The sequence below is a fragment of the Arachis stenosperma genome, chromosome 10 (genome assembly GCF_014773155.1).
Source record: "Arachis stenosperma cultivar V10309 chromosome 10, arast.V10309.gnm1.PFL2, whole genome shotgun sequence".
In the NCBI taxonomy this organism is placed as follows: domain Eukaryota; kingdom Viridiplantae; phylum Streptophyta; class Magnoliopsida; order Fabales; family Fabaceae; genus Arachis; species Arachis stenosperma.
In genome coordinates this window covers 55,881,658-55,953,018 of record NC_080386.1, presented here as the reverse complement: position 1 = coordinate 55,953,018, position 71,361 = coordinate 55,881,658, and the positions used below count along the sequence as shown (strand labels likewise).

The 71,361-nt window shown below is 34.2% G+C and overlaps 8 protein-coding genes across 10 annotated transcripts; 4 read left to right on the top strand and 4 right to left on the bottom strand.

The window, feature by feature from the left end:
* Positions 1–9,078: 9,078 nt before the first annotated feature.
* Positions 9,079–9,945, top strand: LOC130957112 (uncharacterized). Its single transcript, XM_057884003.1, has one exon. The coding sequence runs from the start codon at positions 9,079–9,081 to the stop codon at positions 9,943–9,945; it is 867 nt and encodes a 288-aa protein (XP_057739986.1).
* Positions 9,946–26,184: 16,239 nt separating this feature from the next.
* LOC130957111 (protein FAR1-RELATED SEQUENCE 6-like) lies at positions 26,185–30,135 on the bottom strand. The gene is made up of 6 exons (XM_057884002.1): positions 30,046–30,135; positions 28,805–28,864; positions 27,966–28,702; positions 27,478–27,878; positions 26,391–27,352; positions 26,185–26,298 (listed from the first exon to the last, which is right to left on the bottom strand). Exons 1-6 carry the CDS (start codon positions 30,133–30,135, stop codon positions 26,185–26,187), a joined length of 2,364 nt encoding a protein of 787 aa, XP_057739985.1.
* A 2,755-nt stretch (positions 30,136–32,890) lies between these two features.
* LOC130955512 (thaumatin-like protein 1) lies at positions 32,891–33,836 on the top strand. Its single transcript, XM_057882384.1, has one exon. It carries the CDS (start codon positions 32,947–32,949, stop codon positions 33,676–33,678), a length of 732 nt encoding a protein of 243 aa, XP_057738367.1. The 5' UTR covers positions 32,891–32,946; the 3' UTR covers positions 33,679–33,836.
* Positions 33,837–34,639: 803 nt separating this feature from the next.
* Positions 34,640–42,003, bottom strand: LOC130955753 (actin cytoskeleton-regulatory complex protein PAN1-like). Its single transcript, XM_057882710.1, has 9 exons — positions 41,829–42,003; positions 40,633–40,944; positions 40,431–40,532; positions 39,657–39,785; positions 39,155–39,475; positions 38,708–38,842; positions 38,176–38,239; positions 37,859–38,047; positions 34,640–37,752 (listed from the first exon to the last, which is right to left on the bottom strand). The coding sequence occupies exons 2-9, from the start codon at positions 40,708–40,710 to the stop codon at positions 35,066–35,068; spliced, it is 3,705 nt and encodes a 1,234-aa protein (XP_057738693.1). The 5' UTR covers positions 40,711–40,944; positions 41,829–42,003; the 3' UTR covers positions 34,640–35,065.
* Positions 42,004–49,552: 7,549 nt separating this feature from the next.
* On the top strand, positions 49,553–51,018 carry LOC130957110 (uncharacterized). The gene is made up of 3 exons (XM_057884001.1): positions 49,553–50,092; positions 50,202–50,301; positions 50,414–51,018. The coding sequence occupies exons 1-3, from the start codon at positions 49,553–49,555 to the stop codon at positions 51,016–51,018; spliced, it is 1,245 nt and encodes a 414-aa protein (XP_057739984.1).
* Positions 51,019–55,780: 4,762 nt separating this feature from the next.
* On the top strand, positions 55,781–58,334 carry LOC130956387 (transcription initiation factor IIE subunit beta-like). Of its 2 annotated transcripts, none has more exons than XM_057883425.1 (5): positions 55,781–55,941; positions 56,223–56,468; positions 56,599–56,730; positions 56,846–56,962; positions 57,486–58,334. In XM_057883425.1, exons 2-5 carry the CDS (start codon positions 56,223–56,225, stop codon positions 57,825–57,827), a joined length of 837 nt encoding a protein of 278 aa, XP_057739408.1. In that variant the 5' UTR covers positions 55,781–55,941; the 3' UTR covers positions 57,828–58,334. The 2 variants fall into 2 exon arrangements, with proteins under 2 accessions (XP_057739408.1, XP_057739407.1); XM_057883424.1 differs by having other exon boundaries at positions 55,795–56,121.
* Positions 58,335–58,790: 456 nt separating this feature from the next.
* LOC130957983 (tetraspanin-10-like) lies at positions 58,791–61,345 on the bottom strand. The gene is made up of 11 exons (XM_057884852.1): positions 61,150–61,345; positions 60,690–60,802; positions 60,532–60,586; positions 60,375–60,430; positions 60,072–60,119; positions 59,907–59,955; positions 59,736–59,819; positions 59,590–59,657; positions 59,314–59,439; positions 59,148–59,223; positions 58,791–59,022 (listed from the first exon to the last, which is right to left on the bottom strand). The coding sequence occupies exons 1-11, from the start codon at positions 61,201–61,203 to the stop codon at positions 58,954–58,956; spliced, it is 798 nt and encodes a 265-aa protein (XP_057740835.1). The 5' UTR covers positions 61,204–61,345; the 3' UTR covers positions 58,791–58,953.
* A 731-nt stretch (positions 61,346–62,076) lies between these two features.
* LOC130956139 (remorin 1.4-like) lies at positions 62,077–64,572 on the bottom strand. 2 transcript variants are annotated; one of them, XM_057883177.1, is made up of 5 exons: positions 64,139–64,572; positions 63,747–63,797; positions 63,586–63,673; positions 62,586–62,667; positions 62,077–62,448 (listed from the first exon to the last, which is right to left on the bottom strand). In XM_057883177.1, the coding sequence occupies exons 1-5, from the start codon at positions 64,278–64,280 to the stop codon at positions 62,248–62,250; spliced, it is 564 nt and encodes a 187-aa protein (XP_057739160.1). In that variant the 5' UTR covers positions 64,281–64,572; the 3' UTR covers positions 62,077–62,247. The 2 variants fall into 2 exon arrangements, with proteins under 2 accessions (XP_057739160.1, XP_057739161.1); XM_057883178.1 differs by having other exon boundaries at positions 63,771–63,797.
* Positions 64,573–71,361: the final 6,789 nt, after the last annotated feature.

Genomic DNA, 71,361 nt, shown 5'->3' with positions numbered 1-71,361 from the left:
CCTCCAAAAAGGATGACACAGCTAAGGCTGGACATCCAAGGCTTTAAACAAGAGGATAATGAATCCCTTTATAATGCCTGGGAGAGGTATAGAGGTATGCTAAGGAAATGCCCCTCTGAAATGTTTTCAGAGTGGGTACAGTTAGACATCTTCTACTATGGGCTTACAGAAAAAGCTCAGATGTCTTTAGACCACTCAGCTGGTGGATCTATACACATGAGGAAAACGATTGAAGAGGCTCAAGAACTCATAGATACTGTTGCTAGAAATCAACATTTGTACTCTAGCAGTGAGCCCTCTACAAAAGAAGAAGCCATGGCAGTAACTACTGATCCTAATCCTCAAGAACATGTTGTTAAGCTTAATCAGTAATTACTCCTGATGACAAAACAGTTAGCAGAATTTAAAGAGATGCTCCAATAAACTAAAATTGCTAACAAGAATATAGAATCATAGTTGAATCAGACAAAACAGCAGTTATCTAAACAGATAACAGAAGAATGCCAAGCAGTTCAACTAAGGAGTGGGAAGACATTAAATAACACTGCTCAAAGTAGCAAAAAGCCAAGAAAGGAACAACTGACAGAGGATAACCAAACCACTGCCCAAAATCCCTCTGAGGACAGTAAGAGCCCAGAGAGGAATACTCCTGGCGTCCAAACACCAAAAAGGGGGGAAAAGTTGGCGTTAAACGCCCATTCCTTGCCCAATTCTGGCGTTCAAACGCCAGAAAAGGGTGGAAAGCTGGCGTTAAACGCCCATCCTACACCCAGTCCTGGCGTTCAAATGCCAATAAGGAATCAGACACCTGAGAGTGCTGATAGTAACCCCTCTAAGAAGGCTTCTCCAACCACCTCTGTAGGGAATAAACCTGCAGCAACTAAGGTTGAAGAATATAAAGCCAATATACCTTATCCTCAGAAACTCCGCCAAGAAGAACAGGATAAACAATTTGCCCGCTTTGCAGACTATCTAAGGACTCTTGAAATAAAGATTCTGTTTCTAGAGGCACTTGAGCAAATACCCTCTTATGCTAAGTTCATGAAAGAGATCTTAAGTTATAAGAAGGATTGGAGAGAAACTGAAAAGGTGTTTCTCACTGAAGAATGCATTGCAGTCATCCTAAAAAGCTTACCAGAGAAACTTCAAGATCCAGGAAGCTTTATGATACCATGCACATTAGAAGGTGCTTGCACCAAGACAGCCCTATGTGACCTTGGAGCAAGTATCAACCTAATACCTACATCCACTATCAGAAAGCTTGGTTTGACTGAAGAAGTCAAACCAATCCGAATATGTCTCCAACTTGCTGATGGCTCCATTAAATATCCATTAGGCATAATTGAGGACATGATTGTCAAGGTTGGGCCATTTGCCTTTCCCACTGACTTTGTAGTGCTGAAAATGGAGGAGCACAAGAGTGCAACTCTCATCCTAGGAAGACCTTTCCTAGCAACTGAACGAACTCTTATTGATGTACAGAAAGGGGAAGTGACCCTGAGAGTCAATAAGGATGAGTTCAAGTTGAATGCTGTCAAAGCTATGTAGCATCCAGACACATCAAATGACTGCATGAGCACTGATATTATTGACTCTTTGGTGGAAGAGATCAATATGACTGAGAGTCTTGAATCAAAGTTAGAGGACATCTTCAAGGATGTTCAGCCTGATCAGGAGGAACCAGAGGAAATAAAAGAACCTCTGAAAATTCCTCAGGAAGAGGATAAGCCTCCCAAACCTGAGCTCAAACCACTACCACCATCCCTGAAGTATGCATTTCTGGGAGAAGGTGACACTTTTCCAGTGATCATAAGCTCTGTTTTAAACTCACAGGAAGAGGAAGCACTAATTCAAGTGCTAAGGACACATAAGACAACTCTTGGGTGGTCCATAAGTGATCTTAAGGGCATTAGCCCAGCAAGATGCATGCACAAGATCCTATTGGAAGATAATGCCAAGCCAGTGGTTCAACCACAAAGGCGACTAAATCCAGCCATGAATGAGGTCGTGCAGAAAGAGGTTACTAAGTTACTAGAGGCTGGGATTATTTATCCTATTTCTGATAGCCCCTGGGTAAGCCCTGTCCAAGTTGTCCCCAAGAAGGGAGGCATGACAGTGGTTCATAATGAAAAGAATGAACTGGTTCCCACAAGAACAGTTACAGGGTGGCGTATGTGTATTGACTACAGAAGGCTCAATACAACCACCAGAAAGGATCATTTTTCTTTACCATTCATAGACCAAATGCTAGAAAGACTAGCTGGTCATGATTATTATTGCTTTTTGGATGGCTATTCAGGTTACAACCAAATTGCAGTAGATCCTCAGGACCAAGAGAAAACAGCATTCACTTGCCCTTCTGGCGTGTTTGCCTACAGAAGAATGCCTTTTGGTCTGTGTAATGTACCTGCAACTTTTCAGAGATGCATGCTATCCATCTTCTCTGATATGGTAGAGAAGTTCCTGGAAGTCTTCATGGATGACTTCTCAATATATGGAGACTCGTTCAGCTCCTGTCTTAATCATCTAGCACTTGTCCTGAAAAGGTGCCCAGAGACTAACCTGGTCTTAAACTGGGAGAAATGTCACTTTATGGTAACTGAAGGAATTGTCATTGGGCATAAAATTTCAGGCAAAGGAATAGAGGTGGATCAAGCAAAGATAGAAGTAATTGAAAAATTACCACCACCTACCAATGTTAAGGCAATCAGAAGCTTTCTAGGGCATGCAGGATTTTACAAAAGGTTCATAAAGGACTTTTCAAAAATTGCAAAACCTCTAAGCAACCTGCTAGCTGCTGACACGCCATTTGTGTTTGACACAGAGTGTCTGCAGGCGTTTGAGACCCTGAAAGCCAAGCTGGTCACAGCACCAGTCATCTCTACACTAGATTGGACATTACCATTTGAACTAATGTGTTATGCTAATGACCATGCCATTGGTGTAGTGTTGGGACAGAGGCACAACAAGCTTCTACACGTCATTTATTATGCTAGTCGTGTTCTAAATGATGCACAGAAGAATTACATAACCACAGAAAAAGAGTTACTTGTAGTGGCTTATGCCATTGACAAGTTTAGGTCCTACTTAGTAAGGTAAAAAATGATTGTGTACGCTGACCATGCTGCTCTTAAATACTTACTCACAAAGCAGGATTCAAAACCTAGGCTCATAAGGTGGGTGTTGCTTCTGCAAGAGTTTGATATAGAAATAAGAGACAGGAAAGGGACAGAGAACCAGGTAGCTGATCATCTGTCCCGGATAGAACCAGTAGCTGGGACGTCCCTCCCCTCTACTGAGATCTCTAAGACCTTTCCCGATGAGCAACTCTTTGCCATTCAGGAAGCTCCATGGTTTGCAGACATTGCAAACTATAAAACTGTGAGGTTCATACCCCAGGAGTACAACAGAGTGCAAAGAAAAAAATTAATTTCAGATGCCAAGTACTACCTATGGGATGAGCCATATCTCTTTAAGAGATGTGCAGACGGAATAATCCGCAGATGTGTACCTAGAGAGGAAGCACAAAGGATCCTATGGCATTGTCATGGATCGCAGTATGGGGGACATTTCGGAAGTGAACGAACAGCCACTAAGGTCCTCCAATGTGGCTTCTACTGGCCTACTCTCTATAGGGATGCCCGAGAGTTTGTGCGTAACTGTGACAGTTACCAAAGAGCTGGTAACTTGCTTCATGGTTACGCTATGCCTCAACAAGGGATCTTAGAGATTGAGTTGTTTGATGTATGGGGTGTTGACTTCATGGGTCCCTTCCCACCATCATACTCAAACACTTATATTCTGGTGGCAGTAGACTATGTATCTAAATGGGTAGAAGCAATTGTCACTCCCAATAATGATACTAAGACCATGCTGAAATTCCTCCAGAAACACATCTTCAGCAGGTTTGGTGTTCCCAGAGTACTAATCAGTGATGGGGGCACTCATTTCTGCAATAAACAGCTGTACTCTGTTATGGTTTGATATGGAATTAGCCACAAAGTAGCAACTCCGTATCATCCACAGACAAATGGGCAAGCTGAAGTCTCTAATAGAGAGCTAAAAAGAATCCTAGAACGGACTGTTATTGTCCGTAGAAAGGATTGGGCAAAGAGCTTGGATGATGCTCTGTGGGCATACAGAACAGCATTTAAGACTCCTATAGGAACCTCTCCATACCAACTTGTGTATGGGAAGGCCTGTCATCTGCCCGTGGAACTGGAACATAAAGCCTACTGGGCAACCAGATTCCTAAACATGGATGCTAAGTTAGCTGGTGAAAAAAGTTTGCTCCAGCTAAATAAGCTAGATGAGTTCAGACTCAGTGCCTTTGAAAATGCAAAAATTTATAAAGAAAAGGCAAAGAAGTGGCATGACAAGAAGTTGTCATCCAGAGTCTTTGAACCAGGACAAAAAGTTCTGCTCTTCAACTCTAGGCTCAGACTATTCCCAGGAAAACTTAAATCCCGGTGGAGGGGTCCGTATGTGATTACAGGAGTGTCACCATATGGATATGTTGAGCTTCAAGATACTGATTCTGATAAAAAGTTCATTGTTAATGGACAGAGGATCAAACATTATCTTGAAAGCAATTTTGAGTAAGAATGCTCAAAACTAAGGCTCGAATGAAGCACAGTAAAGGTCCAGCTAAAGACAATAAAGAAGCGTTTGCTGGGAGGCAACCCAGCTATTAGCAGAAGGATTCAGTGCAAAAAGCATAGAAAAGGAGCTTGCTAGCAGGAAAACGCCAGTAAAGGGCACTCTGGGTGTTAAACGCCAGAATAGATACCATTCTGGGCGTTTAACGCCAGTAAAGGCACAATTTTGGGCGTTAAACGCCAGAATGGGCACCATTTTGGGCGTTTAACGCCAGAATTACAGCATCCTGAGCGTTCAGCAAAACGCCCAGTGATAAAGGGGTTTCTGGCGTTTAACGCCAGCCAGGGTGCCTGGCTGGGCATTAAACGCCCATAATGGCCACCAATTGGGCGTTAAACAGAAAGGCAAGGGAAGGAGATTTTGTTTTCCACTTCAAAATTTTTTCAAACTTTCTTATTTTGATCCATAATTTTCTGCATAAACACATCACAAACTTTCATCATTCACCTTCAAATTTCAAAAATTAAACAATTTTCTAAATCATTCTTCAAATCTCTTTCAAATCCTTTCCAAATCTTCTTCAAAAAAATCAAATATCTTCTCAAATTCTTTCCATATCTTCTCAAATCTCCTTCAAAATTTTTGAAATCTCTCCCCCTCCCTTATAAATAAACATTCGGCCATCCCCATCTCCCCACCATTCGAATTTGCTCTCCTCCTCTCTCTCCTCTTTCCTTTCTTTTGCTTGAGGGCAAGTAAACCTCTAAGTTTAGTGTGCTTTTCCGTGATCACTAAGCCAAGATTTATCAAGATCATGGCTCCTAAGGGAAAACAAACCAATTCAAAAGGCAAGAAAGAGAATAATCCAAATAATCTTTGGAATCAAGAGAAGTTCTTAACCAAAGAACATGCAAACCATTACCACAAAATAATGGGTCTGAGGTCAGTGATCCCAGAAGTCAGATTCGATCTGAAAGAAGATGAATATCCGAAGATCCAAGAGCAAATTCGAAACAGAGGATGGGAAGTTCTAACCAACCCTGAGACAAAGGTTGGAAGAAACATGGTTCAGGAATTCTACTCAAATCTGTGGCTGACAAATAAGCAGAGAATGACTGGAACTGCTTTTCATACCTACAGAACCATGGTCAGAGGGAGAATTATTTACTTCCATCTGGACAAAATAAGAGAGGTCTTCAAATTGCCTCAACTACAAGATGATCCTGAATCCTTTAATAGGAGAATGGTGAGAGTAGATAAGGGGTTGGATCAAGTTCTAGAGGACATATGCCTCCCTGGAACTAAGTGGATGACCAATTCAAAAGTTGTCCAAAACCAACTCAAGAGGGGAGATCTCAAACCAGTTGCAAGAGGTTGGCTAGACTTCATTGGGCGTTCTATTTTGCCCACTAGTAACCGTTCTGAGGTCACTATCAAGAGAGCAGTGATGATTCATTGCATTATGCTGGGCAAAGAAGTGGAGATTCATCATCTGATTGCTTGTGAGATTTACACAATTACAAACAAGAACTCCACTGAAGCCAAATTGGCTTACCCAAGCTTAATCTCTTTACTTTGTAAAGATGCTGGGGTGAGGATGGGAGTAGATAAATTCATTCCAATTGAACATCCAATCACCAGGAAGTCAATGGAAGGACAATTGCAAGATAACTCTATCAAAAGGAGGGCACAGGAATTCCTCCCTGAACTTCCTGAATTTGACTACTGGGCCCGCCTAGAAGCATCTGTTGCCAAGCTGCAAGAAGCTATGGAACAAATTAAGGAAGAACAGCAGAATCAAAACTGCATGCTCTGCAAACTGCTGAAGGAACAAGAGAAGCAGGGGCGTGAGCTACAGGAGCTGAAGCGCCAGAAGCTCTCCCTTGAAGGGTCAAACACCCCACAAGTTGAGGGAGCATCCACTTCTCAAAATCAAGGTTGTTGAGTCCTAACTCTGTGATAACCTCTATCATTAGGAATCAATTTTAGAGTAATTTAAATTTCTGTTTTTAATTTTCTATTTTCTATTATTATTAGTCTTCTCTTATAATTATCTTTGAGTCTTGTTCTTATTTCATGATTAATAAAATTTAAGGTTCATGTCTTAAAGCTATGAGTGTCCTATGAATCCATCACCTCTCTTAAATGAAAAATGCTTTAATCACAAAAGAACAAGAAGTACAGGATTTCGAATTCATATCTGAAACTAGTTGAATTATTTTGATGTGGTGACAATACTTTTTATTTTCTGAATGAATGCTTGAACAGTGCATATGTCTTTTGAATTTGTTGATTAAAGAATGTTAAACTTGTTGGCTCTTGAAAGAATGATGAAAAAGGAAAAATGTTATTGAGGATCTGAAAAATCATCAGATTGATTCTTGAATCAAGAAAAAGCAGTGAATTCAAAAAAAAAGTGATCCAAGGCAAAAAGAGCGTGCTTAAGAACCCTGGACACCTCTAATTGGGGACTCTAGCAAAGCTGAGTCACAATCTGAAAAGGTTTACCCAGTTATGTGTCTGTGGCATGTATGTATCCGGTGGTAATACTGGAAGACAGAGTGCTTTGGGCCACAGCCAAGACTCATAAAGTAGCTGTGTTCAAGAATCATCACACTTAACTAGGAGAATCAATAACACTATCTGAATTCTGAGTTCCTATAGATGCCAATCATTCTAAACTGCAAAGGATAAAGTGAGATGCCAAAACTGTTTAGAGGCAAAAAGTTATTAGTCCCGCTCATCTAATTGGAGCTAAGTTTCATTGATATTTTGGAGTCTATAGTATGTTCTCTTCTTTTTATCCTATTTGATTTTCAGTTGCTTGGGGACAAGCAACAATTTAAGTTTGGTGTTGTGATGAGCGGATAATTTATACGCTTTTTGACATTGTTTTTAGTATGTTTTTAGTACATTTTAGTTAGTTTTTAGTATGTTTTTATGAGTTTTTATTTAAAATTCACTTTTCTGGGCTTTACTATGAGTTTGTGTATTTTTCTGTGATTTCAGGTAATTTCTGGCTGAAATTGAGGGACCTGAGCAAAAATCTGAATCAGAGGCTGAAAAAGGACTGCAGATGCTGTTGGATTCTGACCTCCCTACACTCGAAGTGGATTTTCTGGAGCTACAGAAGCCCAATTGGCGCGCTCTTAATTGCGTTGGAAAGTAAACATCCTGGGCTTTCCAGCAATGTATAATAGTCCATACTTTGCCCGAGATTTGATGGCCCAAACCGGCGTTGCAAATCAGCTTCAGAATTCCCGGCGTTTAACGCCGGAACTGACACAAAAGTTGGAGTTAAACGCCCAAACTGGCACAAAAGCCGACGTTTAACTCCAGGAAAAGTCTCTACACATGAAAGCTTCAATGCTCAGCCCAAGCACACACCAAGTGGACCCCGGAAGTGGATTTTTACGTCATTTACTCATTTCTGTATATCCTAGGTTACTAGTTCACTATAAATAGGATCTTTTAACATTGTATCTTCATCTCATGACACTTTACACGTTTCATACTGTACCTTCTACGGCATGAGTCTCTAAACCCTATGGTTGGGGGTGAGGGGCTCTGCTGTGTCTTGATGGATTAATGCAATTACTACTGTTTTTCATTCAATTACGCTTGCTTCCATTCTAAGATATCACTTGTTCCTCAACTTGATGAATGTGATGATCCGTGACACTCATCATCATTCTCACCTATGAACGTGTGCCTGACAACCACCTCTATTCTGCTTTATATTGAGTGGATATCTCTTGGATTCTTTAACCAGAATCTTCGTGGTATAAGCTAGAATATATTGGCGGCCATTCTTGAGAATCCGGAAGGTCTAAACCTTATTTGTGGTATTCTGAGTAGGATTCAGGGATTGAATGACTGTGACGAGCTTCAAACTCGCGATTGTGGGGCGTTAGTGACAGACGCAAAAGAATCCCTGGATTCTATTCTGACATAATCGAGAACCGACAGATGAATAGCCGTGCTGTGACAGAGCGCGTTGAACATTTTCACTGAGAGGATGGGAGGTCGCCATTGATAACGGTGAAACCCTACATACAGCTTGCCATGGAAGGAGCCTTGCGTGTATGAAGAAGAAGACAGTAGGAAAGCAGAGATTCAGAAGATAGAGCATCTCCAAAACCTCAACCTGTTCTCCATTACTGCAAAACAAGTATTTATTTCATGTTCTTCTACTTTTCACAATTAAACCTGAGAATTATTGATATCCTGACTAAGAGTTACAAGATAACCATAGCTTGCTTCAAGCCGACAATCTCCGTGGGATCGACCCTTACTCACGTAAGGTATTACTTGGACGACCCAGTGCACTTGCTGGTTAGTTGTGCGGGATTGTAAAAATGTGATTGCAATTTCGTGCACCATGGGCCGAATGATCAAGGAGGTGGTGGTGGTAATCCTGGTGTGCAGCCGGATAAAACAGTGGCAGGGGGATTCTACATTAGTGAATTGCCATCAGAAATGGAAGAAATCGTATTTGAGTATCAGTCCGAGGAGTTGCATACACCCATTTCATCTGATGATGAAGGTAGCAGAAGGAGATTTCCTAAGTTTGATTATGACTATACTCACGGTGAGGGGAGATTTGAGTTAGGAACCAGATTTGCTACTGTTGAAAGATTTAAGGAGGTCATAAAGGATTCCTTCATTGATGAGGGGAGGGAGATGAAGTGGATAAAGAACGACAAGGAAAGGGTAAGGGTGGGTTGCAAGGATGAGGAGTGTCCATTCCTGGTTCATTTGTCCTATAACAAAACCTTGCAGTGTTATCAAGTAAAGACGTATGTGCAAGAACATACTTGTGCAAGGGATTTAGGGAGCAATGCAGCTGATCAGCATTGGCTTAGCAAGAAGATTAAAAAGAGGATGGCAACCCAACCCCACATGAACACGAAGGAGGCAACTGAATTCCTAAGGGAGGAGTTTTCATTATGCCCACACCCTAAGATGGTGTACAGAGCAGTAGTGGAGGCTAGGGAGAAGATCATGGGCAATGAAAGGGATCAATACAAAAGGAGCAGGGACTACTGTAAGCAGATTCTGATAAGCAATCCAGGTTTGACGGCCAGGTTTGAGCATATGCCAATTCCAGAATCACCTCCTATTTTTGATAAATTATACATATGCTTGGATGCTTGTAAGAAAGGGTTCAAGGATGGGTGTAGACCTTTATTGCACCTAGATGGTTGTTTTTTGAAAACGTACTACATGGGTTGGCTTCTAGCAGCAGTTGCGCAAGATGCCAACAATCAGTTTTACATTGTTGCATATGAAGTTGTGAGGGCTGAGACCAAAGATGCTTGGAAATGGTTCTTGACTAATCTTTAGGAAGACATAGGTGACAGTGCCAGTTATGGGTGGACCTTTGATGAGCGGATAATTTATACGCTTTTTGGCATTGTTTTTAGTATGTTTTTAGTATGATTTAGTTAGTTTTTAGTATATTTTTATTAGTTTTTAATTAAAATTCACTTTTCTGGACTTTACTATGAGTTTGTGTATTTTTCTGCGATTTCAGGTATTTTCTGGCTGAAATTGAGGGACCTGAGCAAAAATCTGATTCAGAGACTGAAAAGGACCACAGATGCTGTTGGATTCTGACCTCCCTGCACTCGAAGTGAATTTTCAGGAGCTACAGAAGCTCAATTGGCGCGCTCTCAACGGCGTTGAAAAGTAGACATCCTGGGCTTTCCATCAATGTATAATAGTTCATACTTTGCCCGAGATTTGATGGCCCAAACTGGCGTTGCAAATCAGCTTCAGAATTCCCAGCGTTTAACGCTGGAACTGGCATAAAAATTGGAGTTAAACGCCCAAACTGGCATAAAAGCTGGCGTTGAACTCCAGAAAGAGTCTCTACACGAAAATGCTTCAATGCTCAGCCCAAGCACACACCAAGTGGGCCCGGAAGTGGATTTTTCTGTCATTTACTCATTTCTGTAAACCCTAGGTTACTAGTTCACTATTAATAGGATCTTTTGACATTGTTTCTGTACCTCATGACACTTTACACGTTTCTCATTGTATCTTCTACGGCATGAGTCTCTAAACCCCATGGTTGGGGGTGAGGAGCTCTGCTGTGTCTTGATGGATTAATGCAATTACTACTGTTTTTCATTCAATCATGCTTGCTTCCGTTCTAAGATATCACTTGTTCTTAAACCTGATGAATGTGATGATCCGTGACACTCATCATCATTCTCAACTATGAACGTGTGCCTGACAACCTCCTCCATTCTACCTTAGATTGAGTAGATATCTCTTGGATTCTTTAATCGGAATCTTCGTGGTATAAGCTAGAATTGATGGCGGCATTCAAGAGAATCCGGAAGGTCTAAACCTTGTCTGTGGTATTCTGAGTAGGATTCAAGGATTGAATGACTGTGACGAGCTTCAAACTCGCGATTGTGGGGCGTTAGTGACAGACGCAAAAGAATCACTGGATTCTATTCCGACATGATCGAGAACCGACAGCTGAATAGCCGTGCCGTGACAGGGTGCGTTGAACATTTTCACTGAGAGGATGGGAGGTAGCCATTGACAACGGTGAAACCCTACATACAGCTTGCCATGGAAGGAGCCTTGCGTGTTTGAAGGAGAAGACAGTAGGAAAGCAGAGGTTCAGAAGACAGAGCATCTCCAAAACCTCAATCTGTTCTCCATTACTGCAATTCAAGTACTTATTTCATGTTCTTTTGCTTTTCACAATCAATCCTGATACTTTTTGATATCTTGACTAAGAGTTACAAGATAACCATAGCTTGCTTCAAGTCGACAATCTCCGTGGGATCGACCCTTACTCACGTAAGGTATTACTTGGACGACCCAGTGCACTTGCTGGTTAGTTGTGCGGGATTGCAAAAGTGTGATTGCAATTTCGTGCACCAACCTTCATATCCGACCAACAAAAGGTAAGCTATAATTTTGATTAATAAATAAGTTTGGTTTCACATATAACTAATTTAATTTGATATATCATTCCTTAATGTCATCGTATGTTGCAGGGTTTACTGCCTGCACTAAAGGAGGTTATGCCACATGCAAAGCTCCGCAATTGCGTGATGCACATGTGGAAGAATTTCATTAATCGCTTCAAAGACTTGTACATTAGAGAGGTTGTGTAGGAGTGTGCTAGATGCACTACTGTTGCAGAATTCAAGGAATCTATGGACAAGCTGAAGCAAGTAAACCATGAGGCTTGGGAATACCTCAGCAGATTCCCACCAGAAACTTGGGTTAAGGCATATTTCTCTCATGCGTCCAAGGTTGATAACCTCACAAATAATATGTGTGAGATTTTTAATGCAAAGATAGTTAATTACCATACCAAGCCCATCCTCACCATGTGTGAAGAAATCAGGTGTTACCTGATGAGGAGGATGGTGAATCACAAACAAGTCCTGGACAACCACACTGAAAAGCTAGCACCAGTACAGCAAAAGAGGATGGAGAGGCTAGTCAATCTGAGCCATAGTTATCAAACCCGGACCGGACCAGACAATTCGATCGAAAAATCGGTGAACCGAATCCTCAGCCGGTCCGGGTTACACGTCTAACCATTTTTGCAATTAACCCGCGAAAAATCGGTCTATCCGCACTGAACCAAATGAACCCGGACAGAACCGGTCAAATTGGCCCGATCAGGTTAATATAACCTGCACGCCTCCACGTGCACCATCAGTTCGCGGGTTCACAATAGAAGTTAGCTTTTTAAAGTATTATTTCAAAAAGGGCACTCCAATGGATGTGATCTTGGATCCTTTCAATGTAGTGTACCTGAGGCATCCACTAGGATAGTGATTCTTTTACAGATGAGCATGCTAATAGTTATATGGTGTATGTTATGGTGCCTATATACACTTGCCTAACTTACTAAAAAGAGATAAAAATTAATATTTAAATTAAAAATATAAAAGTAAATAATTTTTTAATATTTAAAACTTACTACAAAAAGCAACTTCGGCAATTTCGGCACCAAAGTTAAAGGTATGGGAGTATTGGCCTAGTTATATATATACTAAAATCAATACTTTTTATTTACCACACATTTATCATCTTAAAAAAACTAATAATTGTATCATATTAAAATAATAAAATTTAAATAATATAAAATATTATTTTTATTCTTCAATAATAATATTGTATTTATTTATTTTTATAATTTAATTTTGATACATTGACATTATAAAATATTTTACACAGTCGTCCTATTATATCCATTATTTTAAATATCCATTCATACGATTAAATATATAAAATAATTATTTTTACTGACGTAGCGGTATTAATATACTTGTAAAGACATACATTTTAAATTTTAACCAAATATTTTTATAATTTTATATTTTTATTTAATTATAACCGGGTCAATCGGGTGAATCAGTGACCCATCGGTTGAACCAGTGACCCAGTGACCCAGTCATATGACCGGATCAATTACCGGCTCGGGTCTGATAACTATGATCTGAGCACTAAGTGGATGGCTGAGTGGGTCACCAAAGGAAAAGGTTTGAGGTGAGCCGCAAAGCAAGCAAGGTGGATGTGGATCTAATTAAGTACACTTGCTCGTGCAACAAATGGCAACTTACTGGTAACCTCTGTACTTTGTAGTTAGAATGATTCATGAATTGTTTTGTTATGTTGAACATTTTAAAACTGTTTCCCCTATTACCTCAAGCATACCTTGCATACATGCACTTGCTGCCATTAGAAAGAGACGTGACCAGCCACAGGACTATGTGCACCCTTGGCTCTGTATAGAGTCCATCAGGAGGACTTATGCACACTGCATTCAACCAGTGCCAAGCTCAGAGTTCTGGGCCAGAACTCAATTATCACAGCCAGACCCACCCATCATCAAAAGAAGGATTGGGTGGCCAAAGGTTCATAACCGGCAGAAAGTCCCTGCAGAGCCACTGATGCAAGGGGGTAAACTGAAGAAGTCTTTCTCTGTGTCTTGTAGTAAGTGTGGTGAGAAGGACCACAATTACAAAACTTGCAAGGGAGCACCATCGAACCCGAATTGAAAGCCGAAGACCAAAAGGCCTAAGAAGAAGGGCGAGAGCACCTCCCAAGCACTTGTGTGTCAAATTCTACTCCACCACCAGAGGTAAGATCAATTTCTGAATAATAGCATCTTTGCTTATAAGATTCAGCCGCTACTGTGTCCCAAGTGCAAGTAGTTCAGGGTTTTAAATGTCTTAATACAATAAATGTCAGAGATTTTTATGTCTTAGTACCTCAATCTTTAAGGATTAATCTATATTAGTATATTATTCCTGAGGGACTAATATGTCTTTGTATTAAATGTACACTAATTTGACCATTGTGTTCAGATGCTTCAAACAGCCAATCAGGCAGCTCAACACCCCAGCAGCAACAACCTAATGTAACTGTTCAATTGTTTGTCATTATAAGCTGTTCAGTATATGTATTGAGTAATTATTGACTGAGTATATTGGCGTGTTTTATGGTAGGTTCCGAGCGGAGCTAGTCTAACTGCGACGAATGTTGCACCTGTTCCAACAAGAGTTACAAGATCAACAATTGTATTAGGACCACTTGGCCCAACAGTTTCAAGTGGCAGTGATACGAAAATAAAAGGATAAATAAGATAAGAATTGAAATTAAATAAAAAAGATATATTGAAATTGAAATAGAAACAAAAATGATAGATTGAAATTGAGTACAAAGAGAATCACTCTACTTCTACCCAATTTCTTGATGCAACAAGAAAGGGACTGCTCAACCTAACTTGTCAACGCCATGGTTTGGGAATTGATTCGAAGGGACTCCTCAACCTTCTAACCAATTCCCTGATACAACAAGAGAGGGACTCCTCAACCTCAATTGTCCACACCATGGTTTCATCACGAAACCAAAAAAGGCTTAAAACCTCTAAATCATTCTATACTACGACTACAATAGCTAAGGAGGTATTTATAACCTCTTATTAGGTTAAAACAAAGAAAAATTCTAAAACCAATAAACATAAGGCCCACTCTAGTAATTAAATAAACAAAATCAAAATACATTAAATTAAAATATTCTAAAAATGTAAACTAATATCTTCTAAATAATACTTGAACTCTTCATATCTCGAACATTTGAAGAACGTATCAAGCAGGCCACACACCCCAACTTTAAACCAGCCCTTTAGGCCACCAGGAAATGCTCCATCCATGGTCACCGGCACAGCTCGACCTAAACCATCTAAGTTCAGACCAAAACAGAAGATTTTCCGGTCGCCTGCTCCACTTGGTCAATGGCCACCACCATGTAGCACCCAACAACAAGCACTAGTTCACCAATCACCATCTAGCACGCAAGCAGCTACACAACCTCAACAGTCTCCACTGCCATCTAAATCCACTGTGTCAGCGTCTAAGGACTCCAACGAATGAAGCAAATGAACTGTTATCTTATTTTGTGACAAATGTGTCCTGTTGTAAACCTTTATGACAAATTCGAGATATAACTATCCTTTTTTTGTATTAGTAACCTTTTTAGTTACCTATTTGTGGTTAAGTAAAAACTTGTTAATGGTAGCATGCCATACATGTGCAGACATTACTAGCCGACTAGTCGTCCCTTTTTTTCTGGGTTGTCAGTTACAATGAACAATGTTTAGCTTCAAAGGTTTAATGCCAGTTATTAAAAGTTTGATTATATGTTATTTTGCTAGCTTTCATTTTCTGGTGTACATTGCAATATACAGGCTAAAAACTCATACATTTCTAGAAAGAACATGTTCAAATTTTTCCAGGCAACAATTAACCACAGTTATCATATTCAACCATCAATCAGTTCTTACAACTTAAAATAGCAGCAATCAGGACAATTAAAATCACATATATACACCATCTTATTGGATTTTTTTTTACTCTAAAGCTACTATCATCTTCTCTAAACAACTGATCTTGTTTTCCATGCCATGGTTCCATTGATACTCTTCAACGTCACCAAATTCCTTCTCTCCCTCAAATCTTGAATCACTCAACCCAAGCCTTCCAATGTGCTCATCCAACCACAAAAAAAAACTTGCAATGGGGTTGTCTCACCTGCACAAAATCGGTCCACAGATATCACCATGAAAACCTTGTTTAGAGACCCTAACACTAACAGATTCCCACACATTTATACATACCTTATAAAACGGACAGTCGAGAAATAATCTGTTAGGGTTGCATGAATAGGATGGCGTGTTCTCCACAGAAGCACTTCGGTGCAACCCCATCTTTGCCATCCTTCCCCTTAGGGCCAGACCCTTCGGCAAATTGCTCTTCTCTTCCTACACCTCCACTTCTTCTCGACCAAGATGATACCCCATCTGATGCCATGCTCTTTTTCTTCGTTCACCAACTTCACCCTTTCTGTGCAATTGAGGAAATAGGGTTCAACAATTTGAAACATTGGGGTGGGGGAGAAACGGCGTCGTTTTGAACGCTGGAGACTAATATGTCCTATTTTCAGAATGTCTTGCCAACGTGTCACTCCGTTACGTCCACGTCACTGCCACGGGAGCCACCTCAGCATTTTTCGACGGGGCTAACGGGCCATTTTTAACCAGGGGGATATATTTGTTCACAATTTTGAACGGTTAGGGACATCATTGTATTTTTCAATCATCAAGGACGAAAATGTCTTCCGAAAAAAAGATAAAGGACCAATTTATCATTTTCTCTAATTTTTATAGCATGTTTTTTTTTTGTCTCAGCACTAGAATTTTTCAATACAAAAAACTAATTTAATATTTTACTATTATTATTATTATTATTATTATTATTATTATTATTATTATTATTATTATTAATAAATAACCAAAATGTATTACATGATAGCTTTATTTTTTTTTCCCAAAATTTTTTTTCCCAAATTTTCCCTTTAAAATATGTTTGATGCTGCTTATATTTTAACACTATCTATATACTCTCTTCTTTCTGTTACGGCCTTTTTTTTTTCTTGAAGTAATTATAATTCACATGTACTAGATGTTTCTAAAAAAATAAAAATAAATAAAATAATATAATTTAAATTTATTTCACATAATAATAAATTAAATAAATCAATAATTAAACAAGTCAATAAAATTTTTATAAAAAATAATAACTAGATAGTTTATCATTTGATTTTTTTTCTTGATCTACGAAAACTTTTGACTCCACGATAAAGTAAAGAAAATTTGAAATTTTTCTTTGCCGTAATACACAAAATCAGAACCAAACCGGGAGACATAATTTAAAAAGTTTTATGAGTAATATTATTTTAGAAAAAAATGTTAGTATACTACTTATTTTGAGGTGTTGCTTGAAATTAAGGTGGATTTGTATTTAGACTTTAGGTTCAAATGTCTTTAGGTGTGGGTTTGGGATTCTTGTCTCAAGTTATCAAGAATTTTAACAAATTTAAGTGAGATTGAATTTTTAAAAAATATCTATATGATGAGATATTTATATATTTATAGAGTAAAAATGTTAGACTTACCCTGTAGAGTGAAGAGTTAACCCCACGTTTAGAGTAATTATCGCAGAGGGATGATAACCAAAGTAATGAGAGAAGTGTTCAACTTGCTCCCCAAGTTGGATCCAATTCGAGTTCTAGGGGACCCAAGGAAAAATAGAGAAATGAGCATTATCGAATATTGTGCTTACATGTTCATATCACAACAACAAATTAATAATAGTTTTTACAAAGGGAGATGCTAGGGGACAATGATTTTGGGGAATAATATGAACAACGGGCCTTAATAATCAGCCCAATTAGAATAATAACAGAGGTATACTCATAAACACTCCATTTCTTAGTTCTTAATTTTAATTATCGTAATTAATACCATTGTAATCATCCCATCCACTCCCCCTTTCTTTGACCCAACAGTCAAAACCTTTCCCCTTCCCTAACTTTCGAACACCCTTCAGAGAAGGAAACGTTAGCCTTCCCTCCCCGCTATTTCAAACGCAATTGACGAACCCCATTAGCCGCTCCGCTTTTGCTGCTACCGTAGTTCATCCTACCAGTCGCTGACCGAACATCCGCCAGTGCCTCCACTGCGAAGACCACCAGCAGCAGTGGAAAATCCCTGGCCCCGTCGAGTGGAGGTCGCCCAGAGACCCCGGCGTTGGCCTTTAAACGCAGTCTCCCTAGGTTGTAGCCGTTGCATGTTCGCCTTGGTTGGAGTCATTACCGGGTGCAACAAGAGAAGCCGAGGGGTGTGTTTTTTATTTTCCCAGATTTGAAGGTCAGAGAATCGATAACCGTATATTGCATGTTTAGATGTTCATAGTAACTTTTATGTTCTGGCTGCCTAGAAGGGTTTTGTTGCTGTTTGAAATTCCTGGGTCTGTTAGACTTATCCTTTTGCTTCTGAACGTAATGTAGTGGGAAGGAATAATGATACGTACATGTTTATGAGCGTCCTGGTTTCTGCGTCTTGTATTTTAACGAGTAACTGTAATTGGCTTTGTTTTGCGTCTGGTTATTTGTAAGTCAACAATTCGTCTGAGGCACGTGATATGAATATGTTGCTTTGTGAGTTGTTTAATGAATCTAGAAAGGATGGTCATTTTACTCGTTAACGTATGGTTAAAAATTTTCACAGTTGTTGTTTCATGGTTGATGATGTTTGAAAATTTGTTTTTCATGCCAAAACCTATACTAAGTGGCTGTCAAAATTTACAAACTGTTAAATACACTTATTATGAATATTTGACAAAGAAGAAATAGGCCTGAGTTGGAATCCTGTTGGTTTTTTTCCACGAAAAAATTGTAAATATAAGTTGGGATAAATTAGCTTTTTTCTATTATTAGCTAAAAGTGTATTTTACTTCATCCTCACATGTTCACTTGCATTTTGATCCATTTGATTGGAATGGAGATTAGTAAAAGTACTTTTGGGCGTTGAATCTAATTGTGCAAACACTATATTTACATGTATGTACTCTTATTCCAGATGAATGTGGGGTGTTATGATCGTGAAGTTTGATATGTTTTTTTTTAATTATATTTAAGTTGATTTTTTTAAAAAATTCGTATGTACTCTTACTGCACACGACTGTGGGTGTTATGCCGTTGTACTCGTACTGCTTATGTACTCTCGCTACATTTTAATTTTTATTTTATTCGTGCAAAGGATGGTTGAAAATTTTTCCTAGGTCTTTGCAATTTGGTTGACAAGGATAAAATCCTTTTTTTTCATTCCAAAACCTTACCTAAGATGCTGTCATAATTTAGAAACTGTCAAGTATTCTGATTATGAAATATTGATTTAGAAGAGACAGGCTTGAATTGGAATCATGTTGGTTTATTTTAAGGAGAAATTGAAAGTATAATTTTGGATCTATTGACAATGTTTAAGTATTAGCAAAAAGTATGCTATCTTGGAATTTTTTGAACATTAATTTTTTTTTAGAAAATTGATATGTACTCTTGCTGTACATAACCGTGGAGTGTTATGCTGTTGATTCTGATTTGTTACTTTTTTAAATTATAGCATGGATAGTAACATCATATGGTTAATGGATCCTTGGAGTAAAGCAAACATGTTTGAAATTCATTGGAGCCATGCTTGATATTGTGGTTTTCTATTCGTTGTCTACGCTGTTTATATTAGGACTTTTTTTGGTGATTTAGGTACTTAGAAGTTCAATTTTGTAAGGAGCTACGCTTGCAAGGACCATGTGTAACTTTAATTTTTTTTTTTTAAAACTGCCTATGTACTCTCACTGCACATGACTGTGGGTGTTAGGCCTTTGAACTCTTTCTGCCTATGTACTCTCACTACGTTTTGATTCACGTTTTATTCATTAACGTAAGGTTGAAAATTATTTCCAGGTGTTTGCAAGTTGGTTGACAAAGTTATAATTTTTTTTGTTTCATTCGAAAACCTAACCTATGAGGCTGTCAAATTTTAAAAACTGTTAAATGCTATGATTATGAAAATTTGATATAGAAAAAATAGGCTTGAATTGGAATCCTGTTGGTTTGTTTTAAGAAAAGATTTAAAGTATAATTTTGGATTTGTTGAGAACGTTCTAGTGTTAGATAAGAGTGTTTTTTACCCAATCCTCACATGTCCACTTGCATTTGAGCCATTCGATTGAAATGGAAGTAAGTGAAAGTAATATTGGCGTTGAGTCTAACCGTGCAAAGACTCTATTTACATGTTGAGCAGCATATTTGATAACCATTGCAATCAATATTAGGTGTTGTTATGGTGACTTACATAATTAGAACTTCAAATTTAATAAGTATGCTTCCAAGGACCTTGTTTAACATTTATTTATATTTTTTTCCGAAAATTGCTATTTACTATTACTTCACACGACTGTGGGGTGTGATGCCCGTGATTTTGATATGTTTCTTTTTTAAATTATAGCATGGGTAGTAATATCAGATGGTTAATGGATCCTTGGATTAAGGCAAACATGTTTGAAATTCGTTGGAGCCATGCATGATATTTTAGTTTTGTTTTAATTGTCTATTTCCGGTTCAATTTATTGATCGTTAATTTCTATAAATGAAGGGTGTTCAATTTTGTAAGAAAGGATGGCTCCTTGGATTAAAGCAAACATGTGTGAAATTTGAGGGAGCCTGTGCTTGATATTTTAGTATTCTTTTCTTTATATCTTTCGGGGTTCATTTCATTGACCTTTAATATGAATAAGTCACGGATGTAAAATTTTTACGAAAAGATTGATGCAGAAAAAGATTGAATAAGTTTCGGATCTATTATAATATATGAAGGTGAAACAATTTACATTTTTTAGTTGACCTGTAGCAGTTTTGAAGGATTTGTTTTCTGTTAATAAATTACAGTGTTTATGAAAACAAGTAATTGTTATCAGGAATTGGGTGGGTTCATGTTGTAATCAGAAGGCCAAATTTGTAAGTCATCATTTTATATGAGCATGTTATGACCAATGTCAGACTATTTGCTGTTTACTTGAAGTTCGCAGGACGTTTTGTTGGGCTCCCAGTGATTGCTTTTTTTTTTTTGGTTATCTTTTTATTCAATTATAGTTAAATGATAATGTGTGTTTTGTATCAAGACTTATGGTTGAATGTTTCCTGACAGGCAAGAACTTTCTTTGATTTTCACCTGCTTAACACCATTTTAATGGGGAAAAAGGTAAGCAGTAGTTTGTGTTAGCAAATGTTTGATTCTTGTTATTTCTAGTAATTTGTATTGTGTTGCTTAACAGAAATTAGTGGAGACGCGATGTTCTCCATGCTACATCAACGGGATGATAATCCATTTGCAAGAAATGAATGCCAATGCGAAGCTAGCTGAGATAGATGCTATTGGGTTTGGCTTTGTGAAGCAGATTCCTCGCTGGGCAGTCAAGCAGACGATAATGATTCAACTGGCAAGGGCTTATGATGTGGAGACAGACACACTTATAGTGGATGTCGGCGACATTCCAGTTAGTTCTGAGTTAATAGGAAGGGCGTTAGGGATACCCTCCAACGGTCAGCTCCTTATTTTAAATCGTGAAGTTGTTGTGATATATTTTACTGTGGGTTTTGCTGTAAGGTATGGTTAAATTTATTCTAATTGGTTGTTTCAATATGAAATGTAGGGGTTGACATTCCGAAAATACAAAAAAAAAATCCGGCTCACCGGGAAATCAAAGAGCAATTTAAAAAGAAGACAACCACTCAGCTGCGCGACTTTGTTTATGCCTGTCCTATGGAAACAGAAGCGGATAGGATTAATTTTAGAAGGTACTTCATATTGGTGGTCTTAAAGACGTTCCTCTGTCCAACCAGCCAACAAACAATTTCCCCATGGCACATTCCTCCAATTTTGGATGTCTCAGATCCAAGCAAATTTAACTGGGCACAGAAGACATTCAAGTGGCTAGGGAAGGCGATTGAAACACACCAAAATAAGAAGCTTGAAACCTGTGGCGGCTGCATGTTTGCCCTAATGGTATGTTTAATTGTTCGTTTAGTTATTTAGCACACTTGCGTTAATGATGAACTAACAAACTGTACAATCTTTCCATCCAGCTCTTGTACTTTCAGCGGCTAAGGCATGGGCCACTAGAGCGCTGTCGTGAACCGGAGCCATGGTTGACTACATGGACTTCATCAGAACTTGAGAAAAAGGCAAACAATGTAATTGATGAGGTACTAGGCTGGATGATATATTTTCTATTGCAATATAATCAACCTAAGACATTTATTGTTTTCTTCCTTGGGCTTTTGGACGAGCGTTTCGTAAACTCAGTTGACCCTTTGATCTTAGGGTCCCATCGGAAAGAGGGCCAAATTTCGAGAGGATCCAAAATTGCAAACCAGAAAGAAGGGGGGAGAATATGCAACTAAAAAAAAGATCGGAAAGAGAGAATGCAAGAGTAAAGCGGCTCAGAAGGTAATTTTTTATTATGCAATTTAAAGCACGGGCAACATTAAAGTCATAGGCGTTTAGATTAGAGTATAACTTCTGGTGTTTATTTGTAATTGCACAAATGGAACCATGCTCCTATAGAATTTGGATGCTCTATAGGTTCCAGAACAGTGTACTTGTATGTCAAACTAATTAAAGTTGGTATGTCTTCTTTGTCGCTTAATGTACACAGGAATGCAAAGCGGCTTCTGTTAAAAAAATGGACTATAAGAAACCAGCTGAAACATCATCAAGGACATGTGAATCAAAACTGCCTGGAAGCCCAATAGAACCAGCAGGGGTGAGTTCATCTTAGCGTCTACATGTGTTGGCATCATAAATTAATTACTACGATCTACTATTGATGTTTCTTACGAAGTGAATTTACTGTTGTGGTCATTGATTTATATGCGAGTATATAACATAGCTGTTTCTTTCTAAACGCATGGTAATTTGGTGTATATACCGTATTCAGGAAAGCAAGATAGGCACCCGCAGAAAGCTGCTCGTCGTCAGACCCAAATTCGGTAACGGCAACGATACAGGACGTGCTGCCGAGACACGCAAGAAGAAGATTGAAGTTGTTTCTAACTCCGATGACAACGACCACGTGGAACATGTTATTCCAAAGTGCCGTTTATTTGATCACAGCCCAAGCCTGACAGGTGAGCACCTAAATCAGGATGCCGAACAGTTTGATGGGGCGCAATTTCATCCAATTACACCTTCCACAGTAACAGAGCAAGTAATTGAATATGATTTTGACAGGTAAGCTCTATCAGTTTACATCTGTTGTAGATATGTAATGGATGTATCTTGATTTACATGTGACTTACATCCGAGTGATGATTGACTTGCCTTATTTTGTTGACTTCGATGCAGAGAGTTTGATTTGAGCTTCGTGCGGTGTCCAGAAGTCGAGGATATATTGGTAAAAATTGAACAGAAGGAATCAAGCAATCAGTTAGAAATGGAACCCCTACAGACCGTGATGCCGAATAAGTCACAGTGCGAGACCCCGAGTCTAGGAAGGCCTAGCTTTTCACTGGGCTTGACACAGCTTGAGAAGCCACGGTTCACACCCCCCCCATCACAGCAGTACATCCAAGTCTTAAGGATGTTAAGTTAGGAGAGGAGAAGGAAGACACGGTCCGAGAATGGATTCTGAACTCTTCCCTCAAAGAAGATGAGATGTTGGCAACCTACGAAGGTAGACCATATCTTCGGCTGTTGAGGAAGGATCTCTTAACATTGAAAGCACGGGGTTGGGTTAACAGCAACGTAAGTGCTTAATCTCGATGTTTTAGCTTCACTTGTTGCATTCTTCGTACACTTTATGTCATGGCTTTAAATTTTTGCACCGCAGATCATTCAATGGATGTGTTACGCATACAATGATGCACAGTCTGAGAGATTAAAACGCGATTTCTACTGTGTCTGTCCGGGCATATTGGTATGAATAATATAGTATTTTCACACCTTATTGTATGCACTTTATAACTGACTGAACCTCCTACAACAGGAAACAGTCATGCAACCGCACAACCTCAAATCATTCCGTAACGGGCCAGTTGCGGTGTATGAGGGGTTGGGCCCAAACTTTGGAGAGGATTCCAGATTTTTTAACAAAGTGGAGGCAGTAAAAAGAAAATGGGTGAGACATTGATGTATTTAACATGTTTCATGACACAGCGTATTTAGACGAGACTGTAATTGTTCGTGCCAATTAGTATGCATAGTTTGCTAGGTGTTTGTTGCATATGTAACACGATTCTTGATTTTTTTCTTGATCGACCTGTTGAGTAGTTCCTGTTGAATAGAATCCATCATAGTTAGGACGGGGGATCTATCGCCAATTGGTGCCCGTAGATTGATATGATTGTTTCACGTGTGTGGAATTTGATCTATTTGTGCTTGATGGTAGACCATACGTTTAATGTTTGACTATGTTGTGACGCGTGAATTTTTGTGATAGTGGTTTATTCTGATGTGTTCAAAAGGACACTGGTGGCTATATGCATTTGAGGTGGCAAGGAAAAGGATTGTGGTAATCGATAGTCTTCATGATGAGGCACCTGACGATGAAAGGAAGAAACTAGATTCATATGCGGTAAGAGCAAACACTTCTTTAAGCATTATTAATGAATACATGAACCGCTTAAAACATATGCTAAAGAGAGATTGCTGAGTGATTTTCAGGGACGTCTAATTGAAGACATGGCTAGGGTGGCCATCCCGACGTATGACCGGAGTCCAAATGGTCCAGTGTGTGCGTATGCCAAAGCCCCCATGCAACCAAACGGGTAAGTAGTTCAAACTAACAAACCCAATAAATGATCATTTCGTTAGTGGGTTTAGCATAACCATTTTATTGATGGAATCGGCTTTACTTGATTATCTAGGTGGGACTGCGGTATCTATGCCATCAAATTCATGGAGATTTGAAACGAAGATTGTAACATAGATGAATGGAATGATGTAAGTTAACATGTCGGTCTATGCTTTGGTTGTTTTTACCATGTCATGTTAATTTGAAACATTAAACAACGTGCTGGTATTTTTAAAAACTACACAGGAAATGCTTCTGTCGATGAGATTTGAGCTGATGTTAGATATTGTCATGGAAACCCATAATGAATCAATCCAGCTGGTGCGATCTTTGTTGGAGCAGAAAGAAGGACGTGTTCGCCGCCGCGACCGTCAAAGAAACAAGAAGAAGGTGGTGAAATCACCCTTCACAGCACCAAGCACAAGGTCATTGATGGAAAGATTGGGAGAATTACCTGTGAGGAAGACCCGGAAAAGGAGAATGCAATAGTTGTACTTAGTTTTCAAACAATACACTCAAATCTTCTTAGCTTCTTTTTTGTGTCCATGGGTTGGAGTTTTATTATAACAGGGTTGCTACATTATCATGGCAAAATCCATTTATATGGTTTATTTCTATTGCAATACATTTGGTTTTGTTGCATGTAGTTAACGATTCCTAAAAGCTAAGAGTAAGGAACAACAAAGGTTAATAACTATATTAGTTGTACCTAATAACAGACAACTCTTAAGTTTTATGAATAAACACCCGAAACCACAAGAAATAACCATACTCTATCCTACTAAGCCGACCATCCGCGATATACTACTAACACACCACTTGTAATACACAAAAAAAAAACAATTCGCAATCCACAGGCAAACATCAAACTGGCACAATTAGAAGATAACCATCCATTCAAGTAATAAATCAAACATCTGCGACGAACTAGTTGTACCTAATAACAAACAACTCTTAAGTTTGATAAATAAACAGCCGAAACCTATAGAAATAAACATACTCTATCCTAGTAAGCCGACCATCCGCGATATACTACTAACACACCATTCGTAATACCCAAAAAAAAAAAAACAATTCGCAATCCACAGGCAAACATCATACTGGCACAAATAGAAAATAATCATCCATCCAAGTAAAAAATCAAACATCTGCCTTGTACTAGTTGTACCTAATAACAGACAACTCTTAAGTTTTATAAATAAACATCCAAAACCAATTAGAAATAACCATCCACTCAACTAATGACGCGAACATCCACATTATAAATCCTGTAACTAATCACTAGCCATTCGTAATCCACATTTAAAGTAACCGTCCAGTAATATATTGAGGTGAACATCCACATTATAACTCGTGAATAATAACATTCCATTTGTCATACACACTAGATAACCATCCAGAAACAAATAGAAATAACAATCTACAAACCTTCTAAACTGAACATCCGCTTTATCTATCTTAGTTACTAAGAAAGTCGTTGTATATTAAAAAAATAACCATGCACAAGCCTAAGGAATTGAACATCCATACTATATGACATTTAAAGAATCAAAAACAAATAGCTAATCCGATAAGAAGTAACCATCCAAACACCAGAAAAATAACAATCAATAACCATAGTAAAGCGAACATCCTATACATGCCACTCGAAGTTAAAAGCACACAACATCCCAAATTTATTAAATGCTTAAAATACATATTATACATGCCATGAGAATACCAATTTCATAAATTTCTTATCATAGAAAACCTAAACAAAGAAAATGACCATGAAACAGACATTTTGAATTGTATGACCTAACAAAAGGGACTTCTAATATAACATAATGGATGCAGTATCGTAAACAATCTATGTATTGTCAAAGGAGTTTAAGAGCGACATGAATCCACCAAGTCCTTGCTTAGCAATCTGCTGAGCAGAAGCCTCCGAAGCTTGATTTGCAGCAGATTCTACACGAGTATCCTGAAACAAACAAGCTCAATCAAAACCAACCCACTATTGACGTAATAAAAACCATTGTAAAAGTGAAGCTTAACTTTAATTCCTATACATACCTTGCGTACACTCTTCCGCTTTTTCTGCATGGATTTTCTGATTGATTTATCCAACTCATATCCTAGCCTTTTGCCTTTTGGACGACCTTTAGTGGTTACCTTTGATGGGGCCTGAATGTCCTCTGTGCCGAAAATGGTTGAAGGGCCTGTGACGATGCTATTGTGTGCAGTAGCGACAGTGTTATTTCGCATCTTGCTACGGTAATCTACTAGCTTCGCCCTTGCATCCTCTAGAACATTATGCAGCATGTCTGCCTCATCATCACAGTCCACGAATTCCTGTGCAATATTGTAGAAATGTGCACACAACTCTCTGAACATGTTGTGGCTTTCATTTGAACGTCTAACATCGTGGCTACTCTTAATGTAAGTGTGCTTGCGCTTTATGTTCTTGCTCCAACGAGGTAAAACATAGTAGGAAGGTACCTCGTTAACTTTGTAAGATGAAAGTACTACAAGACAGTGGCAACATAATATACCTGCACTCTCGAACAAGTTGCAATCACATCGAACCTCGTGTGTCGAACGATCAAAATGGACGTCAAACGTAACATATCGAGTCGTCTCATAGACTAGTATTTCCTCTTCCACTTTTACCCTAGCGGAGTTGCCCTGTTCATCCACGGCACGAATAGTGCAATCAGCCTTCTTGCCAAACTCAGTTTGGACATCCCTAAACATCTCGTTGGTATACTCTTTTTGAAATCGTCTCTCGATGGCTGATCTAGTTGAACATGGGATTAGACCTCTCGAGTCTGCAGCATCGTCCTCCAGTTCCTTCGGCTCTTTCGTTCCTAGGACATTGTCGAACTCGTGGACGAATTGGACCAAACTAGTCTTACAATTTAAGTATCCACTAAAGAATGAGTGCATACCCTCACTCCTCTGCGTACTCCTCATAGAAGCCCAGAATTGACCCTTGAAAAAGATAGGCACCCACATGTGTCGGTCCTCAAACAGATCTAAAAAAGAAACGAACCCACCAAAAAATAAAACCATGCATAAGAACGTTTTTCCAGAACAGAATAGAATAACACAACAACATCTAAGCACTTCCGGCACAAAATTTTCCTAAAAAGACACAAACCTGATAGCCATCTGTTGTGATGTAAGTTGAACTCATCAATGAACTCAGCCCAATGATCCTCAAAATCCTCAACCGACTTAGAGTTCCATATAATGTGTTTCAACTCGGCATTCAACTCTTTCAACCTAGAATAACCTCCAAGCTTGTTGTGTATCTTTTGTGTTATATGCCATATGCACCACCGGTGTCGGGTATTGGGCAGGACCTTCTTAATTGCACCAAACATAGACTTGCATTGGTCTGTGATGATGCCTTTCGGTGCCGTTCCCATGCACTCCAGCCATTGTGTGAACACCCACTCAAAACTCAGGATCTCCTCACTGCCTAGCAGAGCGCAGCCTAGCAAAGTAGACTTACCATGGTGGTTCACACCAATGAAAGCAGCGAACGGCAATCCATGCCTAAAGGACGAACAACTATATTTAGAAACATGAAACTAATAAAAAATAATAAAATAATTAAACAATGAGAACTTAAATACATTTTACCGATTCGTGCTGTATGTGGTGTCAAATGAGACCACCTCTCCATAGTATTCATAAGATGCCCTACTCCTTGCATCCACCCAAACTGCACTCGTAAACTTGTTATCCTCATTTATATTCACTGCATAAAAGTAGTTCGGATTCAACTCCTTCATTCGCATGAAGTAATTCAGCATCTCCTTGACATCTGCGTTTACATTTGTGGATCGGAGTCTTGATGAAATGTAATTCCTGACGTCCTTCTCTGAGAAGCCCAAGTTTGAAGGCCCACCAACTTCATTGGCTAATGCTAGAAAGGTCTTGTTGGGTCGAATGCCCGCCTCATCATTAACCTCAATGATACACTTCGCATGCATTGTTAACTCCCTGTTCTCGTGGTAGTGCACCGCCTTCCTAGTTGAACACGGGTGCGAGTGATTTAGTTCAACCTTCAACAAGACCCAATCATGCTTTTCCCTATCGAACTTTGCATATATTCTTGCTCTGCATCCCACACCTGCCATTGTGTTCTTCCGTATGGGTGCCTTGACACGAGACGCCCGGAAACCCTCCCGATTGCAATGGATAGATTGGTTGACCGGTTGCTTTGTCATCCTGTCAAAATTTGTGGCCCTTATCTTACTTATGAAACCAACTTTTTTTGCATAGGTCGCATAAAAATCCTGCGCCAACTTCAAATGCTCAAACCGCATCCCAACTCTTGGTATTTCACCGTCAGCAAGGCAACTATGGTCTGGTAACTGCAAATCAGTTTAAAATAGACATCATTTCAGCCACACGATCATAAATGGTCTATTCAAACATGCGGTTAACGAAAAACAACAATAAAATAGAATCCTAACCTCATCAACAAGTTCCGTGTCATGACATTCCGACTCAGTAATTTCTGTACATTCTACGGCCTACAATCAAACATACACAACGTAAGTAGATACTATAATAAAATGTCAACTAAATAGATTTTATTAATACTATATCCAAAAATATGATATTAAAATTTATTAATATGGATGAATTCATCTAACGTGGAACCTAATGAGTTAGTATTTTGTTAACTATTATTTATTATATACAGAATGCATAAATCCACCACATATCAAGTATCACTACACAAACTAAAATAGAGTATTCTACTACCATGTAAACAGTCTCATTATTAGCTCCTATAATTTTCTTCCATATTTATCCAAACTTGTTAGTGCATGCATGGTTTTTTTGCATACAGATGGGGATTGTAACAATTTTAGTCGCAACCATGTGCAAAATTTTCATATTTAACACTAAACATATATTCAAAACATGTCAGGGTGACCTATTAAAGAGGTATTTAACAATTCATAATATCCAGTAAATAAATTTATAACTTCATCTTCTTTAGAATTTTTCACATGGTTCATTGAAACTAGATATAAAAACTTAACAAGAACCCAATCTGTAACTAGTAAGTAGTAACAACTAATTAGTACATTGTATTATAACATTCCACCACTCTAAAAATGTAATTGTTTTCACTTTTTAGGTAGAAAAAATTCAAACTAATCCTTTCACCGGATCATCCACTTATATATTACACTTTAACTAATAACCACAAGAATGAAAAAGAACACCATCCAAATTGTTCCGTTTGTAACAAAATATCATAATTGATTAAGCATGTTGAACTTTTAATAACTATGTATTTAACAATTCATAAGATCTAGTAAATAAATTTCTAACTTCATCTTCTTTAGAACTTTTCACATGGTTCATTGAAACTAGATATAAAAACTTAACAAGAACCCAATTTGTAACTAGTAAGTAGTAACAACTAATTAGTACATTGTATTATAACATTCCACCACTCTAAAAATGTAATTGTTTTCTCTTTTTAGGTAGAAAAAAAATTCAAACTAATCCTTTCACCGGATCATCCACTTATATATTACACTTTAACTAATAACCACATGAATGAAAAAGAACACCATCCAAATTGTTCCATTTGTAACAAAATATCCTAATTGATTAAGCATGTTGAACTTTTAATAACTATCTAATTTATATGAAAATAAACATACGTCTAAAAGAAACAAGATACATTGTTTACCTTGTCCAACTGTTCACTTTTTCCGTCGAACGAATCACCGTTAAAAGAAACTGGCACGAGACAACTCAGTTCAATGGAATTGTGCTCCATTAAAATGGTTGTGATATGTGCAGACCTTGGACTGCAGGGGCTGCACAAGGCGTGATCACAGTAACCAACGCTGGGCTGCACGGTGCAAGGGTTGACGGGTGTAGTGAAAAAAAAATTTTATCCACCTTGGGTGCTGCCGGACGTTGGAGCAAGGAGGCCTGCGTGGGTTGTGGGTCAGCCTTCTTTGTTGGGAAGCAAGAGATAGGAGATATGGTTAGAATATGAAAGGTGTGCTGGTTAATTAAATGGTTATTAGTATAATTAAATCCATTTTGACTTATCCTTTTAAATTTTGAAAAATAGTTACTAGTATAATTAAATTAATTATATTATTACTTAAATTTATGATTAATTTACATTTATAACCTTATTGTTCATATTGTTCACTGTGATTATTGTTCTCCTATACTTTTAACAAATGTCTTTAGGTGTGGGTTTGGGATTTTTGTCTCAAGTTATCAAGAATTTTAACAAATTTAAGTGAGATTGAATTTTTAAAAAATATCTATATGATGAGATATTTATATATTTATAGAGTAAAAATGTTAGACTTACCCTATAGAGTGAAGAGTTAACCCCACATTTAGAGTAATTATCGCAGAGGGATGATAACCAAAGTAATGAGAGAAGTGTTCAACTTGCTCCCCAAGTTGGATCCAATTCGAGTTCTAGGGGACCCAAAGAAAAATAGAGAAATGAGCATTATCGAATATTGTGCTTACATGTTCATATCACAACGACAAATTAATAATAGTTTTTACAAATAACAATTGTTTTTCGTTGTTTTTTGTGCAGTGGTTTTAAAATATTCAAATCTCATTTTGTAATTTAGTCCTACAAAAGCACATGGACTATACAATTATTGAACGTTGAAACTATTAAGGTTGATGATTTTACAATATGATAAATAATTATTTAATATATGTTATTCAAATCTCAGTCTTTATCTCAAAAGTTATATTATCTTAATATATAATTATTGAAAATCAACGGAAAAAAATCCATGAATTAACACTGAATAGCTTAATAGATTTTCATGCAAAAGTGTTGATTTTATTATTTGTAGTTGGTGCAAAAAGATAGATAACTACAATCCTGATATTATAATAAGCACTATAGCTTGCTTTGCCATTTTCTTTGTTAGGGATCGGATATGGCCTATATGGAAAGCTAGAGATTTTTTTTATAGAGAAAGTATGAGGAGCTAGGCCTAATTTAGATAAATAGTTTCATTAAGTTATTTTTAAAAAAATTATTTAAATAATAAATATTTATATTAAAAATAATTTATAAATAAGTTATTTTATGTTTAATTTTTTAATTTTAAAAGTGTTTATTTTAAGAGAAGAATGATAAAAAACTTTTTATTATGAGAAAAAATAATTTTTTTAACTTTTTCATCAGCACTAAAATAGCTTTTTAGAAAACTGCAATTTGGTCTTAAAAATTGTACCAGACATTAATACTATATATTTTTATAAGTTAAAAGTAAAAAAAATAACTTATGAACCTATCCAAACGGATCCTTAGTGTACAATGTGTACAATAAAATTATTATACACATTATACAAATATTTCATTGGCTCTCTAGCAGAATTTTTTTCTGTATCAGTGTTGATTTTTCTATATAGGAACTAGTTTACAATATATAAAATATATCTATCAATTTCATTCAAGGTGTATACTTATTTATTTATAAAATTCTCCTATTTTATTTTAAGAGTCACTCAGATAAAGACATATAAAACGTCTTTTTTTTAACATGTTTTTTAATTATTAAAATTTTAACACATATAATAGATTAAACTGTGTTATTTTTGTTAAAATTAGGCTAGATAAATTAATTTGATAAAAAAATAGTAAATCAAATCTTGAACTGATTTAAATTAATATTATTTTTTTATAGAAAATTACTACAATATCTTTATTATAGAAAATGACTAAAATATTCATATTATATATATATATATATATTAATTTTGAAAATTCTAAATCCTAGCCATTTACTTCTCTGATTAGAATTTTCAATATATATATATATATATATATATATATATATAAGGGTATTTTAGTAATTTTTTATAATAGGGATATTGTAGTTATTTTCTATAAAAAAATATTAATTTAGACTGATTCAAAATTTAATTTATTGGTTTTTCGGCTAAATTGATTTATCCAATCTAATTTTAATAAAAATAACATAGTTTAATAAGTTATATGTGTTAAATTCTAATTATTAAAAAATATCTTTTAAAAAAAATATTTTTAATATCTTTATTCGAGTGATTTTCTTTTATTTTATATAAAAAATATCTAACTAAATCCAAAAATCTGAAATGGTAAATAGATTCAAGTTGTAGATTCAGAAATTTATACATTTATCAAGTTAAACTATTTATGACACTACATTTTTAGGTACAATTCTTCTCTAAACCTTGCATAACATGAAATATTTCTGCGCCAAATTGCTGTTCATAGTAGCTCCCATTTAAGTTTAAATGTATTTTCCTTAAATTTACTTCTGCTAAGTTAACCTTTATTAGGTTTATTAATAACTTTCTGTAAATCCATTACAAGTATATCCATCCAGTTATATATAAAAGTCCAAGTAGTTAGACTTTTGTCTGTTTATCCTAATAGCCGCCCCTTCATTCGTTATTGAATCTTAGCTAACGCCTTCATGCATTATTAAAAGTTAGCATGATAGAATCCACTCAATAATATAGTCTATAAAACCCCATCAAATATAGCAGCACTCTTCTACTCACACACACACACTACAATCAATTAAGCCCTCACAACAAAGGCTAAATGGGTTACTCACTCAGCCTCTCACTCTGCTCCATCCTCATCTTTGCCTCTTTTCTCACCTTAGCAAATGCAGCAAACTTTGAGATCGTCAACAATTGTCCCTACACTGTCTGGGCCGCTGCTAGTCCAGGCGGAGGTGTGCGCCTGGACCGAGGCCAGACATGGAACCTTTGGGTGGCACCCGGCACTACCATGGCCCGCATTTGGGGTCGCACCGGATGCAACTTTGATGGCAATGGTCAAGGCCATTGCCAGACTGGAGATTGCACCGGTGGACTCCAATGCCAAGGCTGGGGTGTCCCACCCAACACCTTGGCCGAATTCGCATTGAACCAATATGCTAACCAAGATTTCTATGACATCTCAGTTATAGATGGATTCAACATTCCCATGGACTTCTACCCTCTAAATGGTGGGTGTCACAAGATCAGCTGCACGGCCGACATTATCGGACAGTGTCCTAACGAGTTGCGAGTACAAGGAGGGTGTAACAACGCTTGCCCGGTGTTCCACAGCAATGAGTATTGCTGCACCGATCCGCAAGCTAGCTGTGGACCCACATATTACTCGAGATTCTTCAAAGATAGGTGCCCTGATGCTTATAGCTACCCTAAAGATGATCCAACCAGCCTTTTCACTTGCCCTGCAGGTTCTAACTACAGGGTTGTGTTCTGTCCTTTGGGGTCATCTAAATTTCCTCTTTTGATGCCTGGAACTAGGAGCATTCAGTAGAGAATGTGAGAACAGATGCTGCCGTGGCCTATTATTGACTTAGAATAAAAGATGAAGTTTCTTTGTTGAAAACTTCATTCTGTGATGATAATAAGCTCTTAATATGTTAGTTGTGTTTGTTTTTCTTGGTGTGTAATAGAGTACCTATGTTGAGCTAATGAGCTATGCATCCCTTTTTGTGTCGAAAATTATGACCTACGGATAGCTTCCATTTTTCTTTATTTGTTTTGTAACTTTTTGCCTAACAAATATATCTCTGGCAGATTCAGTGAGGTGGACTCCATACTTGAAAATTGAAAAATGCCTAACTATATGAATATGATGAACACAAGTTGATGCATAAATTAATTATCATTAGTCAGTAATCTTTTTACATTGACCCTTGACATGAAAGATTCTTCGAATAAGTATTCTGATGGATGGAAAGTACCTTAGAGACTAGTACAAGTCCCGAAATACAAGTTCAAGAACAAAATTAGATAACTATTAACTTCAAATACCACTTTGAGACTCGAATACATACCACTTTGAGGCTTAACTCTATCAAGCTGTCACAAAGGGTACATTGTCAAACAGTATCTGCTGCATAGGACAAACTAGACCTATTTATGGGAGAGTTCCAAATTGAATGATCAACATTACACCTGAAGAAATACGTTATCTAATTTTTATATTTTACAATTTTAAATCTAATTTTTATAATTTACAATTTTAAATAAGAATAAGATTCATAATTAGAAAATAAATATTTTCTTAATAATGCAGGAAATCCATGAAACATGTATTTTGAAAAAGAACCATGTTTGAGAAATGCGAATTATTATTTATCTTTAATATTCGAATAAATGAATTTCCGATAGTTAATATTTGAATATTTCAACTAAAGTTATTTTAAGATAAAAATTGTAAAAAGGCGATTGCATTTTGTTAGAGATAATTAATACACAATTTTATGCTATTTTTTGATAGGGTCGCACACTCGGACCTCAACTCTTTCTTTTTCTTTTTATCTTATACCAGTTTAGAAATAAAAAATTTATTTGTAAACTTTTTTTGCCATATCATCCAACATTTTCTTGGCCGCTAAGGAAGACTTGCGTGTTGCTCAATGCTCGGTCCTAGACATAATATGGAAACTTCTCCTATGATTTTTAACCTTGGAGGCCTTATCATCGCCCCAAAAGTTGATGCTACAATAACCTGGATGTTATCCGCAGATTGCAGACAATAGTACAATACAATACATCATGTCTAAGTTCATTTTTCAGAAGGTATTCACAAACCTCGACCAGAAATATTAAGACAAACATTGGTCTTGTTGTCTACAACAATAGAGTCAGCCATTACCAATCATAATTAGCTACTTAAGCTCATGTTTTGCGAGTGTTTACCTTCTTTGAAAATTAATGTTGTACTGAGAATAATGCCTCTGCGCATCGGCTCCTGTGTGCTGCTGGCTTGATTTTTCTTCGGGGAAGATTGAAGAGTTCATCGATGACTGTTGTGATGACTGTTGTGTCGGGGGGAAGAAAGAAGGGCTCATTGATGGCGGTTGTGCCGGCATGGGTTTATCTGCTATGTGACTTAGGGAGAGGAAGGGCTGGCTCATTGATGGTAGTTGTGCCGGCACAGATTTCTCTGCCATGTGACTTAGGGAGAGGAAGGAAGGGCTCATTGATGGTGGTTGTGTCGGCACAGATTTCTCTGCAATGTGACTTCGGGAGAGGAAGGAAGGGCTCAATGATGGTGGTTGTGTCGGCACAGATTTCTCTGCCATGTGACTTCCGGAGAGGAAGGAAGGGCTCATTGATGGTGGTTGTGGCAGCATGGATTTCTCTGCCATGTGACTTCCGGAGAGGAAGGAAGGGCTCATTGATGGTGGTTGTGGCGGCACGGATTTCTCTGCCATGTGACTTCGCGAGAGGAATGAAGGGCTCATTGATGGTGGTTGTGGCGGCACGGATTTCTCTGCCATGTGACTTTGGGAGAGGAATGAATGGCTCAATGATGGTGGTTGTGGCGGCATGGATTTCTCTGCCATGTGACTTTGGGAGAGGAAGGAATGGCTCAATGATGGTGGTTGTGGCAGCACGGATTTCTCTGCTATGTGACTTCGGGAGAGGAACGAAGGGCTCATTGATGGTGGTTGTGGCGGCATGGATTTCTCTGCCATGTGACTTCGGGAGATGCTGGAAGATCCGATTTCTGGTAATGCCGAGCCACCATTTCTCTGGTCATGTCGGTTCGCATGTTCCGGGAAACATCCATGCCCCGCCATATTTTCCTCAACTTGGATATCTCCCGTGAGAGTCTTAAATGCAAATTCTAAGCATGGGTCTGACCAAGTGTCCATGAAGGAAACACAAAACTCTCTTTCAGAGTTATCACGGTTTGTAGCTTCTGTTCCAGGCTGTGCTTGTTCTGCAATAGAATTATCCTCAAGAATCTGTTCATCTTCTGTGAATGGGTCGTCAAAAAAGAGTGTGTTTATATCAATTTGCGTCATATTCCCAGCTTCAACATGTAGAGATTGTCCCCCATCAGAGTTCCTTGTTATTTTGCCTTCATCACCGCAAGTCACACTACTTGCAAATGCAGGATCACTTTGATAGGATGTAGGGTTGGATCCCAACTCAGGTTGCCCTTGCCCTAAGCATTGTTCCGATGGCCGGCAAACTGGTGCATTAAGCACTTCCTTGATCTGGCAATGATTGTTGTTATCGGCAGCAGCATCACTGCTCTTCTGCACTGCATTCTCCGACAATTCCTCATTTGGTGGGTCATTGACATCAAGGGTCACAACAGGCACATTGGCAGCATCAACAGTCACCGAACCAGTGAGAGTCTTAACTGCAAATTCTACACATGGATCCGACCAGTTGTCCCCAAACTGTACAGGGAACTGTGGCTCTGATCTCTCATTAATACTTTCAGCTTCAGGCCCCCGTTGTTGTTCATTGGGAACAGTTTGTGATTTTTGCAACTCATCACCATTCGATGATTCACCACATTTGCTAGTTTTCAACATGTCAGATGCATGAACAATAAGGTTGGATGATTCTTCCCCAGCATGAAGCTTCCCGGATGCTCCATTAGTTAAAATCTCATTTGCATCTGGTTTATTCTTACCTGATTTTCTAGTGGAATATTCAGGTGCTGTTTCAGTAGGAAGTACCTCGGGATCATGGCCAGAAAGTCGCTTAGACAATCGCGTAGGCACTTTAGGCTCTTTCTTCTTCTTGGATTTACTTGAATTTACCTTGGGTTTTTTGTCACTGTTGCTTCCTGTATCATTCTTAAACACATCATTTTCAGGCAACTTATCTGTTTCGGAAATCACTATAGGTCTGTTAGCAACTGAATCCTCTGCAGGTAATGTGCCAGTGAGGGTCTTAATTGCAAACTCCAAACTTGGGTCAGACCAAGAATAATGGAATGCCAGAGATTGCTCAAGTTCTGATTTCTCATCATTCATTTCCTCATTTTTACGTTTACCCAGTTTATCTTTGGTTACAGGCAAGGTTTGGGGGTGTTTCCTCCCTCTGGTGGATGACAATCCATTCATTGATCCATGTTCTACAAGCTTCAGCCCTGCCTCACCATCACGTGAAAGCAAGTTTGTATTGATCCCACTTTTAGACTTTTTGCTTTTATTATATTCCGGAGCTCTTTCATAGGAGAGGGAGTTGCTCATCAGCTCAGGCTCAGATCCAGCAAGTCTTTTTGATGCTCGCCGAGGAACCGAAGGCTCTTTCTTGTTGCTGGATTTGTTCAAGTCAGAACAAATTTCTCCACTTTTAGCAATCTCACTTGCAAGCAATTTGGATTCTTTCAAAGAGTGATCGTCAGCGGCCAAACCCTGACTACCTCTTCTCAAGTTTCTTCTTGGAACTTCAAGACACTGTTCACTGGTCAGGCTGTTAGTCAATTGGTCAGGTTCTGCTGCGGCAAGTCTCGGCGAAGACCGGTGAGCCACACTGAACCCCCTGTTTTTTGATACAGTAGGGTTACTGTGATTCTTCTTACTAGCATTTTCAACCACATTGAGAACATCATTCTTATTTTGCACATCATCTGCACGATTTAAGTGGAACTCTAGAATCAGCAGGGAACTTTTTTACTCTTTTGAAGATTTTTCCCATTTTTCTGAAGATTCAATTTGAACAAAATACCAATATACCTGGATGAGACATTTTCTTTGTTTTGGGAGGGTATGCAACTCCATTCTTTAACGATTGAATTTGGCCAATAGATTCCCCTGTAGGAACAAAAGGAGCCATCATTCCAGAAGACACCTCCACATGTTGCCTTTTTTCTGAGCTGTTAGCATCTGGCAATTCTAAGCTGCTTTCATCGGATATTTCTTTGCCTGCAGTAACAAGTTTGCAGTTGGAAATTTTAGATGTAAATGGAATATACTTTTATCATTATGATTTGAATTAACTTGTGGCAAAAGTCATAAGCTGATTCTAAATATAATCATCAAAGATTTCTTACCAGCAAAAAGTTGTCGGTTAATTCCAGACTGCTTTATTTTCTGCTTTTTGACTGTAGATGCCGGCTAATTTGAACAAAAAGAAAATTCACAGAATTACTTTCACCTTCATTTCTCACATTGAAAAATGAACTTCAGATTTGTTAAGAGGAAACAAAATACAACATACTAATAGGACCCTTTATAAGAGGAAACTATGCAAGTAGGCAAATTCTAATGATGGAAACTTATCACTTGCTAAAACTAAGTGGGAGTCACAGTTCATGAAAGATAATCTTAAAAACTACCAAACTCCAAGTAGACACTTTTAAGTTTTAACAGAGCAGCACAAAGATAACTGAAATAATTATGTGCATGTAATTATCTTCTGATAAGATTATTTATCTTTGTCAAGGCAAAAACTGTTTTATAAGATGACAAAAATTTCTTCCTTCCTTTAATCTTTAAATTGCATGCAGTTTGGACAACTAGAAATTAGGCGTACTCAGACAGCTAGGATTGTAGAGTAGCACAAGTTGAGAAAGCAAGGCTTACAGATAATTTATCTTCATCTTGGATTTCCCGTTTAAATGGTTTAATCGCACACGAACTTATATCTCCAGACTCGAGATAGCGCAGTGCATCCTTCTTGGAACGGAATACATATCCACTCTCTGGATCTATATATAACTGTCAGGATATAACCCAGTCAAAATCTATATAAGCACTAAAAATTTGAGAGAACTGTTAATGCAGTGTATTACACAATAATAATATAATAACCAATGTCCACTTCCATGAAGGGGAGAGTGAGGGGGAAGGGGGGAGGAGGGGGGGGGGGGGGGGAAGAAGAGAACGAGTTACTCTAGATTTGGTGGGAAAAAGCAATACTACAAAAATGTCCACCACCACTTCCATACTTAAAAAATAAGAGTTGCACTTTGCAGTGGAGCTGGGAAGCAAAGCATGAATCTCTATCAGGCATCAAATGAAAATTCATACCAAATCTTTTCTATTGATTTTGCTGTTCTTCCTTTCTTTGACTTCTATTATCCAGCCAGGTGGTAAATCCTCAGCTGTGGACTTCTCAGTGGTGGACTTCTCCACCCTGGGCTTCTCAACTGTGGACTTCTCAGCTGTGGACTTCTGAGACCTGGGCTTCCCAGTCGTGGACTTCTCACCCCTGGGCTTCCCAGCCTTGGGCTTCCCAGCCTTGGGCTTCCCAGCCTTGGGCTTCCCAGCCGTGGACTTCTCAGCCGTGGACTTCTCAGCCATGGAATTCTCAGTCCTGGATGTCTCAACCATGGGCTTCTCAAGTGCATCCTAAAATAAAACAATCAACACACCAAACATTGAAAAGCTACATATGGGAAAACTATTCATCTAAGATAATTTGCATCTTCTAAATTCTAACAATATTCAATAGGCTAAATAGAGGCTCACAAAGATAATGAAGTTCACAAATAAAAACTTGAAGAAGAAAAAGAAAACTAGAGATACAAACATTGTTTGGAGAATGGATGGTATTGGATTCCTCCTTTCTGGAATTGCAGTTGTTGCCCTTTATAGTTTCGAGATACCGTAACACTTCTAATTTGGAGTAGAATTTCTTTCCATGCGGATTAATGTAACACTGCAACAATAAACATGGATACAATACTGTGGGCAACTAAAACAAAACAACATCTTGATACTCCAACTGAAGAGTAGAAGAAAACAAAATGCACTGGATACAGAATTACGTGGTCACATCAAGTGGAGATTGTAGCTTTTGTCAATGAATACAACCATTACAAGTAATTTGTGAGTGGTCTCAAATGATATGTCCCAAACTCAGTTCATACCAATTAAGGACAACTGATGAAAAGCCAGGCACATAGAACAAAATTACAGTTCAACCAAATGCTAAAGTTATGATTGTAATTAAGAATGAAGTGCATATTTTAAGCATATGTCTGGGTGATCGCATGATGTTCCTGCCATGAACAATGCAAAAACTGAGCAGTTTAAATAATGAAATTATGAGTGTATAGAATCTGTGTTTCAAGGCCAGATATCTTAAGTGTGAGCAGGTTATGACTTGCAGAATCAATGATGCATCTGCGGGAATGTTAAGATGCCAACGACCAGCAATGAGACATTTAGGAATCATAAGAGGTTAATACAGCGATAATAAATAAATAACATGATAGAAGATGGTCAAAATGAAGTTGCCATTTTCTAATTGGCTGCAAAAAAAATATCCAAAACATTACTTAAAAAAAACTTTAACTACCACCTTATATCCCTGTCCCATAGCTGAACCGCTTTTTCGAGTTTTGAAATCCACATTCCAGCCATCAGGTAGCCACTCAGGACGCTCAAATGTTTTCTCTACAATCTGAAATTGTCAAATATCAACAAATGGTAAGCGATAAGTACATGGCAAATGTGGGGAAAACAATCAGAAAAGAAGAACGGAGAAAGGAACATTGACTAACCAGTTTAGAACCAGACTTTGTGTTACTGCTGATCTGTCTATTAGTTGCTTCAGACTCTTCAAGTTGGGTTTCTCCCATTTTAATTAAGGCAGGTGATGTCTATGAGAAAATATAAGAAATTTTTTTTTCCCTCCACTAAAATTTGGAACAGTTTTCAGGGCTCAAAATATCTTCCTCGTTTCCATTATTCATTATTTATAACCCTTCCTGCTTGGTTTATTGCCACAAGAAGGAAACATGAGGCATATAACAGAAGCTGAAACTTGACCTCCTCCAAGATAGTGGTTGAGCTAACCTCCAGTATAACATTACCTGAGGCAGAAAATTGCTCCTCAATTAGAGGAAAAAACACTAAAAATAATGAATGAACATCAAAACAAAGATGCACATTAAATAGATAATACTACCCACTTATAGTGAACAATTATGATATAAAGATCTTGATAGGATGAGTTATGACTGCCCCCCTATTATTTTGGCTGGAAAGTAATTCACAGATAGTACAAGGAGCAATTTTGAAACAGATGTCCCACCAAATTCAAAAAAAACCTTTTCTTTTCAAGGGAGACAAAAAAAGGCCTGGATGACCATGATCTTAGCCTCTGCCCTTTGGTTTGGTTGGGAAAAAATTATAATGAAAGAGGAGATGAGGCATATAATAGATAATGAATCCAGCAACAAACACAACAATACAAATAAAATTTGGTTCAGCTCCAAACTTTATCTCCTATACCAATTCTACAAACAATCAAAGTACATATTTGTTTTTCATGTCAGCTCAGGGAATGTGCACTTTGTCCATATAACAGCTTCAAACAATCAAAGTACAGAGTCACAACTTCATAGATTTTCGTTGACCGTTATTTTGGCTATTCAATTCAACTTAGGGAAACCGAAACACCATTTTGGGTCAATCAATTCATTGCAATTATTTTCCCTTACCAAAAACAGCAAAGAAATAAAGAAATTAGATTTGAAATCTAGGGTTTTGGATTACATCGTTTAAACAAAAAAATGAGCTGACCAGCTTCTCTTATTCTAATACCCAAGCTAGTTTCTGTTTTTCTTTGCCAGTTAACACATATAGTGAAGAAGAATTTCGCCATGGATGCATCAATTTCAGCGGAACAAGTGGGTTTAATAGTCAGAGTCCAGAGAGCAAAATCGAAATAAAGAGTGGTGAATATTTGACTCACCTTAGAAGAAAGTTATAGATCCGAGGAGGAAAGCTCCGATGACGGTGGTGTTGGGAGAATCGGCATTGAACTATTTGAGCTTCGGACTTTTCGGGACTGAGAAGGTTGCTGTAATTGATACCGTAATATCTGCATCGAAGATGCTTTGTATTTGTCTTTGTTTATAGTGTTTTTTTCTTACTTTATTTCTTTTCTTTTTTTTCTTTTTTTCCTTTTATATTAGCAGAATTCACGAATTACATTGGGAGCCACGTGTCGTGTTGAAACCCACTTGCTGGTTAGCACCTTCACTCTGTGTTTGGGTTTGTGCCGGTGAAATTGCATTTGGTTCTGTGTACTTTAATTTCAACTAAGGCAACTTAAATGATAACCATTAATTATATTATATAATATATTTTAATATTATTTATAAATAGATAATATGCATATTAATATTAAATTTAAAGTATTTTATATTACAAATATTTTATAAAATATTTATTTAATAATTTTTATATGAGAAAATCTATGAGATCAGCAATTTTATTAAAATCTAACAAGTACTTAATCACTAAAAAAATAAATAATTCTATATCATTAAATGTAATCTCACATCATTAAAAACACTAATAACGACTAATTAATAGCTACATATTACAAAACTTGATGGGTCTCTAAGCACTCCTCTTCTATTCTATCTATCTATTCTATTATATAAAAATCGGATGTCTACACTTAATGATAAAACTGACGTGGCATACTTCGAATAGTGTTTTTCAATTTAATTATTTTAACTCATTCAATACAATTTATTGCACTGACTTAATTATATCAACTAATTAATATAATTAATATAATTTATTATAATTTATTATAATTTATATTACTTAATTAATTATGCTACATTAATTATAATTCATTATATTAGTGAATTAGTTTTTTCATTTATAAAGTCTAAAATAAAATAAATAAATTGTTATTTATTCTAATTAAATTTATTTATACTATATATGAATTAACGTTAATTTATAAAACATAGAACTTGTGGATTGTGATAAAAACGCAAATCAGAAAAAAAACACATACAATTATAAAAGAATTAAACCTGTCATCTTTATTTATTTTTAACCATCGTTTTAGATTTTAATTTTTTTAAAATCAGTGATAGTGGAATTTTATTGATACTAGATAAAATTATAGAAGAATCTACGAAGCAGTATAAATTATTACTCTTTCAATCAAATCATACCGTATATAAAAATAAATTAAATTAAATAAATCGAATTTGCATTTCTATATAAATCGAATTGAATAAATTTGATTTAGGTAAATGCGTAGTAAATTGAATTCATAAGGTTCGAATTATATGCAACTTTTAAATAATTATAATGATATGGGTATTTTATATAAAAATTAATACAAAAATAATTTAAATTCTGTATAATATTTTTTTGTATTTATGAGCTATTAAAAATGAACGAAAAATTATTGTATGAAATTTGAATTTTTTTTTTATATGGGCTGTTATATAAAATACTAATATCATTATAATTATTTATTTTGAAACTGAGTACAACTAAGATTTTACTAACAATTTTAAATAAAATATTTTTATAAAATTTTAAAATTTTTTATTATAAGCACATTTTGTAATTATTATAAATAATTTTATAAAATTTAAAAATGGCTTAAAAAATGTTATGAGTAAACTGTCTGACAAAAAAATTAATTACAAAACTGGTTGAATATGTGATTAATCGATGAACCGTTAAAATTTGTCAGTTTTTTTAAAAGATTTTCGGTTTATTAATAACTCCTACAAACGGTACCTTTTTTACTTAAAAAAAAAAACTGAATCCCTAACGATTTTTTTATGTAAGTTTCATTTTCTTTTATCAGATAGATTAAAGTTTGTTAATTTGGATACTAATTTTTATTATTCACTTAATCTAATTATCCAAAAAAATTATTTTATTATTTATAAAATAAATTTAAAAATTATATGTCACGAAGAACATGCAGTACTACCTTTTAAAAATATATTATTATTATTATTATTATTATTATTATTGAAACATACCATAAAGTTGTATTTAATTTTTAATACATGATCCAATTTTTAATATTTAAATTTTAAATAACTAAAATTATTATATGTTGAAAATTTTGTCCTTAACTAATTTTTTTTGTTATACATTGATTAAAAAATGTGATTTACTAATCACTTCTAAATTCAAATTTAAAAATTGTTGTGCATGAGTGTGTATTTTTAATTAATTATTTAATAATATATAATATAAAAATTAATTTGCTTAAGACAACTATATTTAAATTGATTTGGCTTATATATATATATATATATATATATATAGACTCCTTTTAATTAGATTATTAATTTGTAAATTAAAAGTCACTGTTAATATATTTTTACATATTTAAAAATTAAGTTTTTTACTTTTTAAGTAAAAAATGATACCTTATAAATTAATCAATAAATAATTAGTATTGTAAGTTAATGGATATTTAAAATTTAACTTCAAGATAAGTATTAAAATTTGAAAATTTGTATTTGTAGCTTATTGTTGCAAGAGAAATACATTATAGATAATTGACTTAACAACGATAATGTATCCCACTTTAATTACACAATCCAAGGTTGTAAGGTTAAGACGAAGGATAATTTTGGCAAGAAAACAAAAAAAACTTGATAATAATGAGTCTACTTTTTTTGTGCTTCTAGTAAAAAAACTTGATAATAATGAGTCTACTTTTTTTTGTGCTTCTAGTAAATGTTCTTGTGAAATTTTTTTAATTATTATTTTTTTATCAGAAATACAGTTTAAACTATCATCATTGTTGAGAATATTAGCGAAATAGTTTGTACTATACATAATTTTTTAAATATTTTAATTTAGTGATTGAAAAATTGTGAATAACTATTCATCTTTATATTTTTTTAAAAAAATTCATATTTAATAAGTTATAAATTACATAAAAACTATGCAATCTTCATGTACTATTTAGGTTAATTAATTATTTAATATTATTTAAAATATATTTGTCATAATTTAAAATAATATACTATTTAATATAAATTAATACATAAAACTCTATACTAATTGGGAAAATATAAAATTTGATGCTTTTGTGTAGATCTATTTAACTCGATTTAAATAAATTAAAATTTATAAAATTATATTTAAATTTAGAGTTTTATTTATTATTTAAATTAAATTGTATTTATTTTTAAGTCATGACTGGTATATTTTAAATAATATGATATAGATAATCATTGATTTAGTTTAATAATTTAAAAAATAATTCAATAAAACTAAACCAATACAAAAAAAATTTTAACTACGAAAGTATACTACTAAAATTGTATAAAATCAAATATGATATTAGTTAATTGAATAATTATTATTTGTGTTTCATTTATTTTTCTTGACTTAACAGTGTCGAATAACAACAATAATACAAATTTTGACGTACATAAAAATGTGCATCATATTACTACAAGTCAAAGAACAGTGTGTCGAGAAACTGGTACCTCATCTAATATTCCAGTTTACAATCCAGTGAAGATAAAGATGACATTTTTCTCACTGTAATTGACTTATATTTATCTAAATTTAATTTATATCAGTTTAATGACGAAAATTTTCTATATATTTCTCGTTACTCATTCATAGGGAAGCAACTATCTATGTATGGTGTACACTGTGCCTCGCATGGAATTGGACAGAAAAATACTCCTCCTAATTATGTAAGACCTTCTACATCAGAGATAAGATCTAAATATTTAACTCTACGGACGGACCCCTCATTAACAAGAACTCCACTATCCGTGTTAACAAATAGTACGTATAATTAATGATTGCCAAATGATTCATACACCAATATTTAACAAAAAGTATACTTCATCGGAAATCATTTATATAACATAGATTTATTACAATTCTAGCATACTCCAGTGTACAAGGACCCGCCAATAATCTAACGGAAGTCGTTCCGCAAAATCAGTTTCCATCACACTGCGGTTCCCACAGATCGTGCCTAACAGAAATATAATTTAGAAAAGATGATCATCATTATTATATTCTTTTCTTTCTTATAGTGTCTAACGTTTAATTGAATAAAATTGAACTTTTTGTAAAGAAGTTCTACTATAATTGGGGTGCAAAAAAGTTAATCTTCCTTTGTTGTTGCTTCGGTGACTATTAATTTGGCACAACTTTATGAAGATGTAAATTTATTGACTGTTAAAATGCACCCACCAAGCGGTGACACACAAAGTGGCCAAAATATTGACCATTTTGTTGATGATGAAGGTAATTTCTCATTATATCAAGAATTTAAGTTTGTAGTTTGCAAGAAATATGCATTATTAGTAATACATCAACATATATGTTTGCATTTTTTATAATTTTTATTTATTATAGTTTTGAATGGTTATGATGATTCAATGTTGGATGGGATATGGAAGATAATTTTATACCATCCTCAGAAACCTTAGACGGTATATAAAAATTTTATCTGTATGTTTATTTGCATCTTTGTGTACATCATGGACTAAATTACATCGGTATGACAACTGAGTATCTAAAGAGAGTTCAATCGGCAGATGTCTGGGATATAGGAAATCCTATTTATCAATGTCAATACTGTAAAGCATGGATGTGGCCTACAGAAAGGCTTGCTAAATCCAAATAGTCGCTCCAACCAAAGTTTTCATTATGTTGTATGGAAGGAAAAATTGAGCTTCCTCTACTTTCTGTGCCTCTTGATAAGCTCATTCAACTTTATACCGGAGGAGATCAAAGAAGTATTCATTTCCTAAAAAATATAAGAACATTTGATTCAATGTTTTGTTTTACATCAATGGCCGAAAAAATTGACCGTGGAGTGAACAATGGGACTGCTCCTTCAATTTTTAAGCTTGGGAGTCAAAACTACCATAGCATTGGTAGCTTACTTTCTCTTGATAGTTTGCGACCAACATTTGCCCAACTATATATCTATGACACAAAATGAGATTGATAATCGAATAGGCACACTTTGGTAATTTTTATGCAACCAGTCAAACTTTTTAGTTATTTCTTATCTATGAGAGAAAATAACATAAATTTTATTTTTTTTTTTCGCAGTTCCAATGAAGCTATAAATGAGCGGGATAAAAAAATTGTGGCAATATTAAGAAACATGCTAGACAAATATAATAGTTTGGCAAAGAGTTTTCGCTATACAAGAGATAGGTACCAACAGGAAAATTGCACAAACATAAAGCTTAAGTTGATTAGTAAAAGGACTACAGATGGCAGGACATACAACTTGCCATCTGCATCTGAAATGGCTGCGTTGATTGTTGGCGATGTCAAACAACTTAGCAAAGATAGAGATATTATTATAGAGAGTCAATCTAGAAAGTTCCAGCGGATTGATATTTTTCATCCATCTTATTTAGCCTTGCAATATCCATTGTTGTTTCCGTATGGGGAGGATGGATTTCATTTGGGTATTATAACATCAGATTCTATCTCTGCTAGGCCTACAAAGAAAAATAAAACAATCACTTTGCGACAATTCTTTGTTTTTTGACTACAGAAAAAGACGGGTGAATCTCCGTTAATTCTGAGATCAAAGAGATTATTCCAACAGTTTCTGGTAGATACCTACACAATGGTGAAATCAGAGAGGTTAAAATTCTTTAGGTGTAAATAACCACAGTTGAGGGTTGATAAATACAAATGTTTATATGAAAGTCTTATAAACGAGGATGTAGATGCTGCAAGGCTTGGCAAAAGAATCATTCTTCCGAGTACTTTTACCGGTGGACCTAGGTATATGATGAATAATTGTAAAGATACATTTGTAATTTGCAGATATGCAGGATATCCTAGCTATTTTATCAGCATGACTTGTAACCCTGAATGGGATGAGATAAAAAGAGAAGTGACTCCCATTAGATTGAAGGCAGAAGACCATCCTGATATATTATGTCGAGTTTTCAAGATCAAGTTTGATTGATGACCTAAAAGAGGGAAAAATCTTTGGCAAAATTTTGGGATATAAGTCTGTGTTTATACAACGCTTTACTAAAATCTTATGTTGTAATGCTTTGCTCATTTGTCTTTTTCAATTTTCAGACATTTGCACTGTAGAGTTTCAAAACAGAGGGCTTCCGCATGCAAATATCCTTTTATTTATGAGTAACGAGTTTAAGCCACAAATACCAGATGACATAGACAAACATATTACAATTGAGATTCCTGATGAAAATGAAAGGCCAAATCTACATGGAGCTTTTCAAAATTACATGGTACATGGTCCATGTGGTCCGTACAAGAAGAATTCACCTTGCATGAAGAATGGATCCTATTCAAAGTTCTATCCTAAAGAGTTTAGACAGCGAATACTCATTGATGAGGCCGGGTTTCCCAAATATAGGCGTACTTATAATGGTCGAATAGTGAAAAAAAGGGAATATGTACTAGACAATAAGTTTATTATTTCGTATAATACAAAATTATTGCTCAAGTTCGGGTGCCATATAAATGTGAATACACATGCCAAACAAGTTCTATTAAGTATCTGTTTAAGTATGTACATAAGGGTAATGACCGCGTAACAGCTACTCTATACAATGCTAGTGATTCGTCAGAAGCTACACAAGTTGTTGACGAAATTAGGAGTTACTACGATTGTAGGTACATTTCGGCATGTGAGGCAGTCTGGCGTCTATTTGGATACGAAATCCAAGAGAAAGAACCATTTGTGATTAGCCTTCCATTCCATTTGGAGGATGAGCAACTTGTGGTTTATGGTGAAACTTTTAATGTGAATGATATCGTCGAAAGAGCAATATCTCATAAGTCCATGTTTTTGGGATGGATGGCGACGAACATGTCATATCCCTATGCTCGAAGTCTGACTTATGCTGAGTTTTCAACTAAGTTTGTTTGGAAGGACGATTCTTCAAAGTGATTTCCTCGAAAGAAAGGCTTCGCAATTGGAAAGTTCACTCATGTACCTACAGGTAATGACGAGTTTATATTCAATTTTGATCTTACTTATTTAATGATTTAAATTTAAAATCTTAACAGCCTGTACTACACGTCCAATTTATTCGATTTATCTACACTAGAAAATAAATGTTCAAATAACTTTCAACAGTTATAATATGTAGATTATACAATTTTTTATTTTTCTATATTTTTTAAGAAAATTATTCTTATGCGGATGTGTAACTATAATAATTAAAATAGCGTAACTTAATCCATTTAACAACTTAAAAGTGGGATTTTAACCAAATTTTTTGCAACAAATACCGAAGAATATTACCAACGACTTCTCCTGAATACTCAAAGAGGATGTATGAGTTTTCGAGATATAAGAATAGTAGGAGGAACAATTTATGCTACGCATAAAGATGCATGCTTTGCCCTTGGACTCTTGCAAGATAACAAAGAATTCATTGATGCAATTAAGGAAGCAAGCTTATGGGTCTCAGGATTATATGTTAGGAGGTTATTTGTCATTCTATTAACATCCAACAACATCTCAAGACCAGAACATGTCTGGAAGAGATGTTGACATGAACACTCAGATGATATTTTGTATCGACAGAGAGTCGTGATGACATGAGGGGTGGGTTTTTATTAATTACAATGATAAAAGTTTTTTCTTATTGATCATTTTTAGTTTGATTGAATTTTTATAGTATCGTATAATATGCAGAGTTAACAATGTCAGATGATGAGATTAAGCAGTTGTGCTTAGTGGATATAGACAAGATCTTACATTGCTATGGTAAAATCTTGAAAGACTATCCTCCTATGCCTTTAGCAACTAAAGGTGATAGTTCTTTGTTAACCGAAAGGGTTATTAGGGAAGAGCTAAACTTTAGTAGGGATGATTTTAAAAAAAATGCCTCAAACATGTTAGCCATCGCAACACCTGAGCAGAGATATGCATTTGATAAAATTGTTACAGCTGTGTATTGTGATGAAGGGGTTTTTTTCTTTGTATGTGGTCATGGGGGTACTGAAAAAATATTTCTTTGGAACCTTATGTCTGTTGAGATTCGCTCAAGAGGTGATATAGTGTTAAACGTTGCTTTGAGTGGTATTGCATCTTTACTTCTTCCCAATGGAAGAACGGCACACTCAAGGCTCAAAATACCGCTGAATATAACTGAGGATTTTGTATGTAACATCAAACCTAGTTTTCCTCAAGCAATGTTGCTGTTAAAAGCCAAACTTATAATTTGGGATGAGACTCTAATGGTTAGTAGGTACTGCTATGAAGCCCTTGATAAATGTTTTGGTGATATAATGAGGTGTTCTCCAACATATAGCAAAAATTTGCTCTTTGGAGAAAAAGTGGTTGTACTAGGTAGAGACTTTAGATAAATTTTTCCTGTCATTCTACGAGGATCGAGACAAGATATCGTCATTCAACCATGAATTCATCTTACCTTTAGAAGTTTTGTCAGGTGCTTAAACTAACAAAAAATATGAGACTCTCTGTAGGGACGACTGCTTCAGATCAAGATGAGACAGAGCAATTTGGTGAGTGGTTATTGAAAGTTGGTGATGGTCTAACAGGTGACAATATGGATGGTGAATCTGAGATATGTCTTCCAGGAGATATTGTTATTCCTTCTTTGGACCAGGCATTTGATGAGTTGGTTCATTTTTCTTATTCAAATATTTTAGAAAACATGTCCTCAAAGGATTTTTTCAAAGCAAGAACTATACTGGCTCCCACGCTAGACATAGTTGAAAAGATCAACAACCATCTGATGGTTATCATTCCTGGAGGGGAAAAATTATATCTTAGTTTGGATTCCATTCGTATGGATGAAGGGAATATAGAGAGTCAACTAGATCTCTATGGTCCTGAATTACTGAATAGCATAAATTACTCTGGTTTGCCTCCACATAAATTAATACTCAAGGTTGGTGTTTCGGTGATGTTACTGAGAAATATTGACCGATCCAGTGGTCTTTATAATGGTACAAGGCTACAAGTAAGGAAGCTTGAAAACCATGTCATAGAATGTGAAGTCTTAACGGGTAACAATATTGGTCATATTGCCTTTATTCCAAGAATGAATATGGTACCAACAAATGAAACCGTCCCAATTAGATTCCAACGAAGACAGTTTTCCATAATAGTATCGTTTGCTATGACAATTAATAAGTCTTAGGGACAAATTTTATCTCATGTTAGATTGTACTTGCCCAAATCAGTTTTTACACATAGCCAACTATATGTGGCACTTTCAAGAGTTAAGAGTAAGAGATGTTTAAAAATTTTACTTATGAATCACGTAGGAATGTCTGCAAATTTAACCATCAATATTGTTTATAGAGAAGTCTTTGAAAAAATAGTATTCTAATATAAATATTTTAATTTTATTTTAAATTCTGTATAAGTATTATTTTACCTTAAAAATATAAAATAATTATTACTCACTTTTTTAAGTTAAACTTTGATTTTGATAATAATTTTATAAATTTCTTAAAATAATAATTATTTTATATTTTTGTTTTAAATATCGAAGCATATAATTTTTTTTACTTTTATAAATTTTTCCGTGCTAAGCACGGGCTCATACACTAGTTGTATATAATAATATAATATAATTATTTAATAAAAATATAATACAAATTAAATTATAGATTATTATTTTTTTGAATTTAAATTTATTTATATAAAAAATAAATTTTTATATTAAAATCGTATAAATCTACATTTTTGTTATTTTCATTGTTTGTAAATAATTAAAAAAAAAGTTAAAAAAATAAATTCAAATAAAAAATTAAAAATATAATATAATATAAATTTATGAATTAATTATTATTTAAATATACTTAGTAAAAAAATATCAAATTTGAATTTGGAGTAGTTTTTAACAATTTATACGAGAGATTAAAAAATGAAGTAATAATAATAAAAGTTTTATGCAATATAATTTATAAATAGATCAAATATTATAGTATTAAGAGTTTTATACAATATTATAATATTTTATTTATATATTTATTGTATATAATTAATAACTTATATTTTAGTTAAATAATAGATAAATTTTTTTAATTTTTTAATTTTTTTTAAAAGATGATTGGTTGATATTTAGAAGTGTCGATGTATCATTATTAAAAAAGCAAAATGACTAAAGTTCAAAGTATAAAATTTTGGAAACAATTTTTATAGATTATAAATAGATGGTAATATATTTCTCTAAAGATTTTTTTTCTAAAGGCAAATATAGAAAATAAAAAAAATCCAAAATTAAAGAGCAGTCATCACAGAGTGATAAAAATAAAAATAGAATAAATAAGGAGTCCTATGCTAAAAAGAAATAATAAAGTCAAAATTATAAGAGAAAAAGATAAATTGATCTTTGATTTTTTTATTTATAGATATTTAAATTTTTAAAGATTTAAAAATACATCTAAATTTTTTATCTTCTTAAAATTTGGACACATTGATTATTGAGTTTAATTTATCCTATTTTAAAAACTCTTCCGATCGACCAGATTAGTACAACAGTATAAATTCTGTCGATAACTATGCTATCATCGAAATTTTTTTGTCCACCACTAATCACCAACGGATATAAAATTTTAATTGCGAAATTCTAAAGCTCGTTACCATTGAGTTTTTCTCCCGGTAAATTCGACGGTAATATATTATTTTTTATCAATAATTAAATTAATAGTTACTGGCAGATTTAACCGATGATAAATCTAACGGTAGACTTAAATTTTATTTTTTTTAAACAAATTTATTTAAAAATTTAATATATAATTTTAAATATTTAAATCTAATAATTTTTAGTTAAAAGTTTACAAACAAGTTTAAATATCAAAGTTTTTTTATTAAAATAAAAAAATTCAATTAGGCAAAAAAATTAAATTTGAAATGTACCAAATCCTCAATTACAAAAATTGAACAATATTAAATTAAAAATCGAAAGAGGAATATTGATAAATATTAGAGATTAGGCTATACTAATACTAATACATTACATAAAAATCAACTATATTAAACTATTTATGATATTAATAATTAACTAATTTATTATGTACAACATCAATCATACATTGTCATAAATTAAGTCAATACAATAGCCAAATCAAATACCAATTTATAACCAATAAAAAATTCATTATCAACTATTATTAATATTAATCCTGTGAGACAATTCTAAAAGTTAAAAAGTAAATAAGTTTTTTTAATTACCCAAAGTTCAGTCCTGATTCTTCTATTAAATTTGATAAAACTTAAAACAAAAAATCTGCACCGTCACTATTAACATTCAGTCATAAGTTCACAAACCTCAAATTATATATGAACCAAAATCAAGCAAACACCAAAAGTACCCAAACCATAAAAACTTTGCACATATATTCACCAAATCTAAAATCCAAAACATCAGTCAAATACAACCATATACAAAATCAGTCAACCAGCCACATGAAATACTAATTGACATTCAACCATCATTAATCCAGAAATATAACTTAAATCAATAATTAACTCATATAATAAACAAGTTAAGATTAACTTTGATAATTAATAACAATCAATTAATTAACTCAAAAAATAATTAACTCATATAATAATAAACTTAAAAAATTAATAATAATAAATAATAAGTCAATAATTAATTTAAAAAATAAATAAATTAGTATTAACTCAGACAATTAATAACAATCAACTAATTAAAAACAAAAATTAGAACAATGCAATTGAGAATTTTACATCTGCAGAACAATCAACATAAATCAAAACAATAAATAGAAATCAGAATAATAAATATAGAATCATTAAAACAAAATTCAAAATCAAAATCATAAACAAAATTTTAAACATAAAATAATCAAAACAAAATTAAAAAAACTCTAAATCAAAACAAAATTAAAAAACTCTAAATCTAAAAATGAACTAAATTTAAAAAGCAGTTAAATCTCTAATACAAACATGCTAATTACAAATTTTCTAATACATAACAAATTAAAATTAGATAAATTAGGGTTATGACTTTTTTAAATAAATTAAAAAATTAATAGGAACAAGGGAAGGATAACCTACTTAGAGGGAGGAAGGAGGCAGCTACGCACGATACAAGGAGCAGCAGCGACAACGTGGCAGCAGTGGCAGAGCGAGAAAATCGACGATAATAGCGCGACCAACACAATGTAAGGAGTTCACGCAGTCTTTAAACGTTGTTGGTGGTGGCCGATAGTGGTAGACGGGTTGCCGAAAGTGGTTTGTTGGGAGAGAGAGGGAGGGAGAGAGAGAGAAAGGAGAAGATTAGAGAGAGAGGGGGAGTAGTTCAGAAATGACGGGAGAGAGTTCACAATTCGAATTTAGAATAAGATTACTGTCGAATTTATCGGCGGATAAATCCAACGATAACGCTTTGCGAATGAAAAAATTGCAGCGTTCCACTAATTCGGATTACTGCAGATTTATCGACCGGTAAAACCTGCGGTAATAATCGCGCCAAATTTTCTTTTTCCCTTCTAATTATTTTCGATGAATTTACCGTTGGAAAGTAAAATTCGACGATAATTTTTTTATCCGATGAATTTATTGCCAAATCCACTGATAAATTCGTTGATAAACCCTCTACTAATGTCCGATGCTAAATTCGACGGTATTCAGCGTTTTTCTTGTGGTGATAATATTAGAATTTCTATAGAAAATATATAGAATTTCTATTGTCTCAATCTTCTAAAAGAAAGAAATAATTTAAATAATAAAAAAATTTCTAAAAAAAATCAAATTCAAATCTAAAAAATATTCTTATGTAAATTGATATATTAAATATATAATAGATATCTAATTTAAGCTTTAGAAATAAATAATTTATAATATTAGCGTTTAAAATACTAAAATAATAATTTATATGCAGAAAGACTAATTTATCATGAATTTAAATTTTGTTTAAAAATTTGTTATTGGCCAATAAATTATTATATACTTAGACGATATGCGAATTTTAGACACTTATTAGTGTTTTTACCCATAATAACATTACGGAAATATAAATATTTTGAAATTTTAGTGGCTGTGTCCTGATATTATAGATTATGGCAGAAAAAATTTTTAAAATCAAAATACTTTTATAAAAAATGTCATATGGGACAAAAGTTCCTATCGACTAAGAAGACCAAAATCTCCGTAGATAAAAAAATTAAATAATAATCTTTTTTTAGTTATTATTTTCATAGGAAAGAGTTTAATTTTTAACAAAAAATTAATTTTAACATTCATTATTTAAAACTTGAAAGAATTTGATATTTATATTTTTATATTTGATTAGTTGTTAAGTTTATTGTCTAAATAAAAATAATTATTTTTTATATTTAATTTAAAAAAATATTTTTTCCTCTATATATAAAAATATAATTAAATATTAGTATAAAAAATTTATATTAATAATTATAAATTTCACTCAATTTTTTTAAACAATTGAATTTTAATTCTAATTATTAATCACAATATTAATATTTTCTCTAAATAATATGTAATAAATATTTGAAAAAAAATATATAAATTAGAAATATAAACATTATAAAACTGAAACTAAATATAAAATCTAAAAGAATATATATCGTCACATATTTTGATTTGTCAAATTAATAAATTAAAATGTAAATTATAAATTATATATAGAATGAGAAGAATAAAAAAATAAAAATAAAAAATAAAAAATAAAAAAGTTTATGAATTTAAAAAATATTTTATCTTAATTTTAATAAAAAAATATTATATAATATATTTTAATTATTAAATTAATAATATAATATATTTAAATTTTAGTTTTAATTAAAAAATATCTCGTTATACATTTTAATTTAATTGTTAAATTTGTGTCACCAAAATAAATTGTTAAATTTGTAGTTAGTTATTGAGAATATATAAGAGAGGTAGAAGTAGAAGTATAAGTATTAACGTGTTACCTAGTAGCACCTGTTCATCAATCATAGAGTACGGGAAGAAAAAAAGGAGGAAACGCGGTGTTTTTGTTTTCCCTGATTTGGCCTCCTATTCTCATTCATTCTTCCCGTCGCCGTCACAACCAGCAACTCTCTCTATATATTTATCGTTCACGGTTATCTTTCTCTCTTTCTCGCACCCGCGCTTTGAATCATTTTATTCCCTTTCATCGACCAACTTGCAATACACAACACTCTAATTTAATTTCTTCACTCCGGTTTGATTTCCTTTTCCGATTCCGATTCAAACGAGTGATCGGTCAATCTTCCAAAACAAAATTACTAAAAAGGACCATGTAAAGATTAATAAAATTGGAGTCGTGTCTTTCGTTTTGTCCCCAAATTGATTATGGTTATTTGATTTTGATTTTGATTTTAATCTTGATCTGATTCTCAGATGTCGCTGCAAGGAAAGCTGGACAGCTTCAAGAAGCAGCAGGCGAAGTGCCAGTCGACGCTGTCAAGCATCGCGGCGTCGAAGGCTGCCAATCAAAAACAGAAACAGAATCCTGCTCCGGCAGCAGCTTCTCCGGTGCCGGCAATTAAATTCTCAAATGACACAGAGAGGCTTCAACAGATCAACGGTATCCGCAAAGCCCCCGTTGGGGCTCAGATGAAGCGTGTCATCGAACTCCTCTATGAGGTACATCGATATCCATATCAAAATCACGTTGCTAACTGCATAATTTTTCTCTCAACTAATGTTTAGCCCTTTCAAGATTGGTGAATGTTGGAGGTTACTTAATGATTGTTATGGTTGTGTTCGATTGCAGACAAGGCAGGCTTTTACACCAGAACAGATAAATGAGGCTTGCTATGTGGATATGAGGGCAAACAAAGATGTTTTTGAGAATATGAGGAAAAACCCCAAAGTCAAATTTGATGGGGAACGATTCTCTTACAAGGTATAATTTTGTTCATCCTTGTAATGTTGTATCTAAACCTTAATGTATTATAGGATGATGACAACCATTTCTTACTTTGGATTGTTATGCAATTGGCTTTGCTTCTGGTCTATAGTCGAAGCATGATGTTAAGGACAAAAGTCAGTTGCTTTACCTGATTCGCAAGTTTCCGGAGGGCATTGCTGTTATTGACTTGAAGGATTCTTATCCAGCTGTGATGGAGGACTTGCAGGTACATTGCTCTTTACTAGTTCAAATTTAATTGATGAGAATTTCTTAGCACTCTATTTCAGTCGGATCCGTGAAATATGGATAATTGTTGTATATCTAACCCCCATGTTGCCTTGGCCCTGTTGGGAAACTATCCCTATGTCACATACTTCATTCCTTTTCTCGGCTATGAATTTCTGACCGAAACATGGGTACCAAAATCACACACCTTGAAAGCTCAAATGTTATGTGCAATAGTAGGGGCAAATATCCTGTATTTATTTTTTAAAGGACCATTCCCTTTGTTTCTCTGCTGCTTATTTTCTCATTAATTTACATGATATTGAGATGGTAATAGAAGAGGAAACTGCTTTACCAAGCTTTCATTGAAATATGTAGAGAACAAAATAACTATTTGACCAATTTGAATTACAACATGTATAGATGTATTACCCTAAGATGATTTGGTGTGGTGAAGAGTCAAAAGCTAGTTTAAATAATTGGTTTCTCTTGGACTAAGAACTTATACAGCTATCAATCTCTAGGGTTTGAAAGCCGCAGGGCAGATTTGGCTGCTATCCAACTTTGATTCACAAGAAGACATTGCATATCCTAATGATCCCAGGGTACCCATTAAGGTTGATGATGACCTGAAACAGCTTTTTCGAGGGATTGAATTGCCGCGTGATATGCTTGACATAGAGAGGGATCTCCAAAAGAATGGAATGAAGCCTGCTACTAACACTGCAAAGAGGAGGAGTGCGGCGCAAATGCAAGGCATTACTCCCAAGGCCAAGCCCAAGGCTAAGAAGACCGAGATCAGCAAGAGGACTAAGCTCACCAATGCCCATCTTCCAGAGCTTTTCCAGAAATTGAAAGATTCCTGACTTAAATGAACTAATAACAATTGGTTGGTGAATTCTGACTTGGCGTGAAATGGATCGTGTGTTTTCAACTCGTTCAGATGGTTTTGTCCTTTAAATTCTATATAAAATACTTCTGGTTTTGGATGTACCCAATTAGTACGAGATAAACAATATTTGAAAGCGGCATGGCGCAAATTCAGGGCATTCCTTCTACAAGATTCCAAAGCAAAAGGGCAAAGGTGGCTAGTCCGATTTCACGATGGTTTATCCGAACTTGAGGTCAGATCTTTGAGCCAAGCATGGATGGATGGGGGGGTTCATGGGGCCGAGAGATAATGTTAAGGAGGTTTCCACTGATCTGCCATGCTCTGGATAAACAAAATTTTCTTTGTTTAAATATTTCAGTTTACTGCCGTAGCTCGTCTTTTGGGTTTCACGGCTCACCCTAATGGGATGATGCAATTTATTTCAACTTCGAAACTTTCATATACACACAATTGAATACAAATTACTCTCAAGTTTGGCTCGTATTTCCAACTTACTTTGCTCCTACATGTTAGTTTAGTATTTATTCTAAGTAAGTGTTTATTTGTGTGTTATTAAGTTATTGAAAAAATATTCTTTTAATAAAAAATGTTTTTATTATTAATTTTTAGTGTATTTGACAAAATTTTAATAGTAAAAATATTAGCAAAATAAAAAATATGTTTTTAAGTTATAATGTATATTTTTTTAAAAGTTTTTTATTTAAAAAATATATCTTTAACAAAATAATGTTAAAATAAAAATATGTTTTTATATTATTATATTTAAATATAATTATTAAATAAAAAGATATATTTATATGAGATATTCAAATATAAAATTATTTTTATTATTTTAATATTTTTTTAAAATACCTTTTTGTAAAAACACACAACAACAAACTCTAAATCTGTTTCCTTAATTATTTTAAGGGTATTGATTGAGAAATAGATTACAAATAGAGAAGCAACTTATGGTAATCCTTGGTTTGCAAATTTGAAGTTGTGCCCTCATTGATTGAATAATATAATGTATAAGCTAAGGTGCTTACATGAACTACACAAGTGACTACAAACGGCTACAAAAATGAATTTAAGCGAGTGCATGAGATCCAGGCCTACTATCAAGCTTTTGAATGTTGGTTCCTGGCAGCACTTCGTCGTGCACAGCATCCCACAAAGTATATAATTGACTGTCCATTGAACCAAGAAAAAGGTAATTGTAAAGCAGTAGCATTTGGAAGGATAATAAACACAAGTATAAATGATCCAAGTTAATGTTGCAAGAGCATTAAAGAAGAAGATGTGAATGTCTTACCAAGACAAGAAATAAAGCAACATTAAAGATTGCAACAACTCTCCACTCAGTTTTCATGTATTGTGCCACGCCAGCCCTGGAAACAAAGTTTTGAGGATAAGAACACACATTAACATATTGCTACATGGAGGCATGGACTAATTACTACTAAGCATGCCATGCTTACTTGCATGAATCACAATCATAGCATTTGATGGCACGAGAATTTTTGTACAGCTTGCAGTCAATGTTGGAGCTAATTGGGTGAAAGGTCAAATCATAGTACGATGCATTTACAGCAGGATATCCACATCTGTGTTAACATAAAAGTCCCACAATATAGTAGGAAAAAAAAGATAACAAAAAATCAGTAAGATTGAAATGCCCACCATAGAAAATTAAAGAAAAAAAAATGTGAATTTGAATATGCTTAAAGAGCAATCTTTGAATGGGTGGAACCTACTCAGAAGGTGGTCCGCAGCAACCAGCTTCAATTGGGGTCAATTTAGCTGATTTATATTGTTTAAGAGTCTGCAAAATATTAACGAAATTGTAATCAGAGTTATGTAGAAGATAGCTGATAATACAGTTAAACAGATTGCTATAGACCTTGTATTTCTTGGAAAGTATACTGCAGTCTTCAGATTTGACTAGGCAACCCCTCAAGTGCTCCCAGTTATGAGAATTGTTAATCTAAAAATATAAGAGAAAACATCAATCAAACCCATGTTTTTAAGTGCAATCTAATTCTTTAGTTCTTTATGCTAATTAGTATCTTACTTGCTTGAGAAACCATGGACTATAATCTTGGAGTTGATATTCCTTATACCTAATCACAAAACAAGACTCTCATTCATGCATAGTGTGATCCACCTCAAGCCAACCACAGCATGTCCACAATAATGTGTACATAAATGAAATGAAATGATTGATTGAATCCCTTACCTCAAGCCAGCCACACTATGACCTGATCCATTATTAGTCACAATGAACCTGTCACAATGCCACATGACAAGGTTGCATAAGAGATAAGATCCACACAAGTACTTAACATTGAAGAAGCCAAATCATCATATATGATCAAAATAATAGAGAAACATTCACAAAAGAAAAAGAGAAAGTCTAACACATGTTGATGTTACAGAGAAGCTGCAATACTGAGGAATTTGTATATCCATTTGAAGAAACAATTTATGACTAAAAATCATGAAGCCAAACAGAAGATGGTGAATGAATTTTCATACTTACGCCAGCACTGTGAAGATCAGGATTCCCACCAAGATGAAACACAGCATGATTAGATACTGCAAATTAAATGTCAAGGAGGATAACAATTCAAAATTTCTTACTGCTTTGAATTTAAGTAGCCAATATTATTAAGTAGGATTCTGGTAATTAAGGATACAATCCATAACAGTATGGAGCTTCTTTTCAGAGCGCCTATGAAGCCAATCACGGATCTTTGAAAACATAAAAAGATTGCTTCTTAGAGGATTATAGATTAGCAGAAAAAGATTCAAAAAAGCAAAAGAAAACAAGAAAGAATGCTTAGGTGAGGCTGACATGAAGAAAATGAATGCTCCAAGGCCGATCATAGGAACAGTAAGAGACTTTCTGCATCCATCATGATGATTGCTCATCCACATCCCAAATACTATAACTGCTATTGCCAAAAGCTGCAACAAGGATATTATGATGAAGAGACTCAATCATGGAACCAAAGAAAATGCTTGGATTCTGGATTATAGCTTAGCTATTCAATTATCAGCATAAGTCTTGAAATAGCATGTGACATTTTATATTAAGGAGCTGAAATAAATATGGAGCTTTGAACTATCAAAGGGGAACATGCAAGAAGAAAGACATAAAAAACATGAGCTCAGGAAGATAAATATGCAACACAAAAAACCGGAAACAACAGATTTGACAAGACATCAAAAGGGCATCATGCTTTTGAAAATGCAGCTTAAAACTGATAAAGAACTTGAAATAGAGAATAGAGAAAAGAGCATTGCATACATACCATGGTGATAAAGTTGATCCATTTGATAATAAAAGTGCTAGTTCCTACTCCCATTTGCCTTCCCTTTTCTCTTCTCTCCCCCTTGAAAATTGGAACTGTTGGAAAATTCTGTTTTGTTTAAGAAGCTTTGTTGTCTTTTCTTATTGCTTAGAAAATAAAGAGAGAGTAAGATAAGGTTAGAAGTTAGAAGGAAGAGTTCCTTGTGAGGCCTCGAAGTGGCACTTGCACTTCACGAAAGAAGGGAAGGAACACAAGAAGAAAAGAGAAAGAGTGAAAGCATTGGAGGGAGGGGGCAGGGGGAGGGGCATTTTCGTCAAAGGAAACAGAAAGAGCACGTGCTGTGGCTTGTGTATCTAATGTTCACGTCCACGTCAGCACTATCTAACACGCCACGACAAACAAAACAAAACATAACGGAACATAAAGCTGTCTTTGAATTTGGGTGTGGAATTCAAATGTTGGTCTAAGTTGTGCTCACGGATTCCTAGTACAATCTCTTTGCGCATGCCTCCAACCTCTTCTTTTTCTGTGTTTCCTAAAACAAATGTTTAGTGTAACTCTAATATCAACTTGTTTATTTGAATAGCCACTTTATTTTGTGTCTCTCTTTTTTGCAACAATTAATATTTTCAACTGTTCCCGCAGAGCATCTTATCCTTTTCAATTGTATCTTAGCTTATGAATTTATCATGATACTCAAATTGATGCAATTGAATTTATGGTTAGGAGTTATCTCATTGTCTAATTGTTAAAATTACTTTTATCTTCCGACCATGGTGATTAATGGAAACTCTACAATTCGTTCTTGTGAACTTAGACTTAATCCATAACACTAATGAATATTAATAAAATCATTATGGAAATACATTTAAATGCACTATGAACTATGAAGGCCAGAGAGCAAAGTTATATATATAAAACAAAGCATACACAGTGAAGACAATTGCTTCACTTATTTCTTTGTTCATATCAATGATATAATAGTATATACACCAAGAGAAAATACAACACTCCAAAGCAAATGAATATTAACAAGTAATAACCACACCAATGATGTTCTGATCTTTTTGTAGTTAGCTAAATAGAAAAAAAAAAAACTTATGCTTTAAAACATGCAAAGAATTTGGCTGGTGTACGACCACTACTACGAAACTTTGCAGCTGTTTCCTCGAACTCGATAAACTCTTCCCTCTTTTGAGCTTCAACCATTGCCCTTTTCTCTTCTGCTGACCTATGAATATCAGCTATCTTATTCTTCATCTTTTCTGCATATTCTGCTTTCTTTCTTTCCAAGTTTTCCTGTTAAAACAATTTTTTTAGTAATGTCATGTGTTAGTTGAACACATACAAGTCCTTAGTGAAATTTAAAAAAGCATAAAGAGGATTAAATTCTCTTTGCAAATGATAATCTATGTATAGTTAGAAAAGTTGATGACCTCAATTATCTTGAGTTGTGCCTCCACTGAGGCTTTCTTTTTACTCTCCCACAATCCAACGGCTGAGAGCTTCTTGTATGCCCTGTTTGGTCATTTCACTTTCATCAACCTCATTACTCAATAATAGAGAATGGAGTTGGAAATTTGTCTCAATCAAATTTACATCGGTAGGTTTGCAAGTGAAGTATATATATATATATATATACTACCTTCAACTAAGGGTCCATTTCAACACTTCAAAGTGATGCAAATTGCAATAAGAAAGCTATCAAAGCAGTAAAACTTCAACAGAGAACTTCATTGCTTTCTTCCAAAATGTATATGAGGATATCAAGTTTTTAAAGCCATTCTTGATGGCAAAATTAAAGGCAGTGTAATTACCAATGGAACCAAATAATTTCAAACCAATTTTTTCTTGTGAAGTATGTTAGAATTACAAACAAAATGAAGAAAAGCACATAATCTTGGACATTGCTGTGGATCTTGTATCAAGATAAGGTTCAAATTTTGTGATTACTTAATTGTACAGAAATACAAAGAGAGGATAAAAGTGAAAGGAACTTATGATATGTTGTGGGTCCCACTAAATAAAGGTGTTTAAATTAAAAAGAGTTATTTTTTTCTCTGTATTTCTGTACCATTTTATTCTTTATCAGAGTCATCACCTCAAATTTATGTTGCTAAATTATCATAGCACATTATTTACGAAGTTCAATCCAATATGCTTAACACATTGTCCAAATTCTAATGTATGGATGAAATTTAACTGAAAATAACTACATACATAAAATTATATTTAGCATAGCTTTCACTAACAAAGTAGGATGACTCATAAATTGATCTAATAGTATCTTAGATTTGGACTAGCAACAAACAAAGTTATACCAAGGTCAATAAGATCATTCCTAACATTTCTTTTGAATCTACTTACATGAATGGCTTATTGTATTCAAATGCAGTTAGGCATAGATATAATATAGATTATGAAATGAGCACTTGCCTATTCTCTGCTTTGGTCTTTTCACTTTCTTCCCATGCTTTAATTAAAGCCAATCTTTTCTCCGAAACTACTCTTGCAAGCTCAGCATCTGATGAAACAATATGAAAATGATACCAAGCCATTAAATATTAAAAAAATATTACAGATATTTAGTTAATGACCTCTGTCAACTGAATCCACTGTACCCTTGTTGCCACCAGAATCTTCAACCTCTGTAAGGAAAAAAAAATGACATGGTTGAAATAAATACTAGTATATGCAAAGTTGTACACACCTATTTCAAGTAATTTGTCTATTGTGTTCATTGTAAAATTACATGTTGAACTTAATTACAATTCTCTTCGACAGGTTTGATAGATTTTAGACTGAAATACAAAATAAACTCGTCTATAATAAATTTAAGATACAGATATAAATATACAAAATAATTTTATTCTATGAACAAAATTTGTCTAGTTTAAAAGATTGGTGACAGGGGAAGCAAAGTTAGGAAGAAAAGCATGAAGTTGATTTCCTGGAACAAAAACCTTAATGCCTTGGATCATAGACTTACTTTGAACAAGTGGAGCAGTGATGGCATGCTCTTTAGGCTCCTCCAGGCTTTGATGGCTCACAGCACTTGCTGTTGGAGGATCTGGTTTCTCCAATTCCTTGACTTGAACAGAATCCACAGAGTGTAGCTGTGATGATTCCATGTTGTTGTTCTTCTGATCTCAAACTCAAAAATTTGGCGGCAACAGAAAAGCTAAGGTTATTATGGGAGCAAAGCAAAGCAAAGCAATGAATGAATACAAGGATTGTTGTGTTAGAAACTTAGAATACAACTATATAGGAACCAACTAACAACTGGGATTAATTAAAAGTACAAATTATAACAAGGTGAAATTGAAGAACACAATTAACGTAGGGGAGCAGCGAAGTTTCATGTTGGGTCCTGACAAAGATTTGCGGATATTCACGGCCTTCTTTCCTTAATTAATACTATTAGCTTAGTTACTACCTATGAATAAAGCCTCTACCAATATACTATTTATACACTAAACATTATTCTTTATATCTTAATAAAAATATCATTATTATTAATTAACTGTATATTTTCAGATTGTTTTTAATTTATAAAATAAAAGAATGCGTATTAATTATTAAAAGATATTGATGTCTAAATAATATATATTATAATAAGTGCATGCATAGTGAAATTGAAAATTAATTTATTTTATTAAATAATCATCTTTTGACATTTATTATTGTCGTTGTTGTTGTTGTTAACCTCGGGACTCCGGAGACACAGAAGCAGAAGCTTAATATGGTCATGTTGGAAGTAATTGTAATCCAAAGTGTAAGGGTTCAGTTATTGTTAGTTGGTATCACACACGTTACGTTAACAGGAATTAAAAAATGCATATAAATATGACAACTTTATTTTTTTTATTAACAAATATAATTGTACAAGCTTAACAAATAAAAAACAGACACATTCGTGCATAACAAAGACCATATAAGATAAGCTAAAACCCTACTATTTTAATTAATAGGATAACATTTTCTAAATTAAATTCTTTAAAAAAAAATTAATAAAACAATAAATAAAATATCATATATATTAATTCTCATCCTAAACTCTAACATAATTCATGGACTTATATGCATATTCAAAGATTTTATCATTTACAAAAATATATAATAATTATGTTCTTTTTTCATATAAACTTGTAGTAATGATAGAATATCGAAGTATTTATTGCATATACTACAATTATTTAAATTATAAGTAACTAAATTGTGAAAATTATTCTTATGATTGTGTAAATTTTTTGAAGTAAAATTTTTTTTATCATATTAATTACACTCGTATTTGACATTTTAATCAAACATAATGAATAATATTCAATATTCAAATAAAAAAAATATGTAGAATAAAATTGTAAAGCAAATAGTAAGAATGGATTGCGAGAAGAAGTGAGGCCCTAGTTATTCAGCAGCTTGATTCTAATTGGAACGCAAGTTGAGTTGCAATGATGCCAAGCAAAGGGAGCTCGTCTTCTTCAAATCACCGCGGAAGGAGACACAATGGTGGCTATAATTGCAGCGGTTTCAGAGACGGTAATATCAGCAGTCTAGGCAAAGTCATAATTACCGACGGACAACACTCAAAATGTCTATGCGATTTGTATACAATAATCTCTATTTCAAGAATTCATAAAAATCTGAATAGACTATTTTTTGGATGTCCACTATATAAAGTAAACAATTGTAGAATTTCTAATAATTTATATTTTGACAGATTTGTGTTGAATAGTGTGTTTGATTGAGTAGGAAAAGCTTTCTCATTACAAATTCTTTGCATGGGTTGTCAAATTTTTTACATAAACTTGAATGATGATGCTGTCGAGAATGTTGCCATAGGTTGTAGTAAGATTGTTGCTAATGTTTCAACCATGTGTATTGTTGATGATGCTGGTTTGGAACATAAAATTATGGAGTTGCAGAATAGAATTGACTTGTTAGAGATTCAGAAAAATATAATCCTAAAAGTTGAGAACAGGGTAAGTATTTAAATCTAGTGTTTGTTATCATGTTTTTTTCATTGTTAGTGTTGAGTTTGTCATTTACAATAACTATTTTGTAAGTTATATTTTATATTCACTCAAAAAGTTGATTGAAACTGAATTTTGTCTGCAAATTTAGTCTCTTTCTTTTTTTTTTGAATGGAATGATTGTGAGGTGAAGTAAATTTAATAAGTAATATATTTTCTAGTAAATTTTGTTCCAATTTTTTTTTTTGGGTGACCATTGTAAATTCAAAGTACTTAATAATATTGCTATGTTAGATTGCAAATTAAATTAAGAAGAGCAAATGAATTAAAAAAAAAATTTGCATCATTAATTATAACATCAAATATAAAAAAAAACTTTACACCATTAATTATAACAACAAATATATTATCCTAATGTCAAGTGACACTTCAAAACATAGCATGCAAGCTACACATTACACTTAGTAAAAAAAAAAATTGTCACAGTAACAACTTAACAATATTGTAGCCAATTTAAACTAAAAACAGAATTTAGGCATACATCAATCCAAAAATATTTTAAAAAAAAAAATTTTATCCATGACAATCTCTCATCAAACCCTTCCTAAAGAGTACTTCAAGTTTAGATCCATAAACTTAAAACATCATAACCAAAATATAAATCAAACTACTACATCAAAAAGTAAAGCATATTCATTTCTTTTTTGAATGCTTGAAACCAAGATTTAGAATAAATTAGAACATTTTTTATGTAGTGTCGTTACTTGCTGCTACAAGTGTTTCTGCTGAGACGCTTTCAGTTTTTCTAGGTGGTAGAATAGGAAATGAAGTGCTGAATTTTTGTAGGACAATGTTGTGTAATGATTGGCTGCTTAGCTTTTGCACTAGGTATAACAGTTCCTCCAAAATTTGCTGGACCTTGTAATAAACCACTAACGAAAACATTAATTAGAATTGAATTACATCTTAGCCACTTGATTAGATTTAATTGACAATCTGAAATTGAATTATTCATTATCTTCAACAATGAGATAACTAATGATAGAGGAGAAGGAGCAAAAGGAAGGAGAAGAAGAATTCCAATGAAAAAAGAAGGAGGAAGAAGAGGAGGAGGAGGTGGTGGACTGGTGGTGTTGGTGAGAGAGTAAAATAAGAAGAAACTTGAGAAGATAAAACAAAAAAGAAAAAGATGAATAAAAAAAAAAGATGGTGACGATGATAAAAAAAAAAGAAGAAAAAGTAGCAGAAGATCAGGAGGAGGAAGAGGAAAAATTTTGAATTATGCGAAACTTATCAGTACACATACACAAAAAATTCTTAAACAATATACCAAAATATCTTCATGTTACACCTAAATTTATTGTAAATACAGAAAAATTTTCCTCTAATACTACATTTTTTTTGTTCTTCTTTTTTTGTTCTTTATTTCTTTCTTTCTTTTAGTTGAACGAATGTAATTTCATCATCTTCCAAGTAATTTTGTACCATTATGTGTTTTTTCTTCTTCTTTGTTTGATTTTTTTTTTGTTTTTATTCTTTTTAAAAGAGTAAAACAAGAAGAAATTTGAGAAGATAAAACAAGAAAAAAAGATGAATAAAAAAAAGAAGAAACAGTAGAAGATGAGAAGGAGGGAGAAGAAGAGTTTTGAATTATGCAGAATTTATCAGCAAACGTACACCGAAAATTCTTAAAAAATACACCCAAATATCTTAGTATTATATCCAAATTTACTGCAAATACATAAAAGCATTTTCTTTAATGCAAAACTTTTATATTACATTCAATTCAAACCATTAACGATGAAACATTATTCACCTATAGAATCATAAACTACTAATGAAAAATTAACTGGAATTGAACCACACATAAGCTATTTGATTGGATTCAAAACAATAATTAATTTGTTTTGATTCAATTGACAATCTGAACTTGAATTATTTATTATCTTCGACAACGAGATAACTGATGATGGAGGAAAAAAAGGAAAAGGAAAGAGGAGAAGAAATTCCAATAAAAAAAAGAGAAAGAAGAGGAGGATGTGTTGGTGTTGGTAACGATGATAACGAAAGAGAAGAAGAAGAAGAAAAACATACGGCAAGAAGAAGAAGAAAAAGAACGTGCAGTAATAAAAAAAGGTGAGTGTGTGAATATAAATAATTTGTATAACTTATATAAAAAAATACTTTTATGTAAAAAATAATTCTAATTTTTATATAGTATTAGAGAGCCATCATTTTTATTAAATTTTAATCATCACTTAACAATAAAAAAATTAAATAATTCTATACCATTAAAGATATTATTGATACCTAATTAATTACTAAAAACCACAAAATTTGCTGTATAAACTTTCTCTATTCAAATTTGGTACTATTGGATCCTCGAAAAGCATGCAATGTGAATGAATCTTTTGTTTATTTATATAACTTTATGATTTCGGAGTCCCATTAAGCTTTAATTTATTATTCTGATATCTTACTTTTCCTCACCGCATTTGACACTTGAGTCTCACTCTTTAAGCTTTTGATTTTCTTGATTGGGAATTTGGGATTGCACCATACACGTTATTATCCTAACAATTCACTTTGCAACCGACTAACTTTGCTCTTTGACTTATATGCCGCTTACAGGATTATTTTTAATCATTAATAATTAATCATTAAATAATATTATTTTACTATATCCTTTTTCATAAACCACTTTTAGAATAAAAATATAAGATCGCAAAAAGTGACCGAAAGTGGAGAAAAGTTGAGAATTATAGATTTTCTTTTAAAAAAATTAGAAAGCAAAAAAGAGAACGAATAATTTTAAGATAACATAGCGATTAGATAAATGTTTTTATATTTTTAAAATTAAAATTAATGATAAAAATCTAACAAATAAAACACATAAAAAGAAAAAAATGGCATTGAAATAAATGTTTTCATTTCAGATTTTCTTCTTAGACAGTTAGGCTATGAGGTAACTGGGCCTGACTTCAAGGAAAATGTTAGATGAAGATAGGCCAAGATGAAAAGAAAGCTGGGCTTTATTTATTGTTCTCTTTCCACATCTCAGTCAAAAAAACCCAATCTAGTCAAAGGAAAATGTTCTCCGTACCAAAAAAATAAACTAAAGACTAAGCTCATTGAGTTGGCTGTGTATCAAAACATAAAGTGCTGCTGCATGAATTTCACATGATCTCTTGCAATCCCGATGTTAAAGAGAAAAGTGAACAAAGCAATAAATGTGATCTTCTTTGTTTACAATTAATCTTTATTAAGTATTACTACAGCAAACAATGTAGGTTGGTCTATTAGTTAACTCACTAATCCGTTTAAACAAGTGTTAGAGGTTTGAATCCTACTCATTGGCCAGCGATACACTTAAATGGAGTTTTGATCCACAACGAATTAATCCTTGACTTGTCCGAACGATCAAATAAGAGTGTAATTACTAATTGGTATTGAGAGAGTTCTTATATGTCTCAAAATTAATAATCCAAGGATATTACTTCCAATAATATTGATGCTATACCAAAATAACATCAAGAGGGTGTGAGTGGATAGTTTGATGATGATGGATAAGGGGTCAATTCCAGGTTCACGTGAGCACCTTCTGTTGTCTCTCATGTCATCATGTCTGTCCCAATGCAAGCTCATCATTTCAGCACTCTTGTAATCACTTCATCATTGCTTTCACCACTGTCTTTCTCCAACACAATGTATAAAGTTGAAGCCAAAAATATCTAAAAAGTTAATTAACTTTGTCTATTCTATACCTTAATTTATTAAAGACGTGTATCTTTATTGTTGTATGTAGTCACGTTATTGAATTGAAAGAGATAATCCAGTGATCCAAAATTCCCAAAACTATGCAAAACCGTCAACCATATATATTCACGAGAACATTAACAATAGTAATCAAGAATAATCTCTCATGACTCACCTACTTCTGTAGGATATAACCCTTTTCTGTCCGTTTTCTTTCTAATTATTAAAGGGTCGTAGATAAATATTTGTTTGTTTCCCACTTTCCACGTGTAGTTTATTTGTAAATAAATCATAATAACTAAATCTATTTATGGGCACGGAATAATTGCTCTAATATTTGTAATTTGTTGAATTCATGTCTACTTCTGGTTACAATGCTTTTGCGAATTAGAAGTTAAGAACTCTAATCTTGATGTGAAAGGAAAGAAGCCAGACAAATTTGTCAATTATTCCTATATTATTTAACAATTGCTTGCTTTTAGACTTGGAAAAAGAAAAAAATCACTAGATATATACATTCAACCGAATATATTATTATAAGGATCAAAAGTGGAAATCATAATGAGAAAAGCGGATTAAGGTTCAATTGGAATGGGATCAAACTAGCCTGCAATGATGTTTCTATGCAAATAATTAACATCATCATTATTATTATAAGCTAGCATCAAACATACATCTTTATGGTTACAACTTTTGTGTCTCATAAGTACAAGATGGGCCTGTCTCCAACAACCAATAACAATAAGTATCCTATAATTAACATAGAGGAATGTTAGGGAGCCAGCAATTTTTGTGATTTGTAGCTATCAAATAGTTATCAAGATGATTTTAATGGTGTAAGATTAGTATAAGATTTCATCTAATGGCTCACTTTTCTTTACTAGTTACATACTGGCCAAAATTTAATAAAGTTATTGTCCCTTAAACTTTCCCATTAACATATATATGTTGAATTGTTTGCTTAATCAATCCAATCTTGAGCACAATCTTCATTCTTTTCATGATCAGTTGGTGATTAAGGATCAATAATCTGCCGCTTATGAACCCATTCATTGTGTAAATGGCTGCTTTATTTGGTACTTTTTGAATCATCCCTTTGAAGGTCAATAATGATTGATAACCTAAAATAAGGTCTGCTAAAATTTTAACATCTAATATTAGGTCTGTGTTACTTATGTAAACTTAATATGTTGCTTTTTCATGATCATAATATCACATATTTGCTTTATTATCTAATTTTACTTTTTATTATGCAATAACGTATACTTTGAGTTGCTTATCATTTGCCTCATTATAGCACTGTAGGCTAAATTCTATATTTGGATCATTTTATAAGGATAAATTTTTGAAAATCAGTAATTTTTAATATTTTTAGTCATTATTTAATTAATACAAATATTAAATTATCTTTAATAAATAAATTTTATTAATTTATGTATGTAAATTCTGAAAAAATATGGATATAAATTATATTGATTTATAT

Coding starts and splice junctions, on each gene's coding strand:
- LOC130957112 (XM_057884003.1), top strand. CDS start 9,079: ATGGAAGAAATCGTATTTGAGTATCAGTCCGAGGAGTTGCATACACCC.
- LOC130957111 (XM_057884002.1), bottom strand. CDS start 30,135: ATGGAGCACAATTCCATTGAACTGAGTTGTCTCGTGCCAGTTTCTTTT. Junction 27,879..27,965: donor ACCACATACAGCACGAATCG/GTAAAATGTATT, acceptor TTCGTCCTTTAG/GCATGGATTGCCGTTCGCTG. Junction 27,353..27,477: donor TCACAACAGATGGCTATCAG/GTTTGTGTCTTT, acceptor TTTCTTTTTTAG/ATCTGTTTGAGGACCGACAC.
- LOC130955512 (XM_057882384.1), top strand. CDS start 32,947: ATGGGTTACTCACTCAGCCTCTCACTCTGCTCCATCCTCATCTTTGCC.
- LOC130955753 (XM_057882710.1), bottom strand. CDS start 40,710: ATGGGAGAAACCCAACTTGAAGAGTCTGAAGCAACTAATAGACAGATC. Junction 40,533..40,632: donor CAAAGTCTGGTTCTAAACTG/GTTAGTCAATGT, acceptor TGACAATTTCAG/ATTGTAGAGAAAACATTTGA. Junction 37,753..37,858: donor AAAGAAAATGTCTCATCCAG/GTATATTGGTAT, acceptor TAAATCGTGCAG/ATGATGTGCAAAATAAGAAT.
- LOC130957110 (XM_057884001.1), top strand. CDS start 49,553: ATGTCAGATGATGAGATTAAGCAGTTGTGCTTAGTGGATATAGACAAG. Junction 50,093..50,201: donor TTTGGGATGAGACTCTAATG/GTTAGTAGGTAC, acceptor TGGTTGTACTAG/GTAGAGACTTTAGATAAATT. Junction 50,302..50,413: donor ACCTTTAGAAGTTTTGTCAG/GTGCTTAAACTA, acceptor ATGGTCTAACAG/GTGACAATATGGATGGTGAA.
- LOC130956387 (XM_057883425.1), top strand. CDS start 56,223: ATGTCGCTGCAAGGAAAGCTGGACAGCTTCAAGAAGCAGCAGGCGAAG. Junction 56,469..56,598: donor TCATCGAACTCCTCTATGAG/GTACATCGATAT, acceptor GTTCGATTGCAG/ACAAGGCAGGCTTTTACACC. Junction 56,963..57,485: donor CTGTGATGGAGGACTTGCAG/GTACATTGCTCT, acceptor ATCAATCTCTAG/GGTTTGAAAGCCGCAGGGCA.
- LOC130957983 (XM_057884852.1), bottom strand. CDS start 61,203: ATGGGAGTAGGAACTAGCACTTTTATTATCAAATGGATCAACTTTATC. Junction 59,224..59,313: donor TATGATTGTGATTCATGCAA/GTAAGCATGGCA, acceptor CTTTGTTTCCAG/GGCTGGCGTGGCACAATACA. Junction 59,023..59,147: donor TTGCTTTATTTCTTGTCTTG/GTAAGACATTCA, acceptor TTCAATGGACAG/TCAATTATATACTTTGTGGG.
- LOC130956139 (XM_057883177.1), bottom strand. CDS start 64,280: ATGGAATCATCACAGCTACACTCTGTGGATTCTGTTCAAGTCAAGGAA. Junction 63,798..64,138: donor CACTGCTCCACTTGTTCAAA/GTAAGTCTATGA, acceptor TTTTCCTTACAG/AGGTTGAAGATTCTGGTGGC. Junction 62,449..62,585: donor CACAACTCAAGATAATTGAG/GTCATCAACTTT, acceptor TTGTTTTAACAG/GAAAACTTGGAAAGAAAGAA.